Below are 72089 nucleotides of genomic sequence, written 5' to 3'. Positions count from 1 at the left end.
TAGGAGTGGAAATAACTTTTGAATTTCATCAAGCTGGTTTCTGCTGTTGAAATATGTTGTTTAGGACATTATTCTGCACAATATATGTCAAATTCAGTGCAATCCAGCTACAAGTTTAAAAGATATAGCCCTAGAGTCAAAAAGTGCTTATCTCACCGAGTTGGAGCGTTTTTGATTAGGAGTGGCAATAACTTTTGAATTTCATCAAGCTGGTTTCTGCTGTTGAAATATGTTGTTTAGGACATGATTTTGCACAATATATGTCAAATTCAGTGTGATCCAGCTACAAGTTTAAAAGATATAGCCCTAGAGTCAAAAAGTGCTTATCTCACCGAGTTGGAGCGTTTTTGATTAGGAGAAGCAATAACTTTTGAATTTCATCAAGCTGGTTTCTGCTGTTGAAATATGTTGTTAAGAACATGATTTTGCACAATATATGTCAAATTCAGTGTAATCCAGCTACATGTGTAAAAGATATAGCCCTAGGGTCAAAAAGTGCTTATCTCACCGAGTTGGAGCGTTTTTGATTAGGAGTGGAAATAACTTTTGAATTTCATCAAGCTGGTTTCTGCTGTTGAAATATGTTGTTTAGGACATTATTTTGCATAATATATGTCAAATTCAGTGTAATTCAGCTACAAGTTTAAAAGATATAGCCCTAGAGTCAAAAAGTGCTTATCTCACTGATTTGGAGTGTTTTTGATTAGGAGTGGCAATAACTTTTGAATTTCATCAAGCTGGTTTCTGCTGTTGAAATATGTTGTTTAGGACATGATTCTGCATAATATATGTCAAATTTAGTGTAATCCAGCCACAAGTTTAAAAGATATAGCCATAGGGTCAAAAAATGCTTATCTCACCGAGTTGGAGCGTTTTTGATTAGGAGTGGAAATAACTTTTGAATTTCATCAAGCTGGTTTCTGCTGTTGAAATATGTTGTTTAGGACATTATTCTGCACAATATATGTCAAATTCAGTGTGATCCAGCTACAAGTTTAAAAGATATAGCCCTAGAGTCAAAAAGTGCTTATCTCACCGAGTTGGAGCGTTTTTGATTAGGAGAAGCAATAACTTTTGAATTTCATCAAGCTTGTTTCTGCTGTTGAAATATGTTGTTTAGGACATGATTCTGCACAATATATGTAAAATTCAGTGTAATCCAGCTACAAGTTTAAAAGATATAGCCCTGGAGTCAAACAGTGCTTATCTCACTGAGTTGGAGCGTTTTTGATTAGGAGTGGCAATAACTTTTGAATTTCATCAAGCTGGTTTCTGCTGTAGAAATATGTTGTTAAGGATATGATTCTGCATAATATATGTCAAATCTAGTGTAATCCCTTCACAGGTTCAAAAGATATAGCCATAGGGTCAAAAAATGCTTATCTCACCGAGTTGGAGCGTTTTTGATTAGGAGTGGCAATAACTTTTGAATTTCATCAAGCTGGTTTCTGCTGTTGAAATATGTTGTTTAGGACATGATTTTGCACAATATATGTCAAATTCAGTGTAATCCAGCTACATGTTTAAAAGATATAGCCATAGGGTCAAAAAGTGCTTATCTCAAAGAGTTGGAGCGTTTTTGATTAGGAGTGGAAGTAACTTTTGAATTTCATCAAGCTGGTTTCTGCTGTTGAAATATGTTGTTTAGGACATTATTCTGCACAATATATGTCAAATTCAGTGTGATCCAGCTACAAGTTTAAAAGATATAGCCCTAGAGTCAAAAAGTGCTTATCTCACCGAGTTGGAGCGTTTTTGATTAGGAGTGGCAATAACTTTTGAATTTCATCAAGCTGGTTTCTGCTGTTGAAATATGTTGTTAAGGATATGATTCTGCATAATATATGTCAAATCTAGTGTAATCCCTTCACAGGTTCAAAAGATATAGCCATAGGGTCAAAAAATGCTTATCTCACCGAGTTGGAGCGTTTTTGATTAGGAGTGGCAATAACTTTTGAATTTCATCAAGCTGGTTTCTGCTGTTGAAATATGTTGTTTAGGACATGATTCTGCATAATATATGTCAAATTCAGTGTAATCCAGCTACAAGTTTAAAAGATATAGCCATAGGGTCAAAAAATGCTTATCTCAAAGAGTTGGAGCGTTTTTGATTAGGAGTGGAAGTAACTTTTGAATTTCATCAAGCTGGTTTCTGCTGTTGAAATATGTTGTTTAGGACATTATTCTGCACAATATATGTCAAATTCAGTGTGATCCAGCTACAAGTTTAAAAGATATAGCCCTAGAGTCAAAAAGTGCTTATCTCACCGAGTTGGAGCGTTTTTGATTAGGAGTGGCAATAACTTTTGAATTTCATCAAGCTGGTTTCTGCTGTTGAAATATGTTGTTAAGGATATGATTCTGCATAATATATGTCAAATCTAGTGTAATCCCTTCACAGGTTCAAAAGATATAGCCATAGGGTCAAAAAATGCTTATCTCACCGAGTTGGAGCGTTTTTGATTAGGAGTGGCAATAACTTTTGAATTTCATCAAGCTGGTTTCTGCTGTTGAAATATGTTGTTTAGGACATGATTCTGCATAATATATGTCAAATTCAGTGTAATCCAGCTACAAGTTTAAAAGATATAGCCATAGGGTCAAAAAATGCTTATCTCACCGAGTTGGAGCGTTTTTGATTAGGAGTGGCAATAACTTTTGAATTTCATCAAGCTGGTTTCTGCTGTTTAAATATGTTGTTTAGGACATGATTCTGCACAATATATGTAAAATTCAGTGCAATCCAGCTACAAGTTTAAAAGATATAGCCCTGGAGTCAAACAGTGCTTATCTCACTGAGTTGGAGCGTTTTTGATTAGGAGTGGCAATAACTTTTGAATTTCATCAAGCTGGTTTCTGCTGTAGAAATATGTTGTTAAGGATATGATTCTGCATAATATATGTCAAATCTAGTGTAATCCCTTCACAGGTTCAAAAGATATAGCCATATGGTCAAAAAATGCTTATCTCACCGAGTTGGAGCGTTTTTGATTAGGAGTGGCAATAACTTTTGAATTTCATCAAGCTGGTTTCTGCTGTTGAAATATGTTGTTTAGGAAAATATTCTGCACAATATATGTCAAATCTAGTGTAATCCCTTCACAGGTTCAAAAGATAGAGCCATTCGTTCAAAAAGTGCTTATCTCACCGAGTTGGAGCGTTTTTGATTAGGAGTGGCAATAACTTTTGAATTTCATCAAGCTGGTTTCTGCTGTTGAAATATGTTGTTTAGGACATGATTTTGCACAATATATGTCAAATTCAGTGTAATCCAGCTACATGTTTAAAAGATATAGCCCTAGGGTCAAAAAGTGCTTATCTCACCGAGTTGGAGCGTTTTTGATTAGGAGTGGAAGTAACTTTTGAATTTCATCAAGCTGGTTTCTGCTGTTGAAATATGTTGTTTAGGACATGATTTTGCACAATACATGTCAAATTCAGTGTAATCCAGCTACATGTTTAAAAGATATAGCCCTAGGGTCAAAAAGGGCTTATCTCACCGAGTTGGAGCGTTTTTGATTAGGAGTGGAAATAACTTTTGAATTTCATCAAGCTGGTTTCTGCTGTTGAAATATGTTGTTTAGGACATTATTCTGCACAATATATGTCAAATTCAGTGCAATCCAGCTACAAGTTTAAAAGATATAGCCCTAGAGTCAAAAAGTGCTTATCTCACCGAGTTGGAGCGTTTTTGATTAGGAGTGGCAATAACTTTTGAATTTCATCAAGCTGGTTTCTGCTGTTGAAATATGTTGTTTAGGACATGATTTTGCACAATATATGTCAAATTCAGTGTGATCCAGCTACAAGTTTAAAAGATATAGCCCTAGAGTCAAAAAGTGCTTATCTCACCGAGTTGGAGCGTTTTTGATTAGGAGAAGCAATAACTTTTGAATTTCATCAAGCTGGTTTCTGCTGTTGAAATATGTTGTTAAGAACATGATTTTGCACAATATATGTCAAATTCAGTGTAATCCAGCTACATGTTTAAAAGATATAGCCCTAGGGTCAAAAAGTGCTTATCTCACCGAGTTGGAGCGTTTTTGATTAGGAGTGGAAATAACTTTTGAATTTCATCAAGCTGGTTTCTGCTGTTGAAATATGTTGTTTAGGACATTATTTTGCATAATATATGTCAAATTCAGTGTAATTCAGCTACAAGTTTAAAAGATATAGCCCTAGAGTCAAAAAGTGCTTATCTCACTGATTTGGAGTGTTTTTGATTAGGAGTGGCAATAACTTTTGAATTTCATCAAGCTGGTTTCTGCTGTTGAAATATGTTGTTTAGGACATGATTCTGCATAATATATGTCAAATTTAGTGTAATCCAGCTACAAGTTTAAAAGATATAGCCATAGGGTCAAAAAATGCTTATCTCACCGAGTTGGAGCGTTTTTGATTAGGAGTGGAAATAACTTTTGAATTTCATCAAGCTGGTTTCTGCTGTTGAAATATGTTGTTTAGGACATTATTCTGCACAATATATGTCAAATTCAGTGTGATCCAGCTACAAGTTTAAAAGATATAGCCCTAGAGTCAAAAAGTGCTTATCTCACCGAGTTGGAGCGTTTTTGATTAGGAGAAGCAATAACTTTTGAATTTCATCAAGTTTGTTTCTGCTGTTGAAATATGTTGTTAAGAACATGATTTTGCACAATATATGTCAAATTCAGTGTAATCCAGCTACATGTTTAAAAGATATAGCCCTAGGGTCAAAAAGTGCTTATCTCACCGAGTTGGAGCGTTTTTGATTAGGAGTGGAAATAACTTTTGAATTTCATCAAGCTGGTTTCTGCTGTTGAAATATGTTGTTAAGGACATTATTTTGCATAATATATGTCAAATTCAGTGTAATTCAGCTACAAGTTTAAAAGATATAGCCCTAGAGTCAAAAAGTGCTTATCTCACTGATTTGGAGTGTTTTTGATTAGGAGTGGCAATAACTTTTGAATTTCATCAAGCTGGTTTCTGCTGTTGAAATATGTTGTTTAGGACAAGATTCTGCATAATATATGTCAAATTTAGTGTAATCCAGCTACAAGTTTAAAAGATATAGCCATAGGGTCAAAAAATGCTTATCTCACCGAGTTGGAGCGTTTTTGATTAGGAGTGGCAATAACTTTTGAATTTCATCAAGCTGGTTTCTGCTATTGAAGTATGTTGTTTAGGATATGATTCTGCATAATATATGTCAAATCTAGTGTAATCTCTTCACAGGTTCAAAAGATATAGCCATAGGGTCAAAAAATGCTTATCTCACCGAGTTGGAGCATTTTTGATTAGGAGTGGCAATAACTTTTGAATTTCATCAAGCTGGTTTCTGCTGTTGAAATATGTTGTTTAGGACATTATTCTGCACAATATATGTCAAATTCAGTGTAATCCAGCTACAAGTTTAAAAGATATAGCCCTAGGGTCAAAAAGTGGTTATCTCACCGAGTTGGAGCGTTTTTTATTTCGGAGTGGCAATAACTTTTGAATTTCATCAAGCTGGTTTCTGCTATTGAAATATGTTGTTTAGGACATGATTCAGCACAATATATGTCGAATATAGTGTTATCCCTTCACAGGTTCAAAAGATATAGCCCTAGGTTCAAAAAGTCATTATCTCACCGAGTTGGAGCGTTTTTGATTAGGAGTGGCAATAACTTTTGAATTTCATCAAGCTGGTTTCTGCTGTTGAAATATGTTGTTTAGGACATGATTCTGCACAATATATGTCAAATCTAGTGTAATCCCATCACAGGTTCAAAAGATATAGCCATTCGTTCAAAAAGTGCTTATCTCACCGAGTTGGAGCATTTTTGATTAGGAGTGGCAATAACTTTTGAATTTCATCAAGCTGGTTTCTTCTGTTGAAATATGTTGTTTAGGACATGATTTTGCACAATTCATGTCAAATTCAGTGTAATCCAGCTACATATTTAAAAGATATAGCCCTAGGGTCAAAAAGGGCTTATCTCACCGAGTTGGAGCGTTTTTGATTAGGAGTGGAAATAACTTTTGAATTTCATCAAGCTGGTTTCTGCTGTTGAAATATGTTGTTTAGGACATTATTCTGCATAATATATGTCAAATTCAGTGTAATCCAGCTACAAGTTTAAAAGATATAGCCATAGGGTCAAAAAATGCTTATCTCACCGAGTTGGAGCGTTTTTGAATAGGAGTGGCAATAACTTTTGAATTTCATCAAGCTGGTTTCTGCTGTTTAAATGTGTTTGTTTAGGACATGATTCTGCACAATATATGTCAAATTCAGTGCAATCCAGCTACAAGTTTAAAAGATATAGCCCTAGAGTCAAACAGTGCTTATCTCACCGAGTTGGAGCGTTTTTGATTAGGAGTGGCAATAACTTTTGAATTTCATCAAGCTGGTTTCTGCTGTTGAAATATGTTGTTAAGGATATGATTCTGCATAATATATGTCAAATCTAGTGTAATCCCTTCACAGGTTCAAAAGATATAGCCATAGGGTCAAAAAATGCTTATCTCACCGAGTTGGAGCGTTTTTGATTAGGAGTGGCAATAACTTTTGAATTTCATCAAGCTGGTTTCTGCTGTTGAAATATGTTGTTTAGGACAAGATTCTGCACAATATATGTCAAATCTAATGTAATCCCTTCACAGGTTCAAAAGATATAGCCATTCATTCAAAAAGTGCTTATCTCACCGAGTTGGAGCGTTTTTGATTAGGAGTGGCAATAACTTTTGAATTTCATCAAGCTGGTATCTGCTGTTGAAATATGTTGTTTAGGACATGATTTTGCACAATATATGTCAAATTCAGTGTAATCCAGCTACATGTTTAAAAGATATAGCCCTAGGGTCAAAAAGTGCTTATCTCACCGAGTTGGAGCGTTTTTGATTAGGAGTGGCAATAACTTTTAAATTTCATCAAGCTGGTTTTTTGCTGTTGAAATTTGTTGTTTAGGACATTATTCTGCACAATATATGTCAAATTCAGTGTGATCCAGCTACAAGTTTAAAAGATATAGCCCTAGAGTCAAAAAGTGCTTATCTCACCGAGTTGGAGCGTTTTTGATTAGGAGTGGCAATAACTTTTGAATTTCATCAAGCTGGTTTCTGCTGTTGAAATATGTTGTTTAGGACATGATTCTGCATAGTATATGTCAAATTCAGTGTAATCCAGCTACAAGTTTAAAAGATATAGCCATAGGGTCAAAAAATGCTTATCTCACCGAGTTGGAGCGTTTTTGATTAGGAGTGGCAATAACTTTTGAATTTCATCAAGCTGGTTTCTGCTGTTGAAATATGTTGTTTAGGACATGATTCTGCACAATATATGTCAAATTCAGTGTAATCCAGCTACAAGTTTAAAAGATATAGCCCTAGAGTCAAACAGTGCTTATCTCACTGAGTTGGAGCGTTTTTGATTAGGAGTGGCAATAACTTTTGAATTTCATCAAGCTGGTTTCTGCTGTAGAAATATGTTGTTAAGGATATGATTCTGCATAATATATGTCAAATCTAGTGTAATCCCTTCACAGGTTCAAAAGATATAGCCATAGGGTCAAAAAATGCTTATCTCACCGAGTTGGAGCGTTTTTGATTAGGAGTGGCAATAACTTTTGAATTTCATCAAGCTGGTTTCTGCTGTTGAAATATGTTGTTTAGGACATGATTTTGCACAATATATGTCAAATTCAGTGTAATCCAGCTACATGTTTAAAAGATATAGCCATAGGGTCAAAAAGTGCTTATCTCAAAGAGTTGGAGCGTTTTTGATTAGGAGTGGAAGTAACTTTTGAATTTCATCAAGCTGGTTTCTGCTGTTGAAATATGTTGTTTAGGACATTATTCTGCACAATATATGTCAAATTCAGTGTGATCCAGCTACAAGTTTAAAAGATATAGCCCTAGAGTCAAAAAGTGCTTATCTCACCGAGTTGGAGCGTTTTTGATTAGGAGTGGCAATAACTTTTGAATTTCATCAAGCTGGTTTCTGCTGTTGAAATATGTTGTTAAGGATATGATTCTGCATAATATATGTCAAATCTAGTGTAATCCCTTCACAGGTTCAAAAGATATAGCCATAGGGTCAAAAAATGCTTATCTCACCGAGTTGGAGCGTTTTTGATTAGGAGTGGCAATAACTTTTGAATTTCATCAAGCTGGTTTCTGCTGTTGAAATATGTTGTTTAGGACATGATTCTGCATAATATATTTCAAATTCAGTGTAATCCAGCTACAAGTTTAAAAGATATAGCCATAGGGTCAAAAAATGCTTATCTCACCGAGTTGGAGCGTTTTTGATTAGGAGTGGCAATAACTTTTGAATTTCATCAAGCTGGTTTCTGCTGTTTAAATATGTTGTTTAGGACATGATTCTGCACAATATATGTCAAATTCAGTGCAATCCAGCTACAAGTTTAAAAGATATAGCCCTAGAGTCAAACAGTGCTTATCTCACTGAGTTGGAGCGTTTTTGATTAGGAGTGGCAATAACTTTTGAATTTCATCAAGCTGGTTTCTGCTGTAGAAATATGTTGTTAAGGATATGATTCTGCATAATATATGTCAAATCTAGTGTAATCCCTTCACAGGTTCAAAAGATATAGCCATTCGTTCAAAAAGTGCTTATCTCACCGAGTTGGAGCGTTTTTGATTCGGAGTGGCAATAACTTTTGAATTTCATCAAGCTGGTTTCTGCTATTGAAATACGTTGTTTAGGACATGATTCTGCACAATATATGTCAAATTCAGTGTAATCCAGCTACAAGTTTTAAAGATATAGCCATAGGGTCAAAAAATGCTTATCTCACCGAGTTGGAGCGTTTTTGATTAGGAGTGGAAATAACTCATGAATTTCATCAAGCTGGTTTCTGCTGTTGAAATATGCTGTTTAGGACATTATTCTGCACAATATATGTCAAATTCAGTGTAATCCAGCTACAAGTTTAAAAGATATAGCCCTAGGTTCAAAAAGTGCTTATCTCACCGAGTTGGAGCGTTTTTGATTAGGAGTGGCAATAACTTTTGAATTTCATCAAGCTGGTTTCTGCTGTTGAAATATGGTGTTTAGGACATGATTCTGCACAATATATGTCAAATCTAGTGTAATCCCTTCACAGGTTCAAAAGATATAGCCATTCGTTCAAACAGTGCTTATCTCACCGAGTTGGAGCGTTTTTGATTAGAAGTGGCAATAACTTTTGAATTTCATCAAGCTGGTTTCTGCTGTTGAAATATGTTGTTTAGGACATGATTTTGCACAATATATGTCAAATTCAGTGTAATCCAGCTACATGTTTAAAAGATATAGCCCTAGGGTCAAAAAGTGCTTATCTCACCGAGTTGGAGCGTTTTTGATTAGGAGAAGCAATAACTTTTGAATTTCATCAAGCTGGTTTCTGCTGTTGAAATATGTTGTTTAGGACATTATTCTGCACAGTATATGTCAAATCTAGTGTAATCCCTTCACAGGTTCAAAAGATATAGCCATTCGTTCAAAAAGTGCTTATCTCACCGAGTGTGAGCGTTTTTGATTAGGAGTGGCAATAACTTTTGAATTTCATCAAGCTGGTTTCTGCTGTTGAAATATGTTGTTTAGGACATGATTCTGCACAATATAAGTCAAATCTAGTGTAATCCCTTCACAGGTTCAAAAGATATAGCCATTCGTTCAAAAAGTGCTTATCTCACCGAGTTGGAGCGTTTTTGATTCGGAGTGGCAATAACCTTTGAATTTCATCAAGCTGGTTTCTGCTGTTGAAATATGTTGTTTAGGACATTATTCTTCACAATAAATGTCAAATTCAGTGTAATCCAGCTACAAGTTTAAAAGATATAGCCCTATGGTCAAATAGTGCTTATCTCACCGAGTTGGAGCGTTTTTGATTCGGAGTGGCAATAACCTTTGAATTTCATCAAGCTGGTTTCTGCTGTTTAAATATGTTGTTTAGGACATTATTCTGCACAATATATGTCAAATTCACTGTAATCCAGCTACAAGTTTAAAAGATATAGCCATAGGGTCAAAAAATGCTTATCTCACCGAGTTGGAGCGTTTTTGATTAGGAGTGGAAATAACTCATGAATTTCAACAAGCTGGTTTCTGCTGTTGAAATATGCTGTTTAGGACATGATTCAGCACAATATATTATCAAATTCAGTGTAATCCAGCTACAAGTTTAAAAGATATAGCCCTAGGTTAAAAAAGTGCTTATCTCACCGAGTTGGAGCGTTTTTGATTAGGAGTGGCAATAACTTTTGAATTTTATCAAGCTGGTTTCTGCTGTTGAAATATGGTGTTTAGGACATGATTCTGCACAATATATGTCAAATCTAGTGTTATCCCTTCACAGGTTCAAAATATATAGCCATTCGTTCAAACAGTGCTTATCTCACCGAGTTGGAGCGTTTTTGATTAGAAGTGGCAATAACTTTTGAATTTCATCAAGCTGGTTTCTGTTGTTGAAATATGTTGTTTAGGACATGATTCTGCACAATATATGTCAAATTCAGTGTAATCCAGCTACAAGTTTAAAAGATATAGCCCTAGGGTCAAAAAGTGCTTATCTCACCGAGTTGGAGCGTTTTTGATTAGGAGTGGCAATAACCTTTGAATTTCATCAAGCTGGTTTCTGCTGTTTAAATATGTTGTTTAGGACATTATTCTGCACAATATATGTCAAATTCAGTGTAATCCAGCTACAAGTTTAAAAGATATAGCCCTATGGTCAAATAGTGCTTATCTCACCGACTTGGAGCGTTTTTGATTCGGAGTGGCAATAACTTTTGAATTTCATCAAGCTGGTTTCTGCTATTGAAATATGTTGTTTAGGACATGATTCTTCTCAATATATGTCAAATTCAGTGTAATCCAGCTACAAGTTTAAAAGATATAGCCATAGGGTCAAAAAATGCTTATCTCACCGAGTTGGAGCGTTTTTGATTAGGAGTGGAAATAACTTTTGAATTTCATCAAGCTGGTTTCTGCTGTTGAAATATGTTTTTTAGGACATGATTCTGCACAATATATGTCAAATCTAGTGTAGTCCCTTCACAGGTTCAAAAGATATAGCCATTCATTCAAAAAGTGCTTATCTCACCGAGTTGGAGTGTTTTTGATTAGGAGTGGCAATAACTTTTGAATTTCATCAAGCTGGTTTCTGCCATTGAAATATGTTGTTTAGGACATGATTTTGCATAATATATGTCAAATTCAGTGTAATCCAGCTACAAGTTTAAAAGATATAGCCATAGGGTCAAAAAATGCTTATCTCACCGCGTTGCAGCGTTTTTGATTAGGAGTGGAAATAACTTTTGAATTTCATCAAGCTGGTTTCTGCTGTTGAAATATGTTGTTTAGGACATGATTCTGCACAATATATGTCAAATCTAGTGTAATCCCATCACAGGTTCAAAAGATATAGCCATTCGTTCAAAAAGTGCTTATCTCACCGAGTTGGAGCATTTTTGATAAGAAGTGGCAATAACTTTTGAATTTCATCAAGCTGGTTTCTGCTGTTGAAATATGTTGTTTAGGACATGATTTTGCACAAAACATGTCAAATTCAGTGTAATCCAGCTACATGTTTAAAAGATATAGCCCTAGGGTCAAAAAGGGCTTATCTCACCGAGTTGGAGCGTTTTTGATTAGGAGTGGAAATAACTTTTGAATTTCATCAAGCTGGTTTCTGCTGTTGAAATATGTTGTTTAGGACATTATTCTGCACAATATATGTCAAATTCAGTGCAATCCAGCTACAAGTTTAAAAGATATAGCCCTAGAGTCAAACAGTGCTTATCTCACCGAGTTGGAGCGTTTTTGATTAGGAGTGGCAATTACTTTTGAATTTCATCAAGCTGGTTTCTGCTGTTGAAATATGTTGTTAAGGATATGATTCTGCATAATATATGTCAAATCTAGTGTAATCCCTTCACAGGTTCAAAAGATATAGCCATAGGGTCAAAAAATGCTTATCTCACCGAGTTGGAGCGTTTTTGATTAGGAGTGGCAATAACTTTTGAATTTCATCAAGCTGGTTTCTGCTGTTGAAATATGTTGTTTAGGACAAGATTCTGCACAATATATGTCAAATCTAGTGTAATCCCTTCACAGTTTCAAAAGATATAGCCATTCGTTCAAAAAGTGCTTATCTCACCGAGTTGGAGCGTTTTTGATTAGGAGTGGCAATAACTTTTGAATTTCATCAAGCTGGTTTCTGCTGTTGAAATATGTTGTTTAGCACATGATTTTGCACAATATATGTCAAATTCAGTGTAATCCAGCTACAAGTTTAAAAGATATAGCCCTATGGTCAAATAGTGCTTATCTCACCGACTTGGAGCGTTTTTGATTCGGAGTGGCAATAACTTTTGAATTTCATCAAGCTGGTTTCTGCTATTGAAATATGTTGTTTAGGACATGATTCTTCTCAATATATGTCAAATTCAGTGTAATCCAGCTACAAGTTTAAAAGATATAGCCATAGGGTCAAAAAATGCTTATCTCACCGAGTTGGAGCGTTTTTGATTAGGAGTGGAAATAACTTTTGAATTTCATCAAGCTGGTTTCTGCTGTTGAAATATGTTTTTTAGGACATGATTCTGCACAATATATGTCAAATCTAGTGTAATCCCTTCACAGGTTCAAAAGATATAGCCATTCATTCAAAAAGTGCTTATCTCACCGAGTTGGAGTGTTTTTGATTAGGAGTGGCAATAACTTTTGAATTTCATCAAGCTGGTTTCTGCCATTGAAATATGTTGTTTAGGACATGATTTTGCATAATATATGTCAAATTCAGTGTAATCCAGCTACAAGTTTAAAAGATATAGCCATAGGGTCAAAAAATGCTTATCTCACCGAGTTGGAGCGTTTTTGATTAGGAGTGGCAATAACTTTTGAATTTCATCAAGCTGGTTTCTGCTGTTTAAATATGTTGTTTAGGACATGATTCTGCACAATATATGTCAAATTCAGTGCAATCCAGCTACAAGTTTAAAAGATATAGCCCTAGAGTCAAACAGTGCTTATCTCACTGAGTTGGAGCGTTTTTGATTAGGAGTGGCAATAACTTTTGAATTTCATCAAGCTGGTTTCTGCTGTAGAAATATGTTGTTAAGGATATGATTCTGCATAATATATGTCAAATCTAGTGTAATCCCTTCACAGGTTCAAAAGATATAGCCATTCGTTCAAAAAGTGCTTATCTCACCGAGTTGGAGCGTTTTTGATTCGGAGTGGCAATAACTTTTGAATTTCATCAAGCTGGTTTCTGCTATTGAAATACGTTGTTTAGGACATGATTCTGCACAATATATGTCAAATTCAGTGTAATCCAGCTACAAGTTTTAAAGATATAGCCATAGGGTCAAAAAATGCTTATCTCACCGAGTTGGAGCGTTTTTGATTAGGAGTGGAAATAACTCATGAATTTCATCAAGCTGGTTTCTGCTGTTGAAATATGCTGTTTAGGACATTATTCTGCACAATATATGTCAAATTCAGTGTAATCCAGCTACAAGTTTAAAAGATATAGCCCTAGGTTCAAAAAGTGCTTATCTCACCGAGTTGGAGCGTTTTTGATTAGGAGTGGCAATAACTTTTGAATTTCATCAAGCTGGTTTCTGCTGTTGAAATATGGTGTTTAGGACATGATTCTGCACAATATATGTCAAATCTAGTGTAATCCCTTCACAGGTTCAAAAGATATAGCCATTCGTTCAAACAGTGCTTATCTCACCGAGTTGGAGCGTTTTTGATTAGAAGTGGCAATAACTTTTGAATTTCATCAAGCTGGTTTCTGCTGTTGAAATATGTTGTTTAGGACATGATTTTGCACAATATATGTCAAATTCAGTGTAATCCAGCTACATGTTTAAAAGATATAGCCCTAGGGTCAAAAAGTGCTTATCTCACCGAGTTGGAGCGTTTTTGATTAGGAGAAGCAATAACTTTTGAATTTCATCAAGCTGGTTTCTGCTGTTGAAATATGTTGTTTAGGACATTATTCTGCACAGTATATGTCAAATCTAGTGTAATCCCTTCACAGGTTCAAAAGATATAGCCATTCGTTCAAAAAGTGCTTATCTCACCGAGTGTGAGCGTTTTTGATTAGGAGTGGCAATAACTTTTGAATTTCATCAAGCTGGTTTCTGCTGTTGAAATATGTTGTTTAGGACATGATTCTGCACAATATAAGTCAAATCTAGTGTAATCCCTTCACAGGTTCAAAAGATATAGCCATTCGTTCAAAAAGTGCTTATCTCACCGAGTTGGAGCGTTTTTGATTCGGAGTGGCAATAACCTTTGAATTTCATCAAGCTGGTTTCTGCTGTTGAAATATGTTGTTTAGGACATTATTCTTCACAATAAATGTCAAATTCAGTGTAATCCAGCTACAAGTTTAAAAGATATAGCCCTATGGTCAAATAGTGCTTATCTCACCGAGTTGGAGCGTTTTTGATTCGGAGTGGCAATAACCTTTGAATTTCATCAAGCTGGTTTCTGCTGTTTAAATATGTTGTTTAGGACATTATTCTGCACAATATATGTCAAATTCACTGTAATCCAGCTACAAGTTTAAAAGATATAGCCATAGGGTCAAAAAATGCTTATCTCACCGAGTTGGAGCGTTTTTGATTAGGAGTGGAAATAACTCATGAATTTCAACAAGCTGGTTTCTGCTGTTGAAATATGCTGTTTAGGACATGATTCAGCACAATATATTATCAAATTCAGTGTAATCCAGCTACAAGTTTAAAAGATATAGCCCTAGGTTCAAAAAGTGCTTATCTCACCGAGTTGGAGCGTTTTTGATTAGGAGTGGCAATAACTTTTGAATTTTATCAAGCTGGTTTCTGCTGTTGAAATATGGTGTTTAGGACATGATTCTGCACAATATATGTCAAATCTAGTGTTATCCCTTCACAGGTTCAAAATATATAGCCATTCGTTCAAACAGTGCTTATCTCACCGAGTTGGAGCGTTTTTGATTAGAAGTGGCAATAACTTTTGAATTTCATCAAGCTGGTTTCTGTTGTTGAAATATGTTGTTTAGGACATGATTCTGCACAATATATGTCAAATTCAGTGTAATCCAGCTACAAGTTTAAAAGATATAGCCCTAGGGTCAAAAAGTGCTTATCTCACCGAGTTGGAGCGTTTTTGATTAGGAGTGGCAATAACCTTTGAATTTCATCAAGCTGGTTTCTGCTGTTTAAATATGTTGTTTAGGACATTATTCTGCACAATATATGTCAAATTCAGTGTAATCCAGCTACAAGTTTAAAAGATATAGCCCTATGGTCAAATAGTGCTTATCTCACCGACTTGGAGCGTTTTTGATTCGGAGTGGCAATAACTTTTGAATTTCATCAAGCTGGTTTCTGCTATTGAAATATGTTGTTTAGGACATGATTCTTCTCAATATATGTCAAATTCAGTGTAATCCAGCTACAAGTTTAAAAGATATAGCCATAGGGTCAAAAAATGCTTATCTCACCGAGTTGGAGCGTTTTTGATTAGGAGTGGAAATAACTTTTGAATTTCATCAAGCTGGTTTCTGCTGTTGAAATATGTTTTTTAGGACATGATTCTGCACAATATATGTCAAATCTAGTGTAGTCCCTTCACAGGTTCAAAAGATATAGCCATTCATTCAAAAAGTGCTTATCTCACCGAGTTGGAGTGTTTTTGATTAGGAGTGGCAATAACTTTTGAATTTCATCAAGCTGGTTTCTGCCATTGAAATATGTTGTTTAGGACATGATTTTGCATAATATATGTCAAATTCAGTGTAATCCAGCTACAAGTTTAAAAGATATAGCCATAGGGTCAAAAAATGCTTATCTCACCGCGTTGCAGCGTTTTTGATTAGGAGTGGAAATAACTTTTGAATTTCATCAAGCTGGTTTCTGCTGTTGAAATATGTTGTTTAGGACATGATTCTGCACAATATATGTCAAATCTAGTGTAATCCCATCACAGGTTCAAAAGATATAGCCATTCGTTCAAAAAGTGCTTATCTCACCGAGTTGGAGCATTTTTGATAAGAAGTGGCAATAACTTTTGAATTTCATCAAGCTGGTTTCTGCTGTTGAAATATGTTGTTTAGGACATGATTTTGCACAAAACATGTCAAATTCAGTGTAATCCAGCTACATGTTTAAAAGATATAGCCCTAGGGTCAAAAAGGGCTTATCTCACCGAGTTGGAGCGTTTTTGATTAGGAGTGGAAATAACTTTTGAATTTCATCAAGCTGGTTTCTGCTGTTGAAATATGTTGTTTAGGACATTATTCTGCACAATATATGTCAAATTCAGTGCAATCCAGCTACAAGTTTAAAAGATATAGCCCTAGAGTCAAACAGTGCTTATCTCACCGAGTTGGAGCGTTTTTGATTAGGAGTGGCAATTACTTTTGAATTTCATCAAGCTGGTTTCTGCTGTTGAAATATGTTGTTAAGGATATGATTCTGCATAATATATGTCAAATCTAGTGTAATCCCTTCACAGGTTCAAAAGATATAGCCATAGGGTCAAAAAATGCTTATCTCACCGAGTTGGAGCGTTTTTGATTAGGAGTGGCAATAACTTTTGAATTTCATCAAGCTGGTTTCTGCTGTTGAAATATGTTGTTTAGGACAAGATTCTGCACAATATATGTCAAATCTAGTGTAATCCCTTCACAGTTTCAAAAGATATAGCCATTCGTTCAAAAAGTGCTTATCTCACCGAGTTGGAGCGTTTTTGATTAGGAGTGGCAATAACTTTTGAATTTCATCAAGCTGGTTTCTGCTGTTGAAATATGTTGTTTAGCACATGATTTTGCACAATATATGTCAAATTCAGTGTAATCCAGCTACAAGTTTAAAAGATATAGCCCTATGGTCAAATAGTGCTTATCTCACCGACTTGGAGCGTTTTTGATTCGGAGTGGCAATAACTTTTGAATTTCATCAAGCTGGTTTCTGCTATTGAAATATGTTGTTTAGGACATGATTCTTCTCAATATATGTCAAATTCAGTGTAATCCAGCTACAAGTTTAAAAGATATAGCCATAGGGTCAAAAAATGCTTATCTCACCGAGTTGGAGCGTTTTTGATTAGGAGTGGAAATAACTTTTGAATTTCATCAAGCTGGTTTCTGCTGTTGAAATATGTTTTTTAGGACATGATTCTGCACAATATATGTCAAATCTAGTGTAATCCCTTCACAGGTTCAAAAGATATAGCCATTCATTCAAAAAGTGCTTATCTCACCGAGTTGGAGTGTTTTTGATTAGGAGTGGCAATAACTTTTGAATTTCATCAAGCTGGTTTCTGCCATTGAAATATGTTGTTTAGGACATGATTTTGCATAATATATGTCAAATTCAGTGTAATCCAGCTACAAGTTTAAAAGATATAGCCATAGGGTCAAAAAATGCTTATCTCACCGAGTTGGAGCGTTTTTGATTAGGAGTGGAAATAACTTTTGAATTTCATCAAGCTGGTTTCTGCTGTTGAAATATGTTGTTTAGGACATGATTCTGCACAATATATGTCAAATCTAGTGTAATCCCATCACAGGTTCAAAAGATATAGCCATTCGTTCAAAAAGTGCTTATCTCACCGAGTTGGAGCATTTTTGATAAGAAGTGGCAATAACTTTTGAATTTCATCAAGCTGGTTTCTGCTGTTGAAATATGTTGTTTAGGACATGATTTTGCACAAAACATGTCAAATTCAGTGTAATCCAGCTACATGTTTAAAAGATATAGCCCTAGGGTCAAAAAGGGCTTATCTCACCGAGTTGGAGCGTTTTTGATTAGGAGTGGAAATAACTTTTGAATTTCATCAAGCTGGTTTCTGCTGTTGAAATATGTTGTTTAGGACATTATTCTGCACAATATATGTCAAATTCAGTGCAATCCAGCTACAAGTTTAAAAGATATAGCCCTAGAGTCAAACAGTGCTTATCTCACCGAGTTGGAGCGTTTTTGATTAGGAGTGGCAATTACTTTTGAATTTCATCAAGCTGGTTTCTGCTGTTGAAATATGTTGTTAAGGATATGATTCTGCATAATATATGTCAAATCTAGTGTAATCCCTTCACAGGTTCAAAAGATATAGCCATAGGGTCAAAAAATGCTTATCTCACCGAGTTGGAGCGTTTTTGATTAGGAGTGGCAATAACTTTTGAATTTCATCAAGCTGGTTTCTGCTGTTGAAATATGTTGTTTAGGACAAGATTCTGCACAATATATGTCAAATCTAGTGTAATCCCTTCACAGTTTCAAAAGATATAGCCATTCGTTCAAAAAGTGCTTATCTCACCGAGTTGGAGCGTTTTTGATTAGGAGTGGCAATAACTTTTGAATTTCATCAAGCTGGTTTCTGCTGTTGAAATATGTTGTTTAGCACATGATTTTGCACAATATATGTCAAATTCAGTGTAATCCAGCTACATGTTTAAAAGATATAGCCCTAGGGTCAAAAAGTGCTTATCTCACCGAGTTGGAGCGTTTTTGATTAGGAGTGGCAATAACTTTTAAATTTCATCAAGCTGGTTTTTTGCTGTTGAAATTTGTTGTTTAGGACATTATTCTGCACAATATATGTCAAATTCAGTGTGATCCAGCTACAAGTTTAAAAGATATAGCCCTAGAGTCAAAAAGTGCTTATCTCACCGAGTTGGAGCGTTTTTGATTAGGAGTGGCAATAACTTTTGAATTTCATCAAGCTGGTTTCTGCTGTTGAAATATGTTGTTTAGGACATGATTCTGCATAATATATGTCAAATTCAGTGTAATCCAGCTACAAGTTTAAAAGATATAGCCATAGGGTCAAAAAATGCTTATCTCAACGAGTTGGAGCGTTTTTGATTAGGAGTGGCAATAACTTTTGAATTTCATCAAGCTGGTTTCTGCTGTTTAAATATGTTGTTTAGGACATGATTCTGCACAATATATGTCAAATTCAGTGCAATCCAGCTACAAGTTTAAAAGATATAGCCCTAGAGTCAAACAGTGATTATCTCACTGAGTTGGAGCGTTTTTGATTAGGAGTGGCAATAACTTTTGAATTTCATCAAGCTGGTATCTGCTGTAGAAATATGTTGTTAAGGATATGATTCTGCATTATATATGTCAAATCTAGTGTAATCCCTTCACAGGTTCAAAAGATATAGCCATAGGGTCAAAAAATGCTTATCTCACCGAGTTGGAGCGTTTTTGATTAGGAGTGGCAATAACTTTTGAATTTCATCAAGCTGGTTTCTGCTGTTGAAATATGTTGTTTAGGACATGATTTTGCACAATATATGTCAAATTCAGTGTAATCCAGCTACATGTTTAAAAGATATAGCCATAGGGTCAAAAAGTGCTTATCTCAAAGAGTTGGAGCGTTTTTGATTAGGAGTGGAAGTAACTTTTGAATTTCATCAAGCTGGTTTCTGCTGTTGAAATATGTTGTTTAGGACATTATTCTGCACAATATATGTCAAATTCAGTGTGATCCAGCTACAAGTTTAAAAGATATAGCCCTAGAGTCAAAAAGTGCTTATCTCACCGAGTTGGAGTGTTTTTGATTAGGAGTGGCAATAACTTTTGAATTTCATCAAGCTGGTTTCTGCTGTTGAAATATGTTGTTAAGGATATGATTCTGCATAATATATGTCAAATCTAGTGTAATCCCTTCACAGGTTCAAAAGATATAGCCATAGGGTCAAAAAATGCTTATCTCACCGAGTTGGAGCGTTTTTGATTAGGAGTGGCAATAACTTTTGAATTTCATCAAGCTGGTTTCTGCTGTTTAAATATGTTGTTTAGGACATGATTCTGCACAATATATGTCAAATTCAGTGCAATCCAGCTACAAGTTTAAAAGATATAGCCCTAGAGTCAAACAGTGCTTATCTCACTGAGTTGGAGCGTTTTTGATTAGGAGTGGCAATAACTTTTGAATTTCATCAAGCTGGTTTCTGCTGTAGAAATATGTTGTTAAGGATATGATTCTGCATAATATATGTCAAATCTAGTGTAATCCCTTCACAGGTTCAAAAGATATAGCCATATGGTCAAAAAATGCTTATCTCACCGAGTTGGAGCGTTTTTGATTAGGAGTGGCAATAACTTTTGAATTTCATCAAGCTGGTTTCTGCTATTGAAGTATGTTGTTTAGGATATGATTCTGCATAATATATGTCAAATCTAGTGTAATCTCTTCACAGGTTCAAAAGATATAGCCATAGGGTCAAAAAATGCTTATCTCACCGAGTTGGAGCATTTTTGATTAGGAGTGGCAATAACTTTTGAATTTCATCAAGCTGGTTTCTGCTGTTGAAATATGTTGTTTAGGACATTATTCTGCACAATATATGTCAAATTCAGTGTAATCCAGCTACAAGTTTAAAAGATATAGCCCTAGGGTCAAAAAGTGGTTATCTCACCGAGTTGGAGCGTTTTTTATTTCGGAGTGGCAATAACTTTTGAATTTCATCAAGCTGGTTTCTGCTATTGAAATATGTTGTTTAGGACATGATTCAGCACAATATATGTCGAATATAGTGTTATCCCTTCACAGGTTCAAAAGATATAGCCCTAGGTTCAAAAAGTCATTATCTCACCGAGTTGGAGCGTTTTTGATTAGGAGTGGCAATAACTTTTGAATTTCATCAAGCTGGTTTCTGCTGTTGAAATATGTTGTTTAGGACATGATTCTGCACAATATATGTCAAATTCAGTGTAATCCAGCTACAAGTTTAAAAGATATAGCCCTAGAGTCAAACAGTGCTTATCTCACCGAGTTGGAGCGTTTTTGATTAGGAGTGGCAATAACTTTTGACTTTCATCAAGCTGGTTTCTGCTGTTGAAATATGTTGTTTAGGACATGATTTTGCACAATATATGTCAAATCTAGTGTAATCCCCTCACAGGTTCAAAAGATATAGCCATAGGGTCAAAAAGTGCTTATCTCACCGAGTTGGAGCGTTTTTGATTAGGAGTGGAAATAACTTTTGAATTTCATCAAGCTGGTTTCTGCTGTTCAAATATGTTGTTTAGGACATTATTCTGCACAATATATGTCCAATTCAGTGTAATCCAGCTACAAGTTTAAAAGATATAGCCCTATAGTCAAAAAATGCTTATCTCACCGAGTTGGAGCGTTTTTGATTAGGAGTGGCAATAACTTTTGAATTTCATCAAGCTGGTTTCTGCTGTTGAAATATGTTGTTTAGGACATGATTTTGCATAATATATGTCAAATTCAGTGTAATCCAGCTACAAGTTTAAAAGATATAGCCATAGGGTCAAAAAATGCTTATCTCACCGAGTTGGAGCGTTTTTGATTAGGAGTGGCAATAACTTTTGATTTTCATCAAGCTGGTTTCTTCTGTTAAAGTATGTTGTTAAGGATATGATTCTGCATAATATATGTCAAATCTAGTGTAATCCCTTCACAGGTTCAAAAGATATAGCCATAGGGTCAAAAAGTGCTTATCTCACCGAGTTGGAGCGTTTTTGATTAGGAGTGGCAATAACTTTTGAATTTCATCAAGCTGGTTTCTGCTGTTGAAATATGTTGTTTAGGACATGATTCTGCACAATATATGTCAAATCTAGTATAATCCCTTCACAATTCAAAAGATATAGCCCTAGGGTCAAAAAGTGCTTATCTCACCGAGTTGGAGCGTTTTTGATTAGGAGTGGAAATAACTTTTGAATTTCATCAAGCTGGTTTCTGCTGTTGAAATATGTGGTTTAGGACATTATTCTGCACAATATATGTCAAATTCAGTGTAATCCAGCTACAAGTTTAAAAGATATAGCCCTAGATTCAAAAAGTGCTTATCTCACCGAGTTGGAGCGTTTTTGATTAGGAGAAGCAATAACTTTTGAATTTCATCAAGCTGGTTTCTGCTGTTGAAATATGTTGTTTAGGACATGATTCTGCACAATATATGTCAAATCTAGTGTAATCCCTTCACAGGTTCAAAAGATATAGCCATTCGTTCAAAAAGTGCTTATCTCACCGAGTTGGAGCGTTTTTGATTAGGAGTGGCAATAACTTTTGAATTTCATCAAGCTGGTTTCTGCTATTGAAATATGTTGTTTAGGACATGATTCTGCACAATATAAGTCAAATCTAGTGTAATCCCTTCACAGGTTCAAAAGATATAGCCATTCGTTCAAAAAGTGCTTATCTCACCGAGTTGGAGCGTTTTTGATTCGGAGTGGCAATAACCTTTGAATTTCATCAACCTGGTTTCTGCTGTTGAAATATGTTGTTTAGGACATTATTCTGCACAATATATGTCAAATTCAGTGTAATCCAGCTACAAGTTTAAAAGATATAGCCCTATGGTCAAATAGTGCTTATCTCACCGAGTTGGAGCGTTTTTGATTCGGAGTGGCAATAACTTTTGAATTTCATCAAGCTGGTTTCTGCTATTGAAATACGTTGTTTAGGACATGATTCTGCACAATATATGTCAAATTCAGTGTAATCCAGCTACAAGTTTAAAAGATATAGCCATAGGGTCAAAAAATGCTTATCTCACCGAGTTGGAGCGTTTTTGATTAGGAGTGGAAATAACTCATGAATTTCATCAAGCTGGTTTCTGCTGTTGAAATATGCTGTTTAGGACATTATTCTGCACAATATATGTCAAATTCAGTGTAATCCAGCTACAAGTTTAAAAGATATAGCCCTAGGTTCAAAAAGTGCTTATCTCACCGAGTTGGAGCGTTTTTGATTAGGAGTGGCAATAACTTTTGAATTTCATCAAGCTGGTTTCTGCTGTTGAAATATGGTGTTTAGGACATGATTCTGCATAATATATGTCAAATCTAGTGTAATCCCTTCACAGGTTCAAAAGATATAGCCATTCGTTCAAACAGTGCTTATCTCACCGAGTTGGAGCGTTTTTGATTAGAAGTGGCAATAACTTTTGAATTTCATCAAGCTGGTTTCTGCTGTTGAAATATGTTGTTTAGGACATGATTTTGCACAATATATGTCAAATTCAGTGTAATCCAGCTACATGTTTAAAAGATATAGCCCTAGGGTCAAAAAGTGCTTATCTCACCGAGTTGGAGCGTTTTTGATTAGGAGAAGCAATAACTTTTGAATTTCATCAAGCTGGTTTCTGCTGTTGAAATATGTTGTTTAGGACATTATTCTGCACAGTATATGTCAAATCTAGTGTAATCCCTTCACAGGTTCAAAAGATATAGCCATTCGTTCAAAAAGTGCTTATCTCACCGAGTGTGAGCGTTTTTGATTAGGAGTGGCAATAACTTTTGAATTTCATCAAGCTGGTTTCTGCTGTTGAAATATGTTGTTTAGGACATGATTCTGCACAATATAAGTCAAATCTAGTGTAATCCCTTCACAGGTTCAAAAGATATAGCCATTCGTTCAAAAAGTGCTTATCTCACCGAGTTGGAGCGTTTTTGATTCGGAGTGGCAATAACCTTTGAATTTCATCAAGCTGGTTTCTGCTGTTGAAATATGTTGTTTAGGACATTATTCTTCACAATAAATGTCAAATTCAGTGTAATCCAGCTACAAGTTTAAAAGATATAGCCCTATGGTCAAATAGTGCTTATCTCACCGAGTTGGAGCGTTTTTGATTCGGAGTGGCAATAACCTTTGAATTTCATCAAGCTGGTTTCTGCTGTTTAAATATGTTGTTTAGGACATTATTCTGCACAATATATGTCAAATTCACTGTAATCCAGCTACAAGTTTAAAAGATATAGCCATAGGGTCAAAAAATGCTTATCTCACCGAGTTGGAGCCTTTTTGATTAGGAGTGGAAATAACTCATGAATTTCAACAAGCTGGTTTCTGCTGTTGAAATATGTTGTTTAGGACATGATTCTGCACAATATATTATCAAATTCAGTGTAATCCAGCTACAAGTTTAAAAGATATAGCCCTAGGTTCAAAAAGTGCTTATCTCACCGAGTTGGAGCGTTTTTGATTAGGAGTGGCAATAACTTTTGAATTTTATCAAGCTGGTTTCTGCTGTTGAAATATGGTGTTTAGGACATGATTCTGCACAATATATGTCAAATCTAGTGTTATCCCTTCACAGGTTCAAAATATATAGCCATTCGTTCAAACAGTGCTTATCTCACCGAGTTGGAGCGTTTTTGATTAGAAGTGGCAATAACTTTTGAATTTCATCAAGCTGGTTTCTGTTGTTGAAATATGTTGTTTAGGACATGATTCTGCACAATATATGTCAAATTTTGTGTAATCCAGCTACAAGTTTAAAAGATATAGCCATAGGGTCAAAAAATGCTTATCTCACCGAGTTGGAGCGTTTTTGATTAGGAGTGGCAATAACTTTTGAATTTCATCAAGCTGGTTTCTGCTGTTGAAATATGGTGTTTAGGACATGATTCTGCACAATATATGTCAAATCTAGTGTAATCCCTTCACAGGTTCAAAAGATATAGCCATTCGTTCAAACAGTGCTTATCTCACCGAGTTGGAGTGTTTTTGATTAGGAGTGGCAATAACTTTTGAATTTCATCAAGCAGGTTTTTTGCTATTGAAATATGTTGTTTAGGACATTATTCTGCACAATATATGTCAAATTCAGTGTAATCCAGCTACAAGTTTAAAAGATATAGCCCTAGGGTCAAAAAGTGCTTATCTCACCGAGTTGGAGCGTTTTTGATTAGGAGTGGCAATAACCTTTGAATTTCATCAAGCTGGTTTCTGCTGTTTAAATATGTTGTTTAGGACATTATTCTGCACAATATATGTCAAATTCAGTGTAATCCAGCTACAAGTTTAAAAGATATAGCCCTATGGTCAAATAGTGCTTATCTCACCGAGTTGGAGCGTTTTTGATTAGGAGTGGCAATAACCTTTGAATTTCATCAAGCTGGTTTCTGCTGTTTAAATATGTTGTTTAGGACATTATTCTGCACAATATATGTCAAATTCAGTGTAATCCAGCTACAAGTTTAAAAGATATAGCCCTATGGTCAAATAGTGCTTATCTCACCGACTTGGAGCGTTTTTGATTCGGAGTGGCAATAACTTTTGAATTTCATCAAGCTGGTTTCTGCTATTGAAATATGTTGTTTAGGACATGATTCTTCTCAATATATGTCAAATTCAGTGTAATCCAGCTACAAGTTTAAAAGATATAGCCATAGGGTCAAAAAATGCTTATCTCACCGAGTTGGAGCGATTTTGATTAGGAGTGGAAATAACTTTTGAATTTCATCAAGCTGGTTTCTGCTGTTGAAATATGTTTTTTAGGACATGATTCTGCACAATATATGTCAAATCTAGTGTAATCCCTTCACAGGTTCAAAAGATATAGCCATTCATTCAAAAAGTGCTTATCTCACCGAGTTGGAGTGTTTTTGATTAGGAGTGGCAATAACTTTTGAATTTCATCAAGCTGGTTTCTGCCATTGAAATATGTTGTTTAGGACATGATTTTGCATAATATATGTCAAATTCAGTGTAATCCAGCTACAAGTTTAAAAGATATAGCCATAGGGTCAAAAAATGCTTATCTCACCGAGTTGGAGCGTTTTTGATTAGGAGTGGCAATAACTTTTGAATTTCATCAAGCTGGTTTCTGCTATTGAAATATGTTGTTTAGGACATGATTCTGCATAATATATGTCAAATTCAGTGTAATCCAGCTACAAGTTTAAAAGATATAGCCATAGGGTCAAAAAATGCTTATCTCACCGAGTTGGAGCGTTTTTGATTAGGAGTGGAAATAACTTTTGAATTTCATCAAGCTGGTTTCTGCTGTTGAAATATGTTGTTTAGGACATGATTCTGCACAATATATGTCAAATCTAGTGTAATCCCATCACAGGTTCAAAAGATATAGCCATTCGTTCAAAAAGTTCTTATCTCACCGAGTTGGAGCATTTTTGATTAGGAGTGGCAATAACTTTTGAATTTCATCAAGCTGGTTTCTGCTGTTGAAATATGTTGTTTAGGACATGATTTTGCACAAAACATGTCAAATTCAGTGTAATCCAGCTACATGTTTAAAAGATATAGCCCTAGGGTCAAAAAGGGCTTATCTCACCGAGTTGGAGCGTTTTTGATTAGGAGTGGAAATAACTTTTGAATTTCATCAAGCTGGTTTCTGCTGTTGAAATATGTTGTTTAGGACATTATTCTGCACAATATATGTCAAATTCAGTGCAATCCAGCTACAAGTTTAAAAGATATAGCCCTACAGTCAAACAGTGCTTATCTCACCGAGTTGGAGCGTTTTTGATTAGGAGTGGCAATTACTTTTGAATTTCATCAAGCTGGTTTCTGCTGTTGAAATATGTTGTTAAGGATATGATTCTGCATAATATATGTCAAATCTAGTGTAATCCCTTCACAGGTTCAAAAGATATAGCCATAGGGTCAAAAAATGCTTATCTCACCGAGTTGGAGCGTTTTTGATTAGGAGTGGCAATAACTTTTGAATTTCATCAAGCTGGTTTCTGCTGTTGAAATATGTTGTTTAGGACAAGATTCTGCACAATATATGTCAAATCTAGTGTAATCCCTTCACAGTTTCAAAAGATATAGCCATTCGTTCAAAAAGTGCTTATCTCACCGAGTTGGAGCGTTTTTGATTAGGAGTGGCAATAACTTTTGAATTTCATCAAGCTGGTTTCTGCTGTTGAAATATGTTGTTTAGCACATGATTTTGCACAATATATGTTAAATTCAGTGTAATCCAGCTACATGTTTAAAAGATATAGCCCTAGGGTCGAAAAGTGCTTATCTCACCGAGTTGGAGCGTTTTTGATTAGGAGTGGCAATAACTTTTAAATTTCATCAAGCTGGTTTTTTGCTGTTGAAATGTGTTGTTTAGGACATTATTCTGCACAATATATGTCAAATTCAGTGTGATCCAGCTACAAGTTTAAAAGATATAGCCCTAGAGTCAAAAAGTGCTTATCTCACCGAGTTGGAGCGTTTTTTATTAGGAGTGGCAATAACTTTTGAATTTCATCAAGCTGGTTTCTGCTGTTGAAATATGTTGTTTAGGACATGATTCTGCATAATATATGTCAAATTCAGTGTAATCCAGCTACAAGTTTAAAAGATATAGCCATAGGGTCAAAAAATGCTTATCTCACCGAGTTGGAGCGTTTTTGATTAGGAGTGGCAATAACTTTTGAATTTCATCAAGCTGGTTTCTGCTGTTTAAATATGTTGTTTAGGACATGATTCTGCACAATATATGTCAAATTCAGTGCAATCCAGCTACAAGTTTAAAAGATATAGCCCTAGAGTCAAACAGTGATTATCTCACTGAGTTGGAGCGTTTTTGATTAGGAGTGGCAATAACTTTTGAATTTCATCAAGCTGGTTTCTGCTGTAGAAATATATTGTTAAGGATATGATTCTGCATTATATATGTCAAATCTAGTGTAATCCCTTCACAGGTTCAAAAGATATAGCCATAGGGTCAAAAAATGCTTATCTCACCGAGTTGGAGCGTTTTTGATTAGGAGTGGCAATAACTTTTGAATTTCATCAAGCTGGTTTCTGCTGTTGAAATATGTTGTTTAGGACAAGATTCTGCACAATATATGTCAAATCTAGTGTAATCCCTTCACAGGTTCAAAAGATATAGCCATTCGTTCAAAAAGTGCTTATCTCACCGAGTTGGAGCGTTTTTGATTAGGAGTGGCAATAACTTTTGAATTTCATCAAGCTGGTTTCTGCTGTTGAAATATGTTGTTTAGGACATGAGTTTGCACAATATATGTCAAATTCAGTGTAATCCAGCTACATGTTTAAAAGATATAGCCCTAGGGTCAAAAAGTGCTTATCTCACCGAGTTGGAGCGTTTTTGATTAGGAGTGGCAATAACTTTTGAATTTCATCAAGCTGGTTTCTGCTGTTGAAATATGTTGTTTAGGACATTATTCTGCACAATATATGTCAAATTCAGTATGATCCAGCTACAAGTTTAAAAGATATAGCCCTAGAGTCAAAAAGTGCTTATCTCACCGAGTTGGAGCGTTTTTGATTAGGAGTGGCAATAACTTTTGAATTTCATCAAGCTGGTTTCTGCTGTTGAAATATGTTGTTTAGGACATGATTTTGCACAATATATGTCAAATTCAGTGTAATCCAGCTACATGTTTAAAAGATATAGCCCTATGGTCAAAAAGTGCTTATCTCACCGAGTTGGAGCGTTTTTGATTAGGAGTGGAAGTAACTTTTAAATTTCATCAAGCTGGTTTCTGCTGTTGAAATATGTTGTTTAGGACATTATTCTGCACAATATATGTCAAATTCAGGGTGATCCAGCTACAAGTTTAAAAGATATAGCCCTAGAGTCAAACAGTGCTTATCTCACCGAGTTGGAGCGTTTTTGATTAGGAGTGGCAATAACTTTTGAATTTCATCAAGCTGGTTTCTGCTGTTGAAATATGTTGTTTAGGACACGATTCTGCACAATATATGTCAAATCTAGTGTAATCCCTTCACAGGTTCAAAAGATATAGCCATTCGTTCAAAAAGTGCTTATCTCACCGAGTTGGAGCGTTTTTGATTAGGAGTGGCAATAACTTTTGAATTTCATCAAGCTGGTTTCTGCTGTTGAAATATGTTGTTTAGGACATGAGTTTGCACAATATATGTCAAATTCAGTGTAATCCAGCTACATGTTTAAAAGATATAGCCCTAGGGTCAAAAAGTGCTTATCTCACCGAGTTGGAGCGTTTTTGATTAGGAGTGGCAATAACTTTTGAATTTCATCAAGCTGGTTTCTGCTGTTGAAATATGTTGTTTAGGACATTATTCTGCACAATATATGTCAAATTCAGTATGATCCAGCTACAAGTTTAAAAGATATAGCCCTAGAGTCAAAAAGTGCTTATCTCACCGAGTTGGAGCGTTTTTGATTAGGAGTGGCAATAACTTTTGAATTTCATCAAGCTGGTTTCTGCTGTTGATATATGTTGTTTAGGACATGATTTTGCACAATATATGTCAAATTCAGTGTAATCCAGCTACATGTTTAAAAGATATAGCCCTATGGTCAAAAAGTGCTTATCTCACCGAGTTGGAGCGTTTTTGATTAGGAGTGGAAGTAACTTTTAAATTTCATCAAGCTGGTTTCTGCTGTTGAAATATGTTGTTTAGGACATTATTCTGCACAATATATGTCAAATTCAGTGTAATCCAGCTACAAGTTTAAAAGATATAGCCCTAGAGTCAAACAGTGCTTATCTCACCGAGTTGGAGCGTTTTTGATTAGGAGTGGCAATTACTTTTGAATTTCATCAAGCTGGTTTCTGCTGTTGAAATATGTTGTTAAGGATATGATTCTGCATAATATATGTCAAATCTAGTGTAATCCCTTCACAGGTTCAAAAGATATAGCCATAGGGTCAAAAAATGCTTATCTCACCGAGTTGGAGCGTTTTTGATTAGGAGTGGCAATAACTTTTGAATTTCATCAAGCTGGTTTCTGCTGTTGAAATATGTTGTTTAGGACATGATTTTGCACAATATATGTCAAATTCAGTGTAATCCAGCTACATGTTTAAAAGATATAGCCATAGGGTCAAAAAGTGCTTATCTCAAAGAGTTGGAGCGTTTTTGATTAGGAGTGGAAGTAACTTTTGAATTTCATCAAGCTGGTTTCTGCTGTTGAAATATGTTGTTTAGGACATGATTCTGCACAATATATGTCAAATTCAGTGTGATCCAGCTACAAGTTTAAAAGATATAGCCCTAGAGTCAAAAAGTGCTTATCTCACCGAGTTGGAGCGTTTTTGATTAGGAGTGGCAATAACTTTTGAATTTCATCAAGCTGGTTTCTGCTGTTGAAATATGTTGTTAAGGATATGATTCTGCATAATATATGTCAAATCTAGTGTAATCCCTTCACAGGTTCAAAAGATATAGCCATAGGGTCAAAAAATGCTTATCTCACCGAGTTGGAGCGTTTTTGATTAGGAGTGGCAATAACTTTTGAATTTCATCAAGCTGGTTTCTGCTGTTGAAATATGTTGTTTAGGACATGATTCTGCATAATATATGTCAAATTCAGTGTAATCCAGCTACAAGTTTAAAAGATATAGCCATAGGGTCAAAAAATGCTTATCTCACCGAGTTGGAGCGTTTTTGATTAGGAGTGGCAATAACTTTTGAATTTCATCAAGCTGGTTTCTGCTGTTTAAATATGTTGTTTAGGACATGATTCTGCACAATATATGTCAAATTCAGTGCAATCCAGCTACAAGTTTAAAAGATATAGCCCTGGAGTCAAACAGTGCTTATCTCACTGAGTTGGAGCGTTTTTGATTAGGAGTGGCAATAACTTTTGAATTTCATCAAGCTGGTTTCTGCTGTAGAAATATGTTGTTAAGGATATGATTCTGCATAATATATGTCAAATCTAGTGTAATCCCTTCACAGGTTCAAAAGATATAGCCATATGGTCAAAAAATGCTTATCTCACCGAGTTGGAGCGTTTTTGATTAGGAGTGGCAATAACTTTTGAATTTCATCAAGCTGGTTTCTGCTGTTGAAATATGTTGTTTAGGAAAATATTCTGCACAATATATGTCAAATCTAGTGTAATCCCTTCACAGGTTCAAAAGATATAGCCATTCGTTCAAAAAGTGCTTATCTCACCGAGTTGGAGCGTTTTTGATTAGGAGTGGCAATAACTTTTGAATTTCATCAAGCTGGTTTCTGCTGTTGAAATATGTTGTTTAGGACATGATTTTGCACAATATATGTCAAATTCAGTGTAATCCAGCTACATGTTTAAAAGATATAGCCCTAGGGTCAAAAAGTGCTTATCTCACCGAGTTGGAGCGTTTTTGATTAGGAGTGGAAGTAACTTTTGAATTTCATCAAGCTGGTTTCTGCTGTTGAAATATGTTGTTTAGGACATGATTTTGCACAATACATGTCAAATTCAGTGTAATCCAGCTACATGTTTAAAAGATATAGCCCTAGGGTCAAAAAGGGCTTATCTCACCGAGTTGGAGCGTTTTTGATTAGGAGTGGAAATAACTTTTGAATTTCATCAAGCTGGTTTCTGCTGTTGAAATATGTTGTTTAGGACATTATTCTGCACAATATATGTCAAATTCAGTGCAATCCAGCTACAAGTTTAAAAGATATAGCCCTAGAGTCAAAAAGTGCTTATCTCACCGAGTTGGAGCGTTTTTGATTAGGAGTGGCAATAACTTTTGAATTTCATCAAGCTGGTTTCTGCTGTTGAAATATGTTGTTTAGGACATGATTTTGCACAATATATGTCAAATTCAGTGTGATCCAGCTACAAGTTTAAAAGATATAGCCCTAGAGTCAAAAAGTGCTTATCTCACCGAGTTGGAGCGTTTTTGATTAGGAGAAGCAATAACTTTTGAATTTCATCAAGCTGGTTTCTGCTGTTGAAATATGTTGTTAAGAACATGATTTTGCACAATATATGTCAAATTCAGTGTAATCCAGCTACATGTTTAAAAGATATAGCCCTAGGGTCAAAAAGTGCTTATCTCACCGAGTTGGAGCGTTTTTGATTAGGAGTGGAAATAACTTTTGAATTTCATCAAGCTGGTTTCTGCTGTTGAAATATGTTGTTTAGGACATTATTTTGCATAATATATGTCAAATTCAGTGTAATTCAGCTACAAGTTTAAAAGATATAGCCCTAGAGTCAAAAAGTGCTTATCTCACTGATTTGGAGTGTTTTTGATTAGGAGTGGCAATAACTTTTGAATTTCATCAAGCTGGTTTCTGCTGTTGAAATATGTTGTTTAGGACATGATTCTGCATAATATATGTCAAATTTAGTGTAATCCAGCTACAAGTTTAAAAGATATAGCCATAGGGTCAAAAAATGCTTATCTCACCGAGTTGGAGCGTTTTTGATTAGGAGTGGAAATAACTTTTGAATTTCATCAAGCTGGTTTCTGCTGTTGAAATATGTTGTTTAGGACATTATTCTGCACAATATATGTCAAATTCAGTGTGATCCAGCTACAAGTTTAAAAGATATAGCCCTAGAGTCAAAAAGTGCTTATCTCACCGAGTTGGAGCGTTTTTGATTAGGAGAAGCAATAACTTTTGAATTTCATCAAGCTTGTTTCTGCTGTTGAAATATGTTGTTTAGGACATGATTCTGCACAATATATGTAAAATTCAGTGTAATCCAGCTACAAGTTTAAAAGATATAGCCCTGGAGTCAAACAGTGCTTATCTCACTGAGTTGGAGCGTTTTTGATTAGGAGTGGCAATAACTTTTGAATTTCATCAAGCTGGTTTCTGCTGTAGAAATATGTTGTTAAGGATATGATTCTGCATAATATATGTCAAATCTAGTGTAATCCCTTCACAGGTTCAAAAGATATAGCCATAGGGTCAAAAAATGCTTATCTCACCGAGTTGGAGCGTTTTTGATTAGGAGTGGCAATAACTTTTGAATTTCATCAAGCTGGTTTCTGCTGTTGAAATATGTTGTTTAGGACATGATTTTGCACAATATATGTCAAATTCAGTGTAATCCAGCTACATGTTTAAAAGATATAGCCATAGGGTCAAAAAGTGCTTATCTCAAAGAGTTGGAGCGTTTTTGATTAGGAGTGGAAGTAACTTTTGAATTTCATCAAGCTGGTTTCTGCTGTTGAAATATGTTGTTTAGGACATTATTCTGCACAATATATGTCAAATTCAGTGTGATCCAGCTACAAGTTTAAAAGATATAGCCCTAGAGTCAAAAAGTGCTTATCTCACCGAGTTGGAGCGTTTTTGATTAGGAGTGGCAATAACTTTTGAATTTCATCAAGCTGGTTTCTGCTGTTGAAATATGTTGTTAAGGATATGATTCTGCATAATATATGTCAAATCTAGTGTAATCCCTTCACAGGTTCAAAAGATATAGCCATAGGGTCAAAAAATGCTTATCTCACCGAGTTGGAGCGTTTTTGATTAGGAGTGGCAATAACTTTTGAATTTCATCAAGCTGGTTTCTGCTGTTGAAATATGTTGTTTAGGACATGATTCTGCATAATATATGTCAAATTCAGTGTAATCCAGCTACAAGTTTAAAAGATATAGCCATAGGGTCAAAAAATGCTTATCTCAAAGAGTTGGAGCGTTTTTGATTAGGAGTGGAAGTAACTTTTGAATTTCATCAAGCTGGTTTCTGCTGTTGAAATATGTTGTTTAGGACATTATTCTGCACAATATATGTCAAATTCAGTGTGATCCAGCTACAAGTTTAAAAGATATAGCCCTAGAGTCAAAAAGTGCTTATCTCACCGAGTTGGAGCGTTTTTGATTAGGAGTGGCAATAACTTTTGAATTTCATCAAGCTGGTTTCTGCTGTTGAAATATGTTGTTAAGAACATGATTTTGCACAATATATGTCAAATTCAGTGTAATCCAGCTACATGTTTAAAAGATATAGCCCTAGGGTCAAAAAGTGCTTATCTCACCGAGTTGGAGCGTTTTTGATTAGGAGTGGAAATAACTTTTGAATTTCATCAAGCTGGTTTCTGCTGTTGAAATATGTTGTTTAGGACATTATTTTGCATAATATATGTCAAATTCAGTGTAATTCAGCTACAAGTTTAAAAGATATAGCCCTAGAGTCAAAAAGTGCTTATCTCACTGATTTGGAGTGTTTTTGATTAGGAGTGGCAATAACTTTTGAATTTCATCAAGCTGGTTTCTGCTGTTGAAATATGTTGTTTAGGACATGATTCTGCATAATATATGTCAAATTTAGTGTAATCCAGCTACAAGTTTAAAAGATATAGCCATAGGGTCAAAAAATGCTTATCTCACCGAGTTGGAGCGTTTTTGATTAGGAGTGGAAATAACTTTTGAATTTCATCAAGCTGGTTTCTGCTGTTGAAATATGTTGTTTAGGACATTATTCTGCACAATATATGTCAAATTCAGTGTGATCCAGCTACAAGTTTAAAAGATATAGCCCTAGAGTCAAAAAGTGCTTATCTCACCGAGTTGGAGCGTTTTTGATTAGGAGAAGCAATAACTTTTGAATTTCATCAAGCTTGTTTCTGCTGTTGAAATATGTTGTTTAGGACATGATTCTGCACAATATATGTAAAATTCAGTGTAATCCAGCTACAAGTTTAAAAGATATAGCCCTGGAGTCAAACAGTGCTTATCTCACTGAGTTGGAGCGTTTTTGATTAGGAGTGGCAATAACTTTTGAATTTCATCAAGCTGGTTTCTGCTGTAGAAATATGTTGTTAAGGATATGATTCTGCATAATATATGTCAAATCTAGTGTAATCCCTTCACAGGTTCAAAAGATATAGCCATAGGGTCAAAAAATGCTTATCTCACCGAGTTGGAGCGTTTTTGATTAGGAGTGGCAATAACTTTTGAATTTCATCAAGCTGGTTTCTGCTGTTGAAATATGTTGTTTAGGACATGATTTTGCACAATATATGTCAAATTCAGTGTAATCCAGCTACATGTTTAAAAGATATAGCCATAGGGTCAAAAAGTGCTTATCTCAAAGAGTTGGAGCGTTTTTGATTAGGAGTGGAAGTAACTTTTGAATTTCATCAAGCTGGTTTCTGCTGTTGAAATATGTTGTTTAGGACATTATTCTGCACAATATATGTCAAATTCAGTGTGATCCAGCTACAAGTTTAAAAGATATAGCCCTAGAGTCAAAAAGTGCTTATCTCACCGAGTTGGAGCGTTTTTGATTAGGAGTGGCAATAACTTTTGAATTTCATCAAGCTGGTTTCTGCTGTTGAAATATGTTGTTAAGGATATGATTCTGCATAATATATGTCAAATCTAGTGTAATCCCTTCACAGGTTCAAAAGATATAGCCATAGGGTCAAAAAATGCTTATCTCACCGAGTTGGAGCGTTTTTGATTAGGAGTGGCAATAACTTTTGAATTTCATCAAGCTGGTTTCTGCTGTTGAAATATGTTGTTTAGGACATGATTCTGCATAATATATGTCAAATTCAGTGTAATCCAGCTACAAGTTTAAAAGATATAGCCATAGGGTCAAAAAATGCTTATCTCAAAGAGTTGGAGCGTTTTTGATTAGGAGTGGAAGTAACTTTTGAATTTCATCAAGCTGGTTTCTGCTGTTGAAATATGTTGTTTAGGACATTATTCTGCACAATATATGTCAAATTCAGTGTGATCCAGCTACAAGTTTAAAAGATATAGCCCTAGAGTCAAAAAGTGCTTATCTCACCGAGTTGGAGCGTTTTTGATTAGGAGTGGCAATAACTTTTGAATTTCATCAAGCTGGTTTCTGCTGTTGAAATATGTTGTTAAGGATATGATTCTGCATAATATATGTCAAATCTAGTGTAATCCCTTCACAGGTTCAAAAGATATAGCCATAGGGTCAAAAAATGCTTATCTCACCGAGTTGGAGCGTTTTTGATTAGGAGTGGCAATAACTTTTGAATTTCATCAAGCTGGTTTCTGCTGTTGAAATATGTTGTTTAGGACATGATTCTGCATAATATATGTCAAATTCAGTGTAATCCAGCTACAAGTTTAAAAGATATAGCCATAGGGTCAAAAAATGCTTATCTCACCGAGTTGGAGCGTTTTTGATTAGGAGTGGCAATAACTTTTGAATTTCATCAAGCTGGTTTCTGCTGTTTAAATAAGTTGTTTAGGACATGATTCTGCACAATATATGTAAAATTCAGTGCAATCCAGCTACAAGTTTAAAAGATATAGCCCTGGAGTCAAACAGTGCTTATCTCACTGAGTTGGAGCGTTTTTGATTAGGAGTGGCAATAACTTTTGAATTTCATCAAGCTGGTTTCTGCTGTAGAAATATGTTGTTAAGGATATGATTCTGCATAATATATGTCAAATCTAGTGTAATCCCTTCACAGGTTCAAAAGATATAGCCATATGGTCAAAAAATGCTTATCTCACCGAGTTGGAGCGTTTTTGATTAGGAGTGGCAATAACTTTTGAATTTCATCAAGCTGGTTTCTGCTGTTGAAATATGTTGTTTAGGAAAATATTCTGCACAATATATGTCAAATCTAGTGTAATCCCTTCACAGGTTCAAAAGATATAGCCATTCGTTCAAAAAGTGCTTATCTCACCGAGTTGGAGCGTTTTTGATTAGGAGTGGCAATAACTTTTGAATTTCATCAAGCTGGTTTCTGCTGTTGAAATATGTTGTTTAGGACATGATTTTGCACAATATATGTCAAATTCAGTGTAATCCAGCTACATGTTTAAAAGATATAGCCCTAGGGTCAAAAAGTGCTTATCTCACCGAGTTGGAGCGTTTTTGATTAGGAGTGGAAGTAACTTTTGAATTTCATCAAGCTGGTTTCTGCTGTTGAAATATGTTGTTTAGGACATGATTTTGCACAATACATGTCAAATTCAGTGTAATCCAGCTACATGTTTAAAAGATATAGCCCTAGGGTCAAAAAGGGCTTATCTCACCGAGTTGGAGCGTTTTTGATTAGGAGTGGAAATAACTTTTGAATTTCATCAAGCTGGTTTCTGCTGTTGAAATATGTTGTTTAGGACATTATTCTGCACAATATATGTCAAATTCAGTGCAATCCAGCTACAAGTTTAAAAGATATAGCCCTAGAGTCAAAAAGTGCTTATCTCACCGAGTTGGAGCGTTTTTGATTAGGAGTGGCAATAACTTTTGAATTTCATCAAGCTGGTTTCTGCTGTTGAAATATGTTGTTTAGGACATGATTTTGCACAATATATGTCAAATTCAGTGTGATCCAGCTACAAGTTTAAAAGATATAGCCCTAGAGTCAAAAAGTGCTTATCTCACCGAGTTGGAGCGTTTTTGATTAGGAGAAGCAATAACTTTTGAATTTCATCAAGCTGGTTTCTGCTGTTGAAATATGTTGTTAAGAACATGATTTTGCACAATATATGTCAAATTCAGTGTAATCCAGCTACATGTTTAAAAGATATAGCCCTAGGGTCAAAAAGTGCTTATCTCACCGAGTTGGAGCGTTTTTGATTAGGAGTGGAAATAACTTTTGAATTTCATCAAGCTGGTTTCTGCTGTTGAAATATGTTGTTTAGGACATTATTTTGCATAATATATGTCAAATTCAGTGTAATTCAGCTACAAGTTTAAAAGATATAGCCCTAGAGTCAAAAAGTGCTTATCTCACTGATTTGGAGTGTTTTTGATTAGGAGTGGCAATAACTTTTGAATTTCATCAAGCTGGTTTCTGCTGTTGAAATATGTTGTTTAGGACATGATTCTGCATAATATATGTCAAATTTAGTGTAATCCAGCTACAAGTTTAAAAGATATAGCCATAGGGTCAAAAAATGCTTATCTCACCGAGTTGGAGCGTTTTTGATTAGGAGTGGAAATAACTTTTGAATATCATCAAGCTGGTTTCTGCTGTTGAAATATGTTGTTTAGGACATTATTCTGCACAATATATGTCAAATTCAGTGTGATCCAGCTACAAGTTTAAAAGATATAGCCCTAGAGTCAAAAAGTGCTTATCTCACCGAGTTGGAGCGTTTTTGATTAGGAGAAGCAATAACTTTTGAATTTCATCAAGCTTGTTTCTGCTGTTGAAATATGTTGTTAAGAACATGATTTTGCACAATATATGTCAAATTCAGTGTAATCCAGCTACATGTTTAAAAGATATAGCCCTAGGGTCAAAAAGTGCTTATCTCACCGAGTTGGAGCGTTTTTGATTAGGAGTGGAAATAACTTTTGAATTTCATCAAGCTGGTTTCTGCTGTTGAAATATGTTGTTAAGGACATTATTTTGCATAATATATGTCAAATTCAGTGTAATTCAGCTACAAGTTTAAAAGATATAGCCCTAGAGTCAAAAAGTGCTTATCTCACTGATTTGGAGTGTTTTTGATTAGGAGTGGCAATAACTTTTGAATTTCATCAAGCTGGTTTCTGCTGTTGAAATATGTTGTTTAGGACAAGATTCTGCATAATATATGTCAAATTTAGTGTAATCCAGCTACAAGTTTAAAAGATATAGCCATAGGGTCAAAAAATGCTTATCTCACCGAGTTGGAGCGTTTTTGATTAGGAGTGGCAATAACTTTTGAATTTCATCAAGCTGGTTTCTGCTATTGAAGTATGTTGTTTAGGATATGATTCTGCATAATATATGTCAAATCTAGTGTAATCTCTTCACAGGTTCAAAAGATATAGCCCTAGGGTCAAAAAATGCTTATCTCACCGAGTTGGAGCATTTTTGATTAGGAGTGGCAATAACTTTTGAATTTCATCAAGCTGGTTTCTGCTGTTGAAATATGTTGTTTAGGACATTATTCTGCACAATATATGTCAAATTCAGTGTAATCCAGCTACAAGTTTAAAAGATATAGCCCTAGGGTCAAAAAGTGGTTATCTCACCGAGTTGGAGCGTTTTTTATTTCGGAGTGGCAAAACTTTTGAATTTCATCAAGCTGGTTTCTGCTATTGAAATATGTTGTTTAGGACATGATTCAGCACAATATATGTCGAATATAGTGTTATCCCTTCACAGGTTCAAAAGATATAGCCCTAGGTTCAAAAAGTCATTATCTCACCGAGTTGGAGCGTTTTTGATTAGGAGTGGCAATAACTTTTGAATTTCATCAAGCTGGTTTCTGCTGTTGAAATATGTTGTTTAGGACATGATTCTGCACAATATATGTCAAATCTAGTGTAATCCCATCACAGGTTCAAAAGATATAGCCATTCGTTCAAAAAGTGCTTATCTCACCGAGTTGGAGCATTTTTGATTAGGAGTGGCAATAACTTTTGAATTTCATCAAGCTGGTTTCTTCTGTTGAAATATGTTGTTTAGGACATGATTTTGCACAATTCATGTCAAATTCAGTGTAATCCAGCTACATGTTTAAAAGATATAGCCCTAGGGTCAAAAAGGGCTTATCTCACCGAGTTGGAGCGTTTTTGATTAGGAGTGGAAATAACTTTTGAATTTCATCAAGCTGGTTTCTGCTGTTGAAATATGTTGTTTAGGACATTATTCTGCATAATATATGTCAAATTCAGTGTAATCCAGCTACAAGTTTAAAAGATATAGCCATAGGGTCAAAAAATGCTTATCTCACCGAGTTGGAGCGTTTTTGAATAGGAGTGGCAATAACTTTTGAATTTCATCAAGCTGGTTTCTGCTGTTTAAATGTGTTTGTTTAGGACATGATTCTGCACAATATATGTCAAATTCAGTGCAATCCAGCTACAAGTTTAAAAGATATAGCCCTAGAGTCAAACAGTGCTTATCTCACCGAGTTGGAGCGTTTTTGATTAGGAGTGGCAATAACTTTTGAATTTCATCAAGCTGGTTTCTGCTGTTGAAATATGTTGTTAAGGATATGATTCTGCATAATATATGTCAAATCTAGTGTAATCCCTTCACAGGTTCAAAAGATATAGCCATAGGGTCAAAAAATGCTTATCTCACCGAGTTGGAGCGTTTTTGATTAGGAGTGGCAATAACTTTTGAATTTCATCAAGCTGGTTTCTGCTGTTGAAATATGTTGTTTAGGACAAGATTCTGCACAATATATGTCAAATCTAATGTAATCCCTTCACAGGTTCAAAAGATATAGCCATTCATTCAAAAAGTGCTTATCTCACCGAGTTGGAGCGTTTTTGATTAGGAGTGGCAATAACTTTTGAATTTCATCAAGCTGGTATCTGCTGTTGAAATATGTTGTTTAGGACATGATTTTGCACAATATATGTCAAATTCAGTGTAATCCAGCTACATGTTTAAAAGATATAGCCCTAGGGTCAAAAAGTGCTTATCTCACCGAGTTGGAGCGTTTTTGATTAGGAGTGGCAATAACTTTTAAATTTCATCAAGCTGGTTTTTTGCTGTTGAAATTTGTTGTTTAGGACATTATTCTGCACAATATATGTCAAATTCAGTGTGATCCAGCTACAAGTTTAAAAGATATAGCCCTAGAGTCAAAAAGTGCTTATCTCACCGAGTTGGAGCGTTTTTGATTAGGAGTGGCAATAACTTTTGAATTTCATCAAGCTGGTTTCTGCTGTTGAAATATGTTGTTTAGGACATGATTCTGCATAGTATATGTCAAATTCAGTGTAATCCAGCTACAAGTTTAAAAGATATAGCCATAGGGTCAAAAAATGCTTATCTCACCGAGTTGGAGCGTTTTTGATTAGGAGTGGCAATAACTTTTGAATTTCATCAAGCTGGTTTCTGCTGTTTAAATATGTTGTTTAGGACATGATTCTGCACAATATATGTCAAATTCAGTGTAATCCAGCTACAAGTTTAAAAGATATAGCCCTAGAGTCAAACAGTGCTTATCTCACTGAGTTGGAGCGTTTTTGATTAGGAGTGGCAATAACTTTTGAATTTCATCAAGCTGGTTTCTGCTGTAGAAATATGTTGTTAAGGATATGATTCTGCATAATATATGTCAAATCTAGTGTAATCCCTTCACAGGTTCAAAAGATATAGCCATAGGGTCAAAAAATGCTTATCTCACCGAGTTGGAGCGTTTTTGATTAGGAGTGGCAATAACTTTTGAATTTCATCAAGCTGGTTTCTGCTGTTGAAATATGTTGTTTAGGACATGATTTTGCACAATATATGTCAAATTCAGTGTAATCCAGCTACATGTTTAAAAGATATAGCCATAGGGTCAAAAAGTGCTTATCTCAAAGAGTTGGAGCGTTTTTGATTAGGAGTGGAAGTAACTTTTGAATTTCATCAAGCTGGTTTCTGCTGTTGAAATATGTTGTTTAGGACATTATTCTGCACAATATATGTCAAATTCAGTGTGATCCAGCTACAAGTTTAAAAGATATAGCCCTAGAGTCAAAAAGTGCTTATCTCACCGAGTTGGAGCGTTTTTGATTAGGAGTGGCAATAACTTTTGAATTTCATCAAGCTGGTTTCTGCTGTTGAAATATGTTGTTAAGGATATGATTCTGCATAATATATGTCAAATCTAGTGTAATCCCTTCACAGGTTCAAAAGATATAGCCATAGGGTCAAAAAATGCTTATCTCACCGAGTTGGAGCGTTTTTGATTAGGAGTGGCAATAACTTTTGAATTTCATCAAGCTGGTTTCTGCTGTTGAAATATGTTGTTTAGGACATGATTCTGCATAATATATGTCAAATTCAGTGTAATCCAGCTACAAGTTTAAAAGATATAGCCATAGGGTCAAAAAATGCTTATCTCACCGAGTTGGAGCGTTTTTGATTAGGAGTGGCAATAACTTTTGAATTTCATCAAGCTGGTTTCTGCTGTTTAAATATGTTGTTTAGGACATGATTCTGCACAATATATGTCAAATTCAGTGCAATCCAGCTACAAGTTTAAAAGATATAGCCCTAGAGTCAAACAGTGCTTATCTCACTGAGTTGGAGCGTTTTTGATTAGGAGTGGCAATAACTTTTGAATTTCATCAAGCTGGTTTCTGCTGTTGAAATATGTTGTTTAGGACATGATTCTGCATAGTATATGTCAAATTCAGTGTAATCCAGCTACAAGTTTAAAAGATATAGCCATAGGGTCAAAAAATGCTTATCTCACCGAGTTGGAGCGTTTTTGATTAGGAGTGGCAATAACTTTTGAATTTCATCAAGCTGGTTTCTGCTGTTTAAATATGTTGTTTAGGACATGATTCTGCACAATATATGTCAAATTCAGTGTAATCCAGCTACAAGTTTAAAAGATATAGCCCTAGAGTCAAACAGTGCTTATCTCACTGAGTTGGAGCGTTTTTGATTAGGAGTGGCAATAACTTTTGAATTTCATCAAGCTGGTTTCTGCTGTAGAAATATGTTGTTAAGGATATGATTCTGCATAATATATGTCAAATCTAGTGTAATCCCTTCACAGGTTCAAAAGATATAGCCATAGGGTCAAAAAATGCTTATCTCACCGAGTTGGAGCGTTTTTGATTAGGAGTGGCAATAACTTTTGAATTTCATCAAGCTGGTTTCTGCTGTTGAAATATGTTGTTTAGGACATGATTTTGCACAATATATGTCAAATTCAGTGTAATCCAGCTACATGTTTAAAAGATATAGCCATAGGGTCAAAAAGTGCTTATCTCAAAGAGTTGGAGCGTTTTTGATTAGGAGTGGAAGTAACTTTTGAATTTCATCAAGCTGGTTTCTGCTGTTGAAATATGTTGTTTAGGACATTATTCTGCACAATATATGTCAAATTCAGTGTGATCCAGCTACAAGTTTAAAAGATATAGCCCTAGAGTCAAACAGTGCTTATCTCACTGAGTTGGAGCGTTTTTGATTAGGAGTGGCAATAACTTTTGAATTTCATCAAGCTGGTTTCTGCTGTAGAAATATGTTGTTAAGGATATGATTCTGCATAATATATGTCAAATCTAGTGTAATCCCTTCACAGGTTCAAAAGATATAGCCATATGGTCAAAAAATGCTTATCTCACCGAGTTGGAGCGTTTTTGATTAGGAGTGGCAATAACTTTTGAATTTCATCAAGCTGGTTTCTGCTGTTGAAATATGTTGTTTAGGAAAATATTCTGCACAATATATGTCAAATCTAGTGTAATCCCTTCACAGGTTCAAAAGATATAGCCATTCGTTCAAAAAGTGCTTATCTCACCGAGTTGGAGCGTTTTTGATTAGGAGTGGCAATAACTTTTGAATTTCATCAAGCTGGTTTCTGCTGTTGAAATATGTTGTTTAGGACATGATTTTGCACAATATATGTCAAATTCAGTGTAATCCAGCTACATGTTTAAAAGATATAGCCCTAGGGTCAAAAAGTGCTTATCTCACCGAGTTGGAGCGTTTTTGATTAGGAGTGGAAGTAACTTTTGAATTTCATCAAGCTGGTTTCTGCTGTTGAAATATGTTGTTTAGGACATGATTTTGCACAATATATGTCAAATTTAGTGTAATCCAGCTACAAGTTTAAAAGATATAGCCATAGGGTCAAAAAATGCTTATCTCACCGAGTTGGAGCGTTTTTGATTAGGAGTGGAAATAACTTTTGAATTTCATCAAGCTGGTTTCTGCTGTTGAAATATGTTGTTTAGGACATTATTCTGCACAATATATGTCAAATTCAGTGTGATCCAGCTACAAGTTTAAAAGATATAGCCCTAGAGTCAAAAAGTGCTTATCTCACCGAGTTGGAGCGTTTTTGATTAGGAGAAGCAATAACTTTTGAATTTCATCAAGCTTGTTTCTGCTGTTGAAATATGTTGTTAAGAACATGATTTTGCACAATATATGTCAAATTCAGTGTAATCCAGCTACATGTTTAAAAGATATAGCCCTAGGGTCAAAAAGTGCTTATCTCACCGAGTTGGAGCGTTTTTGATTAGGAGTGGAAATAACTTTTGAATTTCATCAAGCTGGTTTCTGCTGTTGAAATATGTTGTTAAGGACATTATTTTGCATAATATATGTCAAATTCAGTGTAATTCAGCTACAAGTTTAAAAGATATAGCCCTAGAGTCAAAAAGTGCTTATCTCACTGATTTGGAGTGTTTTTGATTAGGAGTGGCAATAACTTTTGAATTTCATCAAGCTGGTTTCTGCTGTTGAAATATGTTGTTTAGGACAAGATTCTGCATAATATATGTCAAATTTAGTGTAATCCAGCTACAAGTTTAAAAGATATAGCCATAGGGTCAAAAAATGCTTATCTCACCGAGTTGGAGCGTTTTTGATTAGGAGTGGCAATAACTTTTGAATTTCATCAAGCTGGTTTCTGCTATTGAAGTATGTTGTTTAGGATATGATTCTGCATAATATATGTCAAATCTAGTGTAATCTCTTCACAGGTTCAAAAGATATAGCCATAGGGTCAAAAAAATGCTTATCTCACCGAGTTGGAGCATTTTTGATTAGGAGTGGCAATAACTTTTGAATTTCATCAAGCTGGTTTCTGCTGTTGAAATATGTTGTTTAGGACATTATTCTGCACAATATATGTCAAATTCAGTGTAATCCAGCTACAAGTTTAAAAGATATAGCCCTAGGGTCAAAAAGTGGTTATCTCACCGAGTTGGAGCGTTTTTTATTTCGGAGTGGCAATAACTTTTAAATTTCATCAAGCTGGTTTCTGCTATTGAAATATGTTGTTTAGGACATGATTCAGCACAATATATGTCGAATATAGTGTTATCCCTTCACAGGTTCAAAAGATATAGCCCTAGGTTCAAAAAGTCATTATCTCACCGAGTTGGAGCGTTTTTGATTAGGAGTGGCAATAACTTTTGAATTTCATCAAGCTGGTTTCTGCTGTTGAAATATGTTGTTTAGGACATGATTCTGCACAATATATGTCAAATCTAGTGTAATCCCATCACAGGTTCAAAAGATATAGCCATTCGTTCAAAAAGTGCTTATCTCACCGAGTTGGAGCATTTTTGATTAGGAGTGGCAATAACTTTTGAATTTCATCAAGCTGGTTTCTTCTGTTGAAATATGTTGTTTAGGACATGATTTTGCACAATTCATGTCTAATTCAGTGTAATCCAGCTACATGTTTAAAAGATATAGCCCTAGGGTCAAAAAGGGCTTATCTCACCGAGTTGGAGCGTTTTTAATTAGGAGTGGAAATAACTTTTGAATTTCATCAAGCTGGTTTCTGCTGTTGAAATATGTTGTTTAGGACATTATTCTGCATAATATATGTCAAATTCAGTGTAATCCAGCTACAAGTTTAAAAGATATAGCCATAGGGTCAAAAAATGCTTATCTCACCGAGTTGGAGCGTTTTTGAATAGGAGTGGCAATAACTTTTGAATTTCATCAAGCTGGTTTCTGCTGTTTAAATGTGTTTGTTTAGGACATGATTCTGCACAATATATGTCAAATTCAGTGCAATCCAGCTACAAGTTTAAAAGATATAGCCCTAGAGTCAAACAGTGCTTATCTCACCGAGTTGGAGCGTTTTTGATTAGGAGTGGCAATAACTTTTGAATTTCATCAAGCTGGTTTCTGCTGTTGAAATATGTTGTTAAGGATATGATTCTGCATAATATATGTCAAATCTAGTGTAATCCCTTCACAGGTTCAAAAGATATAGCCATAGGGTCAAAAAATGCTTATCTCACCGAGTTGGAGCGTTTTTGATTAGGAGTGGCAATAACTTTTGAATTTCATCAAGCTGGTTTCTGCTGTTGAAATATGTTGTTTAGGACAAGATTCTGCACAATATATGTCAAATCTAATGTAATCCCTTCACAGGTTCAAAAGATATAGCCATTCATTCAAAAAGTGCTTATCTCACCGAGTTGGAGCGTTTTTGATTAGGAGTGGCAATAACTTTTGAATTTCATCAAGCTGGTATCTGCTGTTGAAATATGTTGTTTAGGACATGATTTTGCACAATATATGTCAAATTCAGTGTAATCCAGCTACATGTTTAAAAGATATAGCCCTAGGGTCAAAAAGTGCTTATCTCACCGAGTTGGAGCGTTTTTGATTAGGAGTGGCAATAACTTTTGAATTTCATCAAGCTGGTTTCTGCTGTTTAAATATGTTGTTTAGGACATGATTCTGCACAATATATGTCAAATTCAGTGTAATCCAGCTACAAGTTTAAAAGATATAGCCCTAGAGTCAAACAGTGCTTATCTCACTGAGTTGGAGCGTTTTTGATTAGGAGTGGCAATAACTTTTGAATTTCATCAAGCTGGTTTCTGCTGTAGAAATATGTTGTTAAGGATATGATTTTGCACAATATATGTCAAATTCAGTGTAATCCAGCTAGAAGTTTAAAAGATATAGCCCTAGAGTCAAAAAGTGCTTATCTCACCGAGTTGGAGCGTTTTTGATTAGGAGTGGCAATAACTTTTGAATTTCATCAAGCTGGTTTCTGCTGTTGAAATATGTTGTTTAGGACATGATTTTGCACAATATATGTCAAATTCAGTGTAATCCAGCTACATGTTTAAAAGATATAGCCCTAGGGTCAAAAAGTGCTTATCTCACCGAGTTGGAGCGTTTTTGATTAGGAGTGGAAATAACTTTTGAATTTCATCAAGCTGGTTTCTGCTGTTGAAATATGTTGTTTAGGACATTATTTTGCATAATATATGTCAAATTCAGTGTAATTCAGCTACAAGTTTAAAAGATATAGCCCTAGAGTCAAAAAGTGCTTATCTCACTGAGTTGGAGCGTTTTTGATTAGGAGTGGCAATAACTTTTGAATTTCATCAAGCTGGTTTCTGCTGTTGAAATATGTTGTTTAGGACATGATTCTGCATAATATATGTCAAATTTAGTGTAATCCAGCTACAAGTTTAAAAGATATAGCCATAGGGTCAAAAAATGCTTATCTCACCGAGTTGGAGCGTTTTTGATTAGGAGTGGCAATAACTTTTGAATTTCATCAAGCTGGTTTCTGCTATTGAAGTATGTTGTTTAGGATATGATTCTGCATAATATATGTCAAATCTAGTGTAATCTCTTCACAGGTTCAAAAGATATAGCCATAGGGTCAAAAAATGCCTATCTCACCGAGTTGGAGCATTTTTGATTAGGAGTGGCAATGACTTTTGAATTTCATCAAGCTGGTTTCTGCTGTTGAAATATGTTGTTTAGGACATGATTTTGCACAATATATGTCAAATTCAGTGTAATCCAGCTACATGTTTAAAAGATATAGCCCTAGGGTCAAAAAGTGCTTATGTCACCGAGTTGGAGCGTTTTTGATTAGGAGTGGAAATAACTTTTGAATTTCATCAAGCTGGTTTCTGCTGTTGAAATATGTTGTTTAGGACATTATTCTGCACAATATATGTCAAATTCAGTGTAATCCAGCTACAAGTTTAAAAGATATAGCCCTAGAGTCAAAAAGTGCTTATCTCACCGAGTTGGAGCGTTTTTGATTAGGAGTGGCAATAACTTTTGAATTTCATCAAGCTGGTTTCTGCTGTTAAAATATGTTGTTTAGGACATGATTCTGTACAATATATGTCAAATTCAGTGTGATCCAGCTACAAGTTTAAAAGATATAGCCCTAGAGTAAAAAAGTGCTTATCGCACCGAGTTCGAGCGTTTTTGATTAGGAGTGGCAATAACTTTTGAATTTCATCAAGCTGGTTTCTGCTATTGAAGTATGTTGTTTAGGATATGATTCTGCATAATATATGTCAAAACTAGTGTAATCCCTTCACAGGTTCAAAAGATATAGCCATAGGGTCAAAAAATGCTTATCTCACCGAGTTGGAGCGTTTTTGATTAGGAGTGGCAATAACTTTTGAATTTCATCAAGCTGGTTTCTGCTGTTGAAATATGTTGTTTAGGACATGATTCTGCACAATATATGTCAAATCTAGTGTAATCCCTTCACATGTTTAAAAGATATAGCCCTAGGGTGAAAAAGTGCTTATCTCACCGAGTTGGAGCGTTTTTGATTAGGAGTGGAAATAACTTTTGAATTTCATCAAGCTAGTTTCTGCTGTTTAAATATGTTGTTTAGGAAATTATTCTGCAAAATATATGTCAAATTCAGTGTGATCCAGCTACAAGTTTAAAAGATATAGCCCTAGAGTCAAAAAGTGCTTATCTCACCTAGTTGGAGCGTTTTTGATTAGGAGTGGCAATAACCTTTGAATTTCATCAAGCTGGTTTCTGCTATTGAAATATGTTGTTTAGGACATGATTCTGCATAATATATGTCAAATTCAGTGTAATCCAGCTACAAGTTTAAAAGATATAGCCATAGGGTCAAAAAATGCTTATTTCACCGAGTTGGAGCGTTTTTGATTAGGAGTGGCAATAACTTTTGAATTTCATCAAGCTGGTTTCTGCTGTTGAAATATGTTGTTTAGGACATGATTCTGCACAATATATGTCAAATCTAGTGTAATCCCTTCACAGGTTCAAAAGATATAGCCATTCGTTCAAAAAGTGCTTATCTCACCGAGTTGGAGCGTTTTTGATTAGGAGTGGCAATAACTTTTGAATTTCATCAAGCTGGTTTCTGCTGTTGAAATATGTTGTTTAGGACATGATTCTGCACAATATATGTCAAATTCAGTGTGATCCAATACAAATTTAAAAGATATAGCCATTCGTTCAAAAAGTGCTTATCTCACCGAGTTGGAGCGTTTTTGATTAGGAGTGGAAATAACTTTTGAATTTCATCAAGCTGGTTTCTGCTATTGAAATATGTTGTTTAGGACATGATTCTGCACAATATATGTCAAATCTAGTGTAATCCCTTCACAGGTTCAAAAGATATAGCCATTCGTTCAAAAAGTGCTAATCTCACCGAGTTGGAGCGTTTTTGATTAGGAGTGGCAATAACTTTTGAATTTCATCAAGCTGGTTTCTGCTATTGAAGTATGTTGTTTAGGATATGATTCTGCATAATATATGTCAAATCTAGTTTAATCCCTTCACAGGTTCAAAAGATATAGCCCTAGGGTCAAAAAGTGTCTTATCTCACCGAGTTGGAGCGTTTTTGATTAGGAGTGGAAATAACTTTTGAATTTCATCAAGCTAGTTTCTGCTGTTTCAATATGTTGTTTAGGACATTATTCTGCACAATATATGTCAAATCCAGTGTGATCCAGCTACAACTTTAAAAGATATAGCCCTAAAGTCAAAAAGTGCTTATCTCACCGAGTTGGAGCGTTTTTGATTAGGAGTGGCAATAACTTTTGAATTTCATCAAGCTGGTTTCTGGTTTTGAAATATGTTGTTTAGGACATGATTCTGCATAATATATGTCAAATTCAGTGTAATCCAGCTACAAGTTTAAAAGATATAGCCATAGGGTCAAAAAATGCTTATCTCACCGAGTTGGAGCGTTTTTGTTTAGGAGTGGCAATAACTTTTGAATTTCATCAAGCTGGTTTCTGCTGTTGAAATATGTTGTTTAGGACATGATTCTGCACAATATATGTCAAATCTAGTGTAATCCCTTCACAGGTTCAATAGATATAGCCATTCGTTCAAAAAGTGCTTATCTCACCGAGTTGGAGCGTTTTTGATTAGGAGTGGCAATAACTTTTGAATTTCATCAAGCTGGTTTCTGCTGTTGATATATGTTGTTTAGGACATGATTCTGCACAATATATGTCAAATTCAGTGTGATCCAATACAAATTTAAAAGATATAGCCATAGAGTCAAAAAGTGCTTATCTCACCGAGTTGGAGCGTTTTTGATTAGGAGTGGCAATAACTTTTGAATTTCATCAAGCTGGTTTCTGCTGTTGAAATATGTTGTTTATGACATGATTCTGCACAATATATGTCAAATCTAGTGTAATCCCTTCACAGGTTCAAAAGATATAGCCATTCGTTCAAAAAGTGCTAATCTCACCGAGTTTGAGCGTTTTTGATTAGGAGTGGCAATAACTTTTGAATTTCATCAAGCTGGTTTCTGCTGTTGAAATATGTTGTTTAGGACATGATTTTGCACAATATATGTCAAATCTAGTGTAATCCCTTCACAGGTTCAAAAGATATAGCCATTCGTTCAAAAAGTGCTTATCTCACCGAGTTGGAGCGTTTTTGATTCGGAGTGGTAATAACTTTTGAATTTCATCAAGCTGGTTTCTGCTATTGAAGTATGTTGTTTAGGACATGATTCTCTATAATATATGTCAAATTCAGTGTAATCCAGCTACAAGTTTAAAAGATATAGCCATAGGGTCAAAAAATGCTTATCTCACCGAGTTGGAGCGTTTTTGATTAGGAGTGGCAATAACTTTTGAATTTCATCAAGCTGGTTTCTGCTATTGAAATATGTTGTTTAGGACATGATTCTGCATAATATATGTCAAATTCAGTGTAATCCAGGTACAAGTTTAAAAGATATAGCCATAGGTTCAAAAAATGCTTATCTCACCGAGTTGGAGCGTTTTTGATTAGGAGTGGCAATAACTTTTGAATTTCATCAAGCTGGTTTCTGCTGTTGAAATATGTTGTTTAGGACATTATTCTGCTCAATATATGTCGAATCTAGTGTTATCCCTTCAAAGGTTCAAAAGATATAGCCCTAGGTTCAAAAAGTGCTTATCTCACCGAGTTGGAGCGTTTTTGATTAGGAGTGTTAATAACTTTTGAATTTCATCAAGCTGGTTCCTGCTGTTGAAATATGTTGTTTAGGACATGATTTTGCACAATATATTTCAAATTCAGTGTAATCCAGCTACATGTTCAAAAGATATAGCCATTCGTTCAAAAAGTGCTTATCTCACCGAGTTGGAGCGTTTTTGATTAGGAGTGGAAATAACTTTTGAATTTCATCAACCTGGTTTCTGCTGTTTAAATATGTTGTTTAGGACATTATTCTGCACAATATATGTCATATTCTGTGCAATCCAGCTACAAGTTTAAAAGATATAGCCCTATGGTCAAATAGTGCTTATCTCACCGAGTTGGAGCGTTTTTGAATAGGAGTGGCAATAACTCATGAATTTCATCAAGCTGGTTCCTGCTTTTGAAATATGTTGTTTAGGACATGATTCTGCACAATATATATCAAATTCAGTGTAATCCAGCTACATGTTTAAAAGATATAGCCCGAGGGTCAAAAAGTGCTTATCTCACCGAGTTGGAGCGTTTTTGATTAGGAGTGGAAATAACTTTTGAATTTCATCAAGCTGGTTTCTGCTGTTGAAATATGTTGTTTAGGACATTATTCTGCACAATAAATGTCAAATTCAGTGCAATCCAGCTACAAGTTTAAAAGATATAGCCCTATGGTCAAATAGTGCTTATCTCACCGAATTGGAGCGTTTTTGAATAGGAGTGGCAATAACTCATGAATTTCATCAAGCTGGTTTGTGCTTTTGAAATATGTTGTTTAGGACATGATTCTGCACAATATATGTCAAATTCAGTGTAATCCAGCTACAAGTTTAAAAGATATAGCCATAGGGTCAAAAAACGCTTATCTCACCGAGTTGGAGCGTTTTTGATTAGGAGTGGCAATAACTTTTGAATTTCATCAAGCTGGTTTCTGCTATTGAAATATGTTGTTTAGGACATGATTCTGCATAATATATGTCAAATTCAGTGTAATCCAGCTACAAGTTTAAAAGATATAGCCATAGAGTCAAAATATGCTTATCTCACCGAGTTGGAGCGTTTTTGATTAGGAGTGGCAATAACTTTTGAATTTCATCTAGCTGGTTTCTGCTATTGAAATATGTTGTTTAGGACATGATTCTGCATAATATATGTCAAATTCAGTGTAATCCAGCTACAAGTTTAAAAGATATAGCCATAGGGTCAAAAAATGCTTATCTCACCGAGTTGGAGCGTTTTTGATTAGGAGTGGCAATAACTTTTGAATTTCATCAAGCTGGTTTCTGCTATTGAAATATGTTGTTTAGGACATGATTCTGCATAATATATGTCAAATTCAGTGTACTCCCTTCACAGGTTCAAAAGATATAGCCATTCGTTCAAAAAGTGCTTATCTCACCGAGTTGGAGCGTTTTTGATTAGGAGTGGCAATAACTTTTGAATTTCATCAAGCTGGTTTCTGCTGTTGAAATATGTTGTTTAGGACATTATTCTGCACAATATATTTCAAATTCAGTGTAATCCAGCCACAAGTTTAAAAGATATAGCCCTAGAGTCAAAAAGTGCTTATCTCACCGAGCTGGAGCGTTTTTGATTAGGAGTGGCAATAACTTTTGAATTTCATCAAGCTGGTTTCTGCTGTTGAAATATGTTGTTTAGGACATGATTCTGCATAATATATGTCAATTTCAGTGTAATCCAGCTACAAGTTTAAAAGATATAGCCATAGGGTCAAAAAATGCTTATCTCACCGAGTTGGAGCGTTTTTGATTAGGAGTGGCAATAACTTTTGAATTTCATCAAGCTGGTTTCTGCTGTTGAAATATGTTGTTTAGGACATGATTCTGCTCAATATATGTCAAATTCAGTGTAATCCAGCTACAAGTTTAAAAGATATAGCCATAGGGTCAAAAAATGCTTATCTCACCGAGTTGGAGCGTTTTTGTTTAGGAGTGGCAATAACTTTTGAATTTCATCAAGCTGGTTTCTGCTGTTGAAATATGTTGTTTAGGACATGATTCTGCACAATATATGTCAAATCTAGTGTAATCCCTTCACAGGTTCAATAGATATAGCTATTCGTTCAAAAAGTGCTTATCTCACCGAGTTGGAGCGTTTTTGATTAGGAGTGGCAATAACTTTTGAATTTCATCAAGCTGGTTTCTGCTGTTGATATATGTTGTTTAGGACATGATTCTGCACAATATATGTCAAATTCAGTGTGATCCAATACAAATTTAAAAGATATAGCCATAGAGTCAAAAAGTGCTTATCTCACCGAGTTGGAGCGTTTTTGATTAGGAGTGGCAATAACTTTTGAATTTCATCAAGCTGGTTTCTGCTGTTGAAATATGTTGTTTATGACATGATTCTGCACAATATATGTCAAATCTAGTGTAATCCCTTCACAGGTTCAAAAGATATAGCCATTCTTTCAAAAAGTGCTAATCTCACCGAGTTTGAGCGTTTTTGATTAGGAGTGGCAATAACTTTTGAATTTCATCAAGCTGGTTTCTGCTGTTGAAATATGTTGTTTAGGACATGATTCTGCTCAATATATGTCGAATCTAGTCTTATCCTTTCAAAGGTTCAAAAGATATAGCCCTAGGTTCAAAAAGTCATTATCTCACCGAGTTGGAGCGTTTTTGATTTGGAGTGGCAATAACTTTTGAATTTCATCAAGCTGGTTTCTGCTGTTGAAATATGTTGTTTAGGACATGATTCTGCACAATATATGTCAAATCTAGTGTAATCCCTTCACAGGTTCAAAAGATATAGCCATTCGTTCAAAAAGTGCTTATCTCACCGAGTTGGAGCGTTTTTGATTAGGAGTGGAAATAACTTTCGAATTTCATCAAGCTGGTTTCTGCTGTTGAATTATGTTTTTTAGGACATGATTCTGCACAATATATGTCAAATCCAGTGTAATCGCTTCACAGGTTCAAAAGATATAGCCATTCGTTCAAAAAGTGCTTATCTCACCGAGTTGGAGCGTTTTTGATTCGGAGTGGCAATAACTTTTGAATTTCATCAAGCTGGTTTCTGCTATTTAAATATGTTGTTTAGGACATGATTCTGCACAATATATGTCAAATTCAGTTTAATCCAGCTACAAGTTTAAAAGATATAGCCCTATGGTCAAATAGTGCTTATCTCACCGAGTTGGAGCATTTTTGAATAGGAGAGGCAATAACTCATGAATTTCATCAAGCTGGTTTCTGCTTTTGAAATATGTTGTTTAGGACATGATTCTGCACAATATATGTCAAATTCAGTGTAATCCAGCTACAAGTTTAAAAGATATAGCCCTAGGGTCAAAAAGTGCTTATCTCAACGAGTTGGAGCGTTTTTGATTAGGAGTGGAAATAACTTTTGAATTTCATCAAGCTGGTTTCTGCTGTTGAATTATGTTTTTTAGGACATGATTCTGCACAATATAATTCAAATCTAGTGTAATCGCTTCACAGGTTCAAAAGATATAGCCCTAGAGTCAAAAAGTGCTTATCTCACCGAATTGGAGTGTTTTTGATTAGGAGTGGCAATAACTTTTGAATTTCATCAAGCTGGTTTCTGCTATTGAAATATGTTGTTTAGGGCATGATTCTCTATAATATATGTCAAATTCAGTGTAATCCAGCTACAAGTTTAAAAGATATAGCCATAGGGTCAAAAAATGCTTATCTCACCGAGTTGGAGCATTTTTGATTAGGAGTGGCAATAACTTTTGAATTTCATCAAGCTGGTATCTGCTGTTGAAATATGTTGTTCAGGACATGATTCTGCTCAATATATGTCGAATCTAGTGTTATCCCTTCAAAGGTTCAAAAGATATAGCCCTAGGTTCAAAAAGTCATTATCTCACCGAGTTGGAGCGTTTTTGATTAGGAGTGGCAATAACTTTTGATTTCATCAAGCTGTTTTCTCCTGTTGAAATATGTTGTTTAGGACATGATTCTGCTCAATATATGTCGAATCTAGTGTTATCCCTTCAAAGGTTCAAAAGATATAGCCCTAGGTTCAAAAAGTCATTATCTCACCGAGTTTGAGCGTTTTTGATTTGGAGTGGCAATAACTTTTGAATTTCATCAAGCTGGTTTCTGCTGTTGAAATATGTTGTTTAGGACATTATTCTGCACAATATATGTCAAATCTAGTGTAATCCCTTCACAGGTTCAAAAGATATAGCCATTTGTTCAAAAAGTGCTTATCTCACCGAGTTGGAGCGTTTTTGATTCGGAGTGGCAATAACTTTTGAATTTCATCAAGCTGGTTTCTGCTTTTGAAATATGTTGTTTAGGATATGATTCTGCACAATATATGTCAAATTCAGTGTAATCCAGCTACAAATTTAAAAGATAGGGCATAGGGTCAAAAAACGCTTATCTCACCGAGTTGGAGCGTTTTTGATTAGGAGTGGAAATAACTCATGAATTTCATCAAGCTGGTTTCTGCTGTTGAAATATGTTGTTTAGGACATGATTCTGCACAATATAAGTCAAATTCAGTGTAATCCAGCTACAAGTTCAAAAGATATAGCCATTCGTTCAAAAAGTGCTTATCTCACCGAGTTGGAGCGTTTTTGATTAGGAGTGGAAATAACTTTTGAATTTCATCAAGCTGGTTTCTGCTGTTTAAATATGTTGTTTAGGACATTATTCTGCACAATATATGTCAAATTCAGTGCAATCCAGCTACAAGTTTAAAAGATATAGCCCTATGGTCAAATAGTGCTTATCTCACCGAGTTGGAGCGTTTTTGAATAGGAGTGCCAATAACTCATGAATTTCATCAAGCTGGTTCCTGCTTTTGACATATGTTGTTTAGGACATGATTCTGCACAATATATGTCAAATTCAGTGTAATCCAGCTACAAGTTTAAAAGATATAGTCATAGGGTCAAAAAACGCTTATCTCACCGAGTTGGAGCGTTTTTGATTAGGAGTGGAAATAACTCATGAATTTCATCAAGCTGGTTTCTGCTGTTGAAATATGTTGTTTAGAACATGATTCTGCACAATATATATCAAATTCAGTGTAATCCAGCTACAAGTTTAAAAGATATAGCCCTAGAGTCAAAAAGTGCTTATCTCACCGAGTTGGAGCGTTTTTGATTAGGAGTGGCAATAACTTTTGAATTTCATCAAGCTGGTTTCTGCTGTTGAAATATGTCGTTTAGGACATGATTCTGCACAATATATGTCAAATCTAGTGTAATCCCTTCACAGGTTCAAAAGATATAGCCATTCGTTCAAAAAGTGCTTATCTCACCGAGTTGGAGCGTTTTTGATTAGGAGTGGCAATAACTTTTGAATTTCATCAAGCTGGTTTCTGCTGTTGAAATATGTTGTTTAGGACATGATTTTGCACAATATATGTCAAATTCAGTTTAATCCAGCTACATGTTCAAAAGATATAGCCATTCGTTCAAAAAGTGCTTATCTCACCGAGTTGGAGCGTTTTTGATTAGGAGTGGCAATAACTTTTGAATTTCATCAAGCTGGTTTCTGCTGTTGAAATATGTTGTTTAGGACATGATTTTGCACAATATATGTCAAATTCAGTGTAATCCAGCTACCTGTTTAAAAGATATAGCCCTAGGGTCAAAAAGTGCTTATCTCACCGAGTTGGAGCGTTTTTGATTAGGAGTGGAAATAACTTTTGAATTTCATCAAGCTGGTTTCTGCTGTTTAAATATGTTGTTTAGGACATTATTCTGCACAATATATGTCAAATTCAGTGCAATCCAGCTACATGTTTAAAAGATATAGCCCTAGAGTCAAAAAGTGCTTATCTCACCGAGTTGGAGCGTTTTTGATTAGGAGTGGCAATAACTCATGAATTTCATCAAGCTGGTTTCTGCTTTTGAAATATGTTGTTTAGGACATGATTCTGCACAATATATGTCAAATTCAGTTTAATCCAGCTACAAGTTTAAAAGATATAGCCCTAGGGTCAAAAAGTGCTTATCTCACCGAATTGGAGCGTTTTTGATTAGGAGTGGCAATAACTTTTGAATTTCATCAAGCTGGTTTCTGCTGTTTAAATATGTTGTTTAGGACATTATTCTGCACAATATATGTCAAATTCAGTGCAATCCAGCTACAAGTTTAAAAGATATAGCCCTAGAGTCAAAAAGTGCTTATCTCACCGAGTTGGAGCGTTTTTGATTAGGAGTGGCAATAACTTTTGAATTTCATCAAGCTGGTTTCTGCTGTTGAAATGTGTTGTTTAGGACATGATTCTGCACAATATATGTCAAATCTAGTGTAATCCCTTCACAGGTTCAAAAGATATAGCCATTCGTTCAAAAAGTGCTTATCTCACCGAGTTGGAGCGTTTTTGATTAGGAGTGGCAATAACTCATGAATTTCATCAAGCTGGTTTCTGCTTTTGAAATATGTTGTTTAGGACATGATTCTGCACAATATATGTCAATTTCAGTGTAATCCAGCTACAAGTTTAAAAGATATAGCCATAGGGTCAAAAAATGCTTATCTCACCGAGTTGGAGCGTTTTTGATTAGGAGTGGCAATAACTTTTGAATTTCATCAAGCTGGTTCCTGTTTTTGAAATATGTTGTTTAGGACATGATTCTGCACAATATATGTCAAATCTAGTGTAATCCCTTCACAGGTTCAAAAGATATAGCCATTCATTCAAAAAGTGCTTATCTCACCGAGTTGGAGTGTTTTTGATAAGAAGTGGCAATAACTTTTGAATTTCATCAAGCTGGTTTCTGCTATTGAAATATGTTGTTTAGGGCATGATTCTCTATAATATATGTCAAATTCAGTGTAATCCAGCTACAAGTTTAAAAGATATAGCCATAGGGTCAAAAAATGCTTATCTCACCGAGTTGGAGCGTTTTTGATTAGGAGTGGCAATAACTTTTGAATTTCATCAAGCTGGTTTCTGCTATTGAAATATGTTGTTTAGGACATGATTCTGCATAATATATGTCAAATTCAGTGTAATCCAGCTACAAGTTTAAAAGATATAGCCATAGGGTCAAAAAATGCTTATCTCACCGAGTTGGAGCGTTTTTGATTAGGAGTGGCAATAACTTTTGAATTTCATCAAGCTGGTATCTGCTGTTGAAATATGTTGTTCAGGACATGATTCTGCTCAATATATGTCGAATCTAGTGTTATCCCTTCAAAGGTTCAAAAGATATAGCCCTAGGTTCAAAAAGTCATTATCTCACCGAGTTGGAGCGTTTTTGATTAGGAGTGGCAATAACTTTTGAATTTCATCAAGCTGGTTTCTGCTGTTGAAATATGTTGTTTAGGACATGATTCTGCTCAATATATGTCGAATCTAGTGTTATCCCTTCAAAGGTTCAAAAGATATAGCCCTAGGTTCAAAAAGTCATTATCTCACCGAGTTGGAGCGTTTTTGATTAGGAGTGGCAATAACTTTTGAATTTCATCAAGCTGGTTTCTGCTGTTGAAATATGTTGCTTAGGACATGATTCTGCACAATATATGTCAAATCTAGTGTAATCCCTTCACAGGTTCAAAAGATATAGCCATTCGTTCAAAAAGTGCTTATCTCACCGAGTTGGAGCGTTTTTGATTCGGAGTGGCAATAACTTTTGAATTTCATCAAGCTGGTTTCTGCTATTGAAATATGTTGTTTAGGACATGATTCTGCACAATATATGTCAAATTCAGTGCAATCCAGCTACAAGTTTAAAAGATATAGCCCTATGGTCAAATAGTGCTTATCTCACCGAGTTGGAGCGTTTTTGAATAGGAGTGGCAATAACTCATGAATTTCATCAAGCTGGTTTCTGCTTTTGAAATATGTTGTTTAGGATATGATTCTGCACAATATATGTCAAATTCAGTGTAATCCAGCTACAAGTTTAAAAGATATAGCCATAGGGTCAAAAAACGCTTATCTCACCGAGTTGGAGCGTTTTTGATTAGGAGTGGAAATAACTCATGAATTTCATCAAGCTGGTTTCTGCTGTTGAAATATGTTGTTTAGGACATGATTCTGCACAATATATGTCAACTTCAGTGTAATCCAGCTACAAGTTTAAAAGATATAGCCCTAGAGTCAAAAAGTGCTTATCTCACCGAGTTGGAGCGTTTTTGATTAGGAGTGGCAATAACTTTTGAATTTCATCAAGCTGGTTTCTGCTGTTGAAATATGTTGTTTAGGACATGATTCTGCACAATATATGTCAAATCTAGTGTAATCCCTTCACAGGTTCAAAAGATATAGCCATTCGTTCAAAAAGTGCTTATCTCACCGAGTTGGAGCGTTTTTGATTAGGAGTGGCAATAACTTTTGAATTTCATCAAGCTGGTTTCTGCTGTTGAAATATGTTGTTTAGGACATGATTTTGCACAATATATGTCAAATTCAGTGTAATCCAGCTACATGTTTAAAATATATAGCCCTAGGGTCAAAAAGTGCTTATCTCACCGAGTTGGAGCGTTTTTGATTAGGAGTGGAAATAACTCATGAATTTCATCAAGCTGGTTTCTGCTGTTGAAATATGTTGTTTAGGACATGATTCTGCACAATATATGTCAAATTCAGTGTGATCCAGCTACAAGTTTAAAAGACATAGCCCTAGAGTCAAAAAGTGCTTATCTCACCGAGTTGGAGCGTTTTTGATTAGGAGTGGCAATAACTTTTGAATTTCATCAAGCTGGTTTCTGCTGTTGAAATATGTTGTTTAGGACATGATTCTGCACAATATATGTCAAATCTAGTGTAATCCCTTCACAGGTTCAAAAGATATAGCCATTCGTTCAAAAAGTGCTTATCTTAAAGAGTTGGAGCGTTTTTGATTAGGAGTGGCAATAACTTTTGAATTTCATCAAGCTGGTTTCTGCTGTTGAAATATGTTGTTTAGGACATGATTTTGCACAATATATGTCAAATTCAGTGTAATCCAGCTACATGTTTAAAAGATATAGCCCTAGGGTCAAAAAGTGCTTATCTCACCGAGTTGGAGCGTTTTTGATTAGGAGTGGAAATAACTTTTGAATTTCATCAAGCTGGTTTCTGCTGTTGAAATATGTTGTTTAGGACATTATTCTGCACAATATATGTCAAATTGAGTGTAATCCAGCTACAAGTTTAAAAGATATAGCCCTAGAGTCAAAAAGTGCTTATCTCACCGAGTTGGAGCGTTTTTGATTAGGAGTGGCAATAACTTTTGAATTTCATCAAGCTGGTTTCTGCTGTTGAAATATGTTGTTTAGGACATGATTCTGCATAATATATGTCAAATCTAGTGTAATCCCTTCACAGGTTCAAAAGATATAGCCATTCGTTCAAAAAGTGCTTATCTCACCGAGTTGGAGCGTTTTTGATTAGGAGTGGCAATATCTTTTGAATTTCAGCAAGCTGGTTTCTGCTGTTGAAATATGTTGTTTAGGACATGATTTTGCACAATATATTTCAAATCCATTGTAATCCAGCTACATGTTTAAAATATGTAGCCCTAGGGTCAAAAAGTGCTTATCTCACCGAGTTGGAGCGTTTTTGATTAGGAGTGGAAATAACTTTTGAATTTCATCAAGCTGGTTTCTGCTGTTGAAATATGTTTTTTAGGACATTATTCTGCACAATAAATGTCAAATTCAGTGTAATCCAGCTACAAGTTTAAAAGATATAGCCCTACTGTCAAAAAGTGCTTCTCTCACCGAGTTGGAGCGTTTTTGATTAGGAGTGGCAATAACTTTTGAATTTCATCAAGCTGGTTTCTGCTATTGAAATATGTTGTTTAGGACACGATTTTGCATATTATATGTCAAATTCAGTGCAATCCAGCTACAAGTTTAAAAGATATAGCCATAGGGTCAAAAAATGCTTATCTCACCGAGTTGGAGCGTTTTTTATTAGGAGTGGAAATAACTCATGAATTTCATCAAGCTGGTTTCTGCTGTTGAAATATGTTGTTTAGGACATGATTCTGCACAATATATGTCAAATCTAGTGTAATCCCTTCACAGGTTCAAAAGATATAGCCATTCGTTCAAAAAGTGCTTATTTCACCGAGTTGGAGCGTTTTTGATTCGGAGTGGCAATAACTTTTGAATTTCATCAAGCTGGTTTCTGCTATTGAAATATGTTGTTTAGGACATGATTCTGCACAATATATGTCAAATTCAGTGCAATCCAGCTACAAGTTTAAAAGATATAGCCCTATGGTCAAATAGTGCTTATCTCACCGAGTTTGAGCGTTTTTGAATAGGAGTGGCAATAACTCATGAATTTCATCAAGCTGGTTTCTGCTTTTGAAATATGTTGTTTAGGACATGATTCTGCACAATATATGTCAAATTCAGTTTAATCCAGCTACAAGTTTAAAAGATATAGCCCTAGGGTCAAAAAGTGCTTATCTCACGGAATTGGAGCGTTTTTGATTAGGAGTGGAAATAACTTTTGAATTTCATCAAGCTGGTTTCTGCTGTTGAATTATGTTTTTTAGGACATGATTCTGCACAATATATGTCAAATCTAGTGTAATCGCTTCAAAGGTTCAAAAGATATAGCCATTCATTCAAAAAGTGCTTATCTCACCGAGTTGGAGTGTTTTTGATTAGGAGTGGCAATAACTTTTGAATTTCATCAAGCTGGTTTCTGCTATTGAAATATGTTGTTTAGGACATGATTCTGCATAATATATGTCAAATTCAGTGTAATCCAGCTACAAGTTTAAAAGATATAGCCATAGGGTCAAAAAATGCTTATCTCACCGAGTTGGAGCGTTTTTGATTAGGAGTGGCAATAACTTTTGAATTTCATCAAGCTGGTATCTGCTGTTGAAATATGTTGTTCAGGACATGATTCTGCTCAATATATGTCGAATCTAGTGTTATCCCTTCAAAGGTTCAAAAGATATAGCCCTAGGTTCAAAAAGTCATTATCTCACCGAGTTGGAGCGTTTTTGATTAGGAGTGGCAATAACTTTTGAATTTCATCAAGCTGGTTTCTGCTGTTGAAATATGTTGTTTAGGACATGATTCTGCTCAATATATGTCGAATCTAGTGTTATCCCTTCAAAGGTTCAAAAGATATAGCCCTAGGTTCAAAAAGTCATTATCTCACCGTGTTGGACCGTTTTTGATTAGGAGTGGCAATAACTTTTGAATTTCATCAAGCTGGTTTCTGCTGTTGAAATATGTTGCTTAGGACATGATTCTGCACAATATATGTCAAATTCAGTGTGATCCAGCTACAAGTTTAAAAGACATAGCCCTAGAGTCAAAAAGTGCTTATCTCACCGAGTTGGAGCGTTTTTGATTAGGAGTGGCAATAACTTTTGAATTTCATCAAGCTGGTTTCTGCTGTTGAAATATGTTGTTTAGGACATGATTCTGCACAATATATGTCAAATCTAGTGTAATCCCTTCACAGGTTCAAAAGATATAGCCATTCGTTCAAAAAGTGCTTATCTTAAAGAGTTGGAGCGTTTTTGATTAGGAGTGGCAATAACTTTTGAATTTCATCAAGCTGGTTTCTGCTGTTGAAATATGTTGTTTAGGACATGATTTTGCACAATATATGTCAAATTCAGTGTAATCCAGCTACATGTTTAAAAGATATAGCCCTAGGGTCAAAAAGTGCTTATCTCACCGAGTTGGAGCGTTTTTGATTAGGAGTGGAAATAACTTTTGAATTTCATCAAGCTGGTTTCTGCTGTTGAAATATGTTGTTTAGGACATTATTCTGCACAATATATGTCAAATTGAGTGTAATCCAGCTACAAGTTTAAAAGATATAGCCCTAGAGTCAAAAAGTGCTTATCTCACCGAGTTTGAGCGTTTTTGATTAGGAGTGGCAATAACTTTTGAATTTCATCAAGCTGGTTTCTGCTGTTGAAATATGTTGTTTAGGACATGATTCTGCATAATATATGTCAAATCTAGTGTAATCCCTTCACAGGTTCAAAAGATATAGCCATTCGTTCAAAAAGTGCTTATCTCACCGAGTTGGAGCGTTTTTGATTAGGAGTGGCAATATCTTTTGAATTTCAGCAAGCTGGTTTCTGCTGTTGAAATATGTTGTTTAGGACATGATTTTGCACAATATATTTCAAATTCATTGTAATCCAGCTACATGTTTAAAATATATAGCCCTAGGGTCAAAAAGTGCTTATCTCACCGAGTTGGAGCGTTTTTGATTAGGAGTGGAAATAACTTTTGAATTTCATCAAGCTGGTTTCTGCTGTTGAAATATGTTTTTTAGGACATTATTCTGCACAATAAATGTCAAATTCAGTGTAATCCAGCTACAAGTTTAAAAGATATAGCCCTACTGTCAAAAAGTGCTTCTCTCACCGAGTTGGAGCGTTTTTGATTAGGAGTGGCAATAACTTTTGAATTTCATCAAGCTGGTTTCTGCTATTGAAATATGTTGTTTAGGACACGATTTTGCATATTATATGTCAAATTCAGTGCAATCCAGCTACAAGTTTAAAAGATATAGCCATAGGGTCAAAAAATGCTTATCTCACCAAGTTGGAGCGTTTTTTATTAGGAGTGGAAATAACTCATGAATTTCATCAAGCTGGTTTCTGCTGTTGAAATATGTTGTTTAGGACATGATTCTGCACAATATATGTCAAATCTAGTGTAATCCCTTCACAGGTTCAAAAGATATAGCCATTCGTTCAAAAAGTGCTTATTTCACCGAGTTGGAGCGTTTTTGATTCGGAGTGGCAATAACTTTTGAATTTCATCAAGCTGGTTTCTGCTATTGAAATATGTTGTTTAGGACATGATTCTGCACAATATATGTCAAATTCAGTGCAATCCAGCTACAAGTTTAAAAGATATAGCCCTATGGTCAAATAGTGCTTATCTCACCGAGTTTGAGCGTTTTTGAATAGGAGTGGCAATAACTCATGAATTTCATCAAGCTGGTTTCTGCTTTTGAAATATGTTGTTTAGGACATGATTCTGCACAATATATGTCAAATTCAGTTTAATCCAGCTACAAGTTTAAAAGATATAGCCCTAGGGTCAAAAAGTGCTTATCTCACCGACTTGGAGCGTTTTTGATTAGGAGTGGCAATAACTTTTGAATTTCATCAAGCTGGTTTCTGCTGTTGAAATATGTTGTTTAGGACATGATTCTGCACAATATATGTCAAATCTAGTTTAATCCCTTCACAGGTTCAAAAGATATAGCCATTCGTTCAAAAAGTGCTTATCTCACCGAGTTGGAGCGTTTTTGATTAGGAGTGGCAATAACTCATGAATTTCATCAAGCTGATTTCTGCTGTTGAAATATGTTGTTTAGGACATGATTCTGCACAATATATGTCAAATTCAGTGTGATCCAGCTACAAGTTTAAAAGACATAGCCATAGAGTCAAAAAGTGCTTATCTCACCGAGTTGGAGCGTTTTTGATTAAGAGTGGCAATAACTTTTGAATTTCATCAAGCTGGTTTCTGCTGTTGAAATATGTTGTTTAGGACATGATTTTGCACAATATATGTCAAATTCATTGTAATCGAGCTACAAGTTTAAAAGATATAGCCCTAGAGTCAAAAAGTGCTTATCTCACCGAGTTGGAGCGTTTTTGATTAGGAGTGGCAATAACTTTTGAATTTCATCAAGCTGGTTTCTGCTGTTGAAATATGTTGTTTAGGACATGATTCTGCATAATATATTTCAAATTCAGTGTAATCCAGCTACAAGTTTAAAAGATATAGCCATAGGGTCAAAAAATGCTTATCTCACCGAGTTGGAGCGTTTTTGATTAGGAGTGGCAATAACTTTTGATATTCATCAAGCTGGTTTCTGCTATTGAAATATGTTGTTTAGGATATGATTCTGCATAATATATGTCAAATCTAGTGTAATCCCTTCACAGGTTCAAAAGATATAACCATAGGGTCAAAAAATGCTTATCTCACCGAGTTGGAGCGTTTTTGATTCGGAGTGGCAATAACTTTTGAATTTCATCAAGCTGGTTTCTGCTGTTGAAATATGTTGTTTAGGACATGATTCTGCACAATCAATGTCAAATCTAGTGTAATCCCTTCACAGGTTCAAAAGATATAGCCATTCGTTCAAAAAGTGCTTATCTCACCGAGTTGGAGTGTTTTTGATTAGGAGTGGCAATAACTTTTGAATTTCATCAAGCTGGTTTCTGCTATTGAAATATGTTGTTTAGGACATGATTCTGCATAATATATGTCAAATTCAGTGTAATCCAGCTACAAGTTTAAAAGATATAGCCATAGGGTCAAAACATGCTTATCTCACCGAGTTGGAGCGTTTTTGATTAGGAGTGGCAATAACTTTTGAATTTCATCAAGCTGGTATCTGCTGTTGAAATATGTTGTTCAGGACATGATTCTGCTCAATATATGTCGAATCTAGTGTTATCCCTTCAAAGGTTCAAAAGATATAGCCCTAGGTTCAAAAAGTCATTATCTCACCGAGTTGGAGCGTTTTTGATTAGGAGTGGCAATAACTTTTGAATTTCATCAAGCTGGTTTCTGCTGTTGAAATATGTTGTTTAGGACATGATTCTGCTCAATATATGTCGAATCTAGTGTTATCCCTTCAAAGGTTTAAAAGATATAGCCATAGGGTCAAAAAATGCTTATCTCACCAAGTTGGAGCGTTTTTTATTAGGAGTGGAAATAACTCATGAATTTCATCAAGCTGGTTTCTGCTGTTGAAATATGTTGTTTAGGACATGATTCTGCACAATATATGTCAAATCTAGTGTAATCCCTTCACAGGTTCAAAAGATATAGCCATTCGTTCAAAAAGTGCTTATTTCACCGAGTTGGAGCGTTTTTGATTCGGAGTGGCAATAACTTTTGAATTTCATCAAGCTGGTTTCTGCTATTGAAATATGTTGTTTAGGACATGATTCTGCACAATATATGTCAAATTCAGTGCAATCCAGCTACAAGTTTAAAAGATATAGCCCTATGGTCAAATAGTGCTTATCTCACCGAGTTTGAGCGTTTTTGAATAGGAGTGGCAATAACTCATGAATTTCATCAAGCTGGTTTCTGCTTTTGAAATATGTTGTTTAGGACATGATTCTGCACAATATATGTCAAATTCAGTTTAATCCAGCTACAAGTTTAAAAGATATAGCCCTAGGGTCAAAAAGTGCTTATCTCACGGAATTGGAGCGTTTTTGATTAGGAGTGGAAATAACTTTTGAATTTCATCAAGCTGGTTTCTGCTGTTGAATTATGTTTTTTAGGACATGATTCTGCACAATATATGTCAAATCTAGTGTAATCGCTTCAAAGGTTCAAAAGATATAGCCATTCATTCAAAAAGTGCTTATCTCACCGAGTTGGAGTGTTTTTGATTAGGAGTGGCAATAACTTTTGAATTTCATCAAGCTGGTTTCTGCTATTGAAATATGTTGTTTAGGACATGATTCTGCATAATATATGTCAAATTCAGTGTAATCCAGCTACAAGTTTAAAAGATATAGCCATAGGGTCAAAACATGCTTATCTCACCGAGTTGGAGCGTTTTTGATTAGGAGTGGCAATAACTTTTGAATTTCATCAAGCTGGTATCTGCTGTTGAAATATGTTGTTCAGGACATGATTCTGCTCAATATATGTCGAATCTAGTGTTATCCCTTCAAAGGTTCAAAAGATATAGCCCTAGGTTTAAAAAGTCATTATCTCACCGAGTTGGAGCGTTTTTGATTAGGAGTGGCAATAACTTTTGAATTTCATCAAGCTGGTTTCTGCTGTTGAAATATGTTGTTTAGGACATGATTCTGCTCAATATATGTCGAATCTAGTGTTATCCCTTCAAAGGTTCAAAAGATATAGCCCTAGGTTCAAAAAGTCATTATCTCACCGTGTTGGACCGTTTTTGATTAGGAGTGGCAATAACTTTTGAATTTCATCAAGCTGGTTTCTGCTGTTGAAATATGTTGTTTAGGACATGATTCTGCTCAATATATGTCGAATCTAGTGTTATCCCTTCAAAGGTTTAAAAGATATAGCCATAGGGTCAAAAAATGCTTATCTCACCAAGTTGGAGCGTTTTTTATTAGGAGTGGAAATAACTCATGAATTTCATCAAGCTGGTTTCTGCTGTTGAAATATGTTGTTTAGGACATGATTCTGCACAATATATGTCAAATCTAGTGTAATCCCTTCACAGGTTCAAAAGATATAGCCATTCGTTCAAAAAGTGCTTATTTCACCGAGTTGGAGCGTTTTTGATTCGGAGTGGCAATAACTTTTGAATTTCATCAAGCTGGTTTCTGCTATTGAAATATGTTGTTTAGGACATGATTCTGCACAATATATGTCAAATTCAGTGCAATCCAGCTACAAGTTTAAAAGATATAGCCCTATGGTCAAATAGTGCTTATCTCACCGAGTTTGAGCGTTTTTGAATAGGAGTGGCAATAACTCATGAATTTCATCAAGCTGGTTTCTGCTTTTGAAATATGTTGTTTAGGACATGATTCTGCACAATATATGTCAAATTCATTTTAATCCAGCTACAAGTTTAAAAGATATAGCCCTAGGGTCAAAAAGTGCTTATCTCACGGAATTGGAGCGTTTTTGATTAGGAGTGGAAATAACTTTTGAATTTCATCAAGCTGGTTTCTGCTGTTGAATTATGTTTTTTAGGACATGATTCTGCACAATATATGTCAAATCTAGTGTAATCGCTTCAAAGGTTCAAAAGATATAGCCATTCATTCAAAAAGTGCTTATCTCACCGAGTTGGAGTGTTTTTGATTAGGAGTGGCAATAACTTTTGAATTTCATCAAGCTGGTTTCTGCTATTGAAATATGTTGTTTAGGACATGATTCTGCATAATATATGTCAAATTCAGTGTAATCCAGCTACAAGTTTAAAAGATATAGCCATAGGGTCAAAACATGCTTATCTCACCGAGTTGGAGCGTTTTTGATTAGGAGTGGCAATAACTTTTGAATTTCATCAAGCTGGTATCTGCTGTTGAAATATGTTGTTCAGGACATGATTCTGCTCAATATATGTCGAATCTAGTGTTATCCCTTCAAAGGTTCAAAAGATATAGCCCTAGGTTTAAAAAGTCATTATCTCACCGAGTTGGAGCGTTTTTGATTAGGAGTGGCAATAACTTTTGAATTTCATCAAGCTGGTTTCTGCTGTTGAAATATGTTGTTTAGGACATGATTCTGCTCAATATATGTCGAATCTAGTGTTATCCCTTCAAAGGTTCAAAAGATATAGCCCTAGGTTCAAAAAGTCATTATCTCACCGTGTTGGACCGTTTTTGATTAGGAGTGGCAATAACTTTTGAATTTCATCAAGCTGGTTTCTGCTGTTGAAATATGTTGCTTAGGACATGATTCTGCACAATATATGTCAAATCTAGTGTAATCCCTTCACAGGTTCAAAAGATATAGCCATTCGTTCAAAAAGTGCTTATCTCACCGAGTTGAAGCGTTTTTGATTCGGAGTGGCAATAACTTTTGAATTTCATCAAGCTGGTTTCTGCTATTGAAATATGTTGTTTAGGACATGATTCTGCACAATATATGTCAAATTCAGTGCAATCCAGCTCCAAGTTTAAAAGATATAGCCCTATGGTCAAATAGTGCTTATCTCACCGAGTGGGAGCGTTTTTGAATAGGAGTGGCAATAACTCATGAATTTCATCAATCTGGTTTCTGCTTTTGAAATATGTTGTTTAGGATATGATTCTGCACAATATATGTCAAATTCAGTGTAATCCAGCTACAAGTTTAAAAGATATAGCCATAGGGTCAAAAAACGCTTATCTCACCGAGTTGGAGCGTTTTTGATTAGGAGTGGAAATAACTCATGAATTTCATCAAGCTGGTTTCTGCTGTTGAAATATGTTGTTTAGGACATGATTCTGCACAATATATGTCAAATTCAGTGTAATCCAGCTACAAGTTTAAAAGATATAGCCCTAGAGTCAAAAAGTGCTTATCTCACCGACTTGGAGCGTTTTTGATTAGGAGTGGCAATAACTTTTGAATTTCATCAAGCTGGTTTCTGCTGTTGAAATATGTTGTTTAGGACATGATTCTGCACAATATATGTCAAATCTAGTTTAATCCCTTCACAGGTTCAAAAGATATAGCCATTCGTTCAAAAAGTGCTTATCTCACCGAGTTGGAGCGTTTTTGATTAGGAGTGGCAATAACTCATGAATTTCATCAAGCTGATTTCTGCTGTTGAAATATGTTGTTTAGGACATGATTCTGCACAATATATGTCAAATTCAGTGTGATCCAGCTACAAGTTTAAAAGACATAGCCATAGAGTCAAAAAGTGCTTATCTCACCGAGTTGGAGCGTTTTTGATTAAGAGTGGCAATAACTTTTGAATTTCATCAAGCTGGTTTCTGCTGTTGAAATATGTTGTTTAGGACATGATTTTGCACAATATATGTCAAATTCATTGTAATCGAGCTACAAGTTTAAAAGATATAGCCCTAGAGTCAAAAAGTGCTTATCTCACCGAGTTGGAGCGTTTTTGATTAGGAGTGGCAATAACTTTTGAATTTCATCAAGCTGGTTTCTGCTGTTGAAATATGTTGTTTAGGACATGATTCTGCATAATATATTTCAAATTCAGTGTAATCCAGCTACAAGTTTAAAAGATATAGCCATAGGGTCAAAAAATGCTTATCTCACCGAGTTGGAGCGTTTTTGATTAGGAGTGGCAATAACTTTTGATTTTCATCAAGCTGGTTTCTGCTATTGAAATATGTTGTTTAGGATATGATTCTGCATAATATATGTCAAATCTAGTGTAATCCCTTCACAGGTTCAAAAGATATAACCATAGGGTCAAAAAATGCTTATCTCACCGAGTTGGAGCGTTTTTGATTAGGAGTGGCAATAACTTTTGAATTTCATCAAGCTGGTTTCTGCTGTTGAAATATGTTGTTTAGGACATGATTCTGCACAATCAATGTCAAATCTAGTGTAATCCCTTCACAGGTTCAAAAGATATAGCCATTCGTTCAAAAAGTGCTTATCTCACCGAGTTGGAGCGTTTTTGATTAGGAGTGGCAATATCTTTTGAATTTCAGCAAGCTGGTTTCTGCTGTTGAAATATGTTGTTTAGGACATGATTTTGCACAATATATTTCAAATTCAGTGTAATCCAGATACATGTTTAAAATATATAGCCCTAGGGTCAAAAAGTGCTTATCTCACCGAGTTGGAGCGTTTTTGATTAGGAGTGGAAATAACTTTTGAATTTCATCAAGCTGGTTTCTGCTGTTGAAATATGTTTTTTAGGACATTATTCTGCACAATAAATGTCAAATTCAGTGTAATCCAGCTACAAGTTTAAAAGATATAGCCCTAGAGTCAAAAAGTGCTTATCTCACCGAGTTGGAGCGTTTTTGATTAGGAGTGGCAATAATTTTTGAATTTCATCAAGCTGGTTTCTGCTATTGAAATATGTTGTTTAGGACATGATTCTGCATAATATATGTCAAATTCAGTGTAATCCAGCTACAAGTTTAAAAGATATAGCCATAGGGTCAAAAAATGCTTATCTCACCGAGTTGGGGCGTTTTTGATTAGGAGTGGCAATAACTTTTGAATTTCATCAAGCTGGTTTCTGCTGTTGAAATATGTTGTTTAGGACATGATTTTGCACAATATATGTCAAATCTAGTGTAATCCCTTCACAGGTTCAAAAGATATAGCCATTCGTTCAAAAAGTGCTTATCTCACCGAGTTGGAGCGTTTTTGATTCGGAGTGGCAATAACTTTTGAATTTCATCAAGCTGGTTTCTGCTATTGAAATATGTTGTTTAGGACATGATTCTGCACAATATATGTCAAATTCAGTGCAATCCAGCTACAAGTTTAAAAGATATAGCCCTATGGTCAAATAGTGCTTATCTCACCGAGTTGGAGCGTTTTTGAATAGGAGTGGCAATAACTCATGAATTTCATCAAGCTGGTTTCTGCTTTTGAAATATGTTGTTTAGGACATGATTCTGCACAATATATGTCAAATTCAGTGTAATCCAGCTATAAGTTTAAAAGATATAGCCATAGGGTCAAAAAACGCTTATCTCACCGAGTTGGAGCGTTTTTGATTAGGAGTGGAAATAACTCATGAATTTCATCAAGCTGGTTTCTGCTGTTGAAATATGTTGTTTAGGACATGATTCTGCACAATATATGTCAAATCTAGTGTAATCCCTTCACAGGTTCAAAAGATATAGCCATTCGTTCAAAAAGTGCTTATCTCACCGAGTTGGAGCGTTTTTGATTAGGAGTGGCAATAACTCATGAATTTCATCAAGCTGGTTTCTGCTGTTGAAATATGTTGTTTAGGACATGATTCTGCACAATATATGTCAAATTCAGTGTGATCCAGCTACAAGTTTAAAAGACATAGCCATAGAGTCAAAAAGTGCTTATCTCACCGAGTTGGAGCGTTTTTGATTAGGAGTGGCAATAACTTTTGAATTTCATCAAGCTGGTTTCTGCTGTTGAAATATGTTGTTTAGGACATGATTCTGCACAATATATGTCAAATCTAGTGTAATCCCTTCACAGGTTCAAAAGATATAGCCATTCGTTCAAAAAGTGCTTATCTTACCGAGTTGGAGCGTTTTTGATTAGGAGTGGCAATAACTTTTGAATTTCATCAAGCTGGTTTCTGCTGTTGAAATATGTTGTTTAGGACATGATTTTGCACAATATATGTCAAATTCATTGTAATCGAGCTACAAGTTTAAAAGATATAGCCCTAGAGTCAAAAAGTGCTTATCTCACCGAGTTGGAGCGTTTTTGATTAGGAGTGGCAATAACTTTTGAATTTCATCAAGCTGGTTTCTGCTGTTGAAATATGTTGTTTAGGACATGATTCTGCATAATATATTTCAAATTCAGTGTAATCCAGCTACAAGTTTAAAAGATATAGCCATAGGGTCAAAAAATGCTTATCTCACCGAGTTGGAGCGTTTTTGATTAGGAGTGGCAATAACTTTTGATTTTCATCAAGCTGGTTTCTGCTATTGAAATATGTTGTTTAGGATATGATTCTGCATAATATATGTCAAATCTAGTGTAATCCCTTCACAGGTTCAAAAGATATAGCCATAGGGTCAAAAAATGCTTATCTCACCGAGTTGGAGCGTTTTTGATTAGGAGTGGCAATAACTTTTGAATTTCATCAAGCTGGTATCTGCTGTTGAAATATGTTGTTCAGGACATGATTCTGCTCAATATATGTCGAATCTAGTGTTATCCCTTCAAAGGTTCAAAAGATATAGCCCTAGGTTCAAAAAGTCATTATCTCACCGAGTTGGAGCGTTTTTGATTAGGAGTGGCAATGACTTTTGAATTTCATCAAGCTGGTTTCTGCTGTTGAAATATGTTGTTTAGGACATGATTCTGCTCAATATATGTCGAATCTAGTGTTATCCCTTCAAAGGTTCAAAAGATATAGCCCTAGGTTCAAAAAGTCATTATCTCACCAAGTTGGAGCGTTTTTGATTAGGAGTGGCAATAACTTTTGAATTTCATCAAGCTGGTTTCTGCTGTTGAAATATGTTGCTTAGGACATGATTCTGTCAAATATATGTCAAATCTAGTGTAATCCCTTCACAGGTTCAAAAGATATAGCCATTCGTTCAAAAAGTGCTTATCTCACCGAGTTGGAGCGTTTTTGATTCGGAGTGGAAATAACTTTTGAATTTCATCAAGCTGGTTTCTGCTATTGAAATATGTTGTTTAGGACATGATTCTGCACAATATATGTCAAATTCAGTGCAATCCAGCTACAAGTTTAAAAGATATAGCCCTATGGTCAAATAGTGCTTATCTCACCGAGTTGGAGCGTTTTTGAATAGGAGTGGCAATAACTCATGAATTTCATCAAGCTGGTTTCTGCTTTTGAAATATGTTGTTTAGGATATGATTCTGCACAATATATGTCAAATTCAGTGTAATCCAGCTACAAGTTTAAAAGATATAGCCATAGGGTCAAAAAACGCTTATCTCACCGAGTTGGAGCGTTTTTGATTAGGAGTGGAAATAACTCATGAATTTCATCAAGCTGGTTTCTGCTGTTGAAATATGTTGTTTAGGACATGATTCTGCACAATATATGTCAAATTC

This window comes from Fistularia commersonii, unplaced genomic scaffold (assembly GCF_037954325.1).
Source record: "Fistularia commersonii isolate RoL2024-O1a breed Wild unplaced genomic scaffold, RoL_Fcom_v1.0 HiC_scaffold_37, whole genome shotgun sequence".
In the NCBI taxonomy this organism is placed as follows: domain Eukaryota; kingdom Metazoa; phylum Chordata; class Actinopteri; order Syngnathiformes; family Fistulariidae; genus Fistularia; species Fistularia commersonii.
Note: the sequence above shows the minus strand (reverse complement) of the source record.